At 43.4% G+C, this 72089-nt stretch overlaps 3 protein-coding genes across 3 annotated transcripts in view; 2 read left to right on the top strand and 1 right to left on the bottom strand.

Moving 5' to 3' along the window:
• Positions 1-20958: 20958 nt before the first annotated feature.
• LOC134490104 (olfactory receptor 13H1-like) lies at positions 20959-21894 on the top strand. Its single transcript, XM_063292984.1, has one exon. The coding sequence runs from the start codon at positions 20959-20961 to the stop codon at positions 21892-21894; it is 936 nt and encodes a 311-aa protein (XP_063149054.1).
• An 8667-nt stretch (positions 21895-30561) lies between these two features.
• On the bottom strand, positions 30562-33353 carry LOC134492444 (lysozyme C, milk isozyme-like). The gene is made up of 4 exons (XM_063296614.1): positions 33190-33353; positions 32129-32290; positions 31629-31707; positions 30562-30872 (listed from the first exon to the last, which is right to left on the bottom strand). Exons 1-4 carry the CDS (start codon positions 33323-33325, stop codon positions 30806-30808), a joined length of 444 nt encoding a protein of 147 aa, XP_063152684.1. The 5' UTR covers positions 33326-33353; the 3' UTR covers positions 30562-30805.
• Positions 33354-71586: 38233 nt separating this feature from the next.
• LOC134490105 (lysozyme C, milk isozyme-like) overlaps positions 71587-72089 on the top strand; it is a 2658-nt gene continuing 2155 nt past the window's right edge. The window contains exon 1 of the mRNA XM_063292985.1: positions 71587-71786. Coding sequence (XP_063149055.1) covers positions 71651-71786 — 136 coding nt within the window. The 5' untranslated portion in view covers positions 71587-71650. The remainder of the gene's footprint in view (positions 71787-72089) is intronic.

The raw sequence follows: 72089 nt of genomic DNA on the forward strand, positions 1-72089 counted from the left end.
CCATGAAATTTGTGCATTGATTTTTTAAATTAAAAATCGCTTGAAAAAATGGTGAGATCAGAGTTGGGATCTTGATCTACTGTCTGAAATGTTGAACGGTCCTGTGTGTGTGTGGGTCTGTGTGGGTGTATCTATGTATACATGTATGCATGGGAAGTCAAAGCACTGTGACATCCCTCCATTGGGGGAGATGGGCGGTGATATAAATTTAAATAATAAAGTCCTGCCCTTAATGCTTGCTTAGGAGGCAGGATGTGATTTCACTTTACCCTGTTAAATACTGTCTGTGGACATCCATCCATCTGTCCACATCTTTCTAGTAGTAGATAGTAAGCAACGTGCAACGAGGGGCAAAGGGGTAGGAAGTGATGTGCTGACATGCTCAGAAGTGCCCAGATCACATGCTTATGTCCCAATCTTCTTGTCCTTCAATAGTGTTTTGTATATACAGAGAGAGACAGGGACAGAGACCGGGAGAGGGACAGGGACAGGGACAGAGAGAGATGGGCAGGAAATAAATTTGATATATAAATAAATAGTATCTATATCTTCAGCAAAGGATCGTTATCTTGTCAAGGTGCTGGAGCTTGAGCACCTCAATGATGCCATGAGCTAAACCGTGAAGGGCCATCCAAGACGGGAAGGTCATGACAGAGAGGTCAGACTAAATGCGATCCCTGGGGAAGGTAATGGCAACCCACACCAGTATTCTTTCCGTGAAAACTAAATGGATCAGTACAACCAGAGATATGTCGGTATACCATCGGAAGATGAGACCCCCAGGTCGGAAGATGGTCAAAATGCTACTGGGGAGGAACAGAGGATGAGCTCAACTAGCCCCAGACGTGATGACGCAGCTAGCTCAAAGCCGAAAGGACGGCTAGCAGCTGACGGTGCTGGTGGTGAACAGCGAATCCGATGTTCTAAGGATCAACACACCATTGGAACCTGGAATGTAAGATCTATGAGCCAGGGCAAATTGGATGTGGTTATTGGGGAGATGTCAAGATTAAAGATAGACATTCTGGGCATCAGTGAACTGAAATGGATTGGAATGGGCCACTTAGCATCAAATGACCACCAGATCTACTACTGTGGACAAGAGGACCACAGAAGAAATGGAGTAGCCTTCATAATTAATAGTAAAGTGGCTAAAGCAGTGCTTGGATACAACCCAAAAAACGACAGAATGATCTCAATTCAAATTCAGGGCAAGCCATCTAACATCACAGTGATCCAAATATACGCCCCAACCACAAATGCTGAAGAAGCTGAAGTAGAGCAGTTCTATGAGGATCTGCAGCACCTACTGGACAACACGCCTAAAAGAGATGTTATTTTCATCACGGGAGACTGGAATGCTAAGGTGGGCAGTCAAATGACACCTGGAATTACAGGTAAGTATGGCCTGGGAGAACAAAATGAAGCAGGACATAGGCTGATAGAATTTTGCCAAGACAATTCACTCTGCATAACAAACACTCTCTTCCAACAACCTAAGAGATGGCTTTATACATGGACTTCACCAGATGGACAACACCGAAATCAGATTGATTACATCCTTTGCAGCCAAAGGTGGCGGACATCTGTACAGTCGGTAAAAACAAGGCCTGGAGCTGACTGTAGTTCAGATCACGAACTTCTTCTTGCACAATTTAGGATCAGACTAAAGAGATTAGGGAAGACCCACAGATCAGCTAGATATGAGCTCACTAATATTCCTAAGGAATATGCAGTGGAGGTGAAGAATAGATTTAAGGGACTGGACTTAGTAGATAGGGTCCCGGAAGAACTCTGGACAGAAGTTGGCAGCATTGTTCAGGAGGCGGCAACAAAATACATCCCAAAGAAAGAGAAAACCAAGAAGGCAAAATGGCTGTCTGCTGAGACACTAGAAGTAGCCCAAGAAAGAAGGAAAGCAAAAGGCAACAGTGATAGGGGGAGATATGCCCAATTAAATGCAAAATTCCAGAGGTTAGCCAGAAGAGATAAGGAATTATTTTTAAACAAGCAATGCGTGGAAGCGGAAGAAGACAATAGAATAGGAAGGACAAGAGACCTCTTCCAGAAAATTAGAAACATTGGAGGTAAATTCCAGGCAAAAATGGGTATGATCAAAAACAAAGATGGCAAGGACCTAACAGAAGAAGAAGAGATCAAGAAAAGGTGGCAAGAATATACAGAAGACCTGTATAGGAAGGATAACAATATCGGGGATAGCTTTGACGGTGTGGTCAGTGAGCTAGAGCCAGACATCCTGAAGAGTGAGGTTGAATGAGTCTTAAGAAGCATTTCTAATAACAAGGCAGCAGGAGATGACGGCACCCCAGCTGAACTGTTCAAAATCTTGCAAGATGATGCTGTCAAGGTAATGCATGCTATATGCCAGCAAATTTGGAAAACACAAGAATGGCCATCAGATTGGAAAAAATCAACTTATATCCCCATACCAAAAAAGGGAAACACTAAAGAATGTTCAAACTATCAAACAGTGGCACTCATTTCGCATGCCAGTAAGGTAATGCTCAAGATCCTGCAAGGTAGACTTCAGCAGTTCATGGAGCGAGAATTGCCAGATGTACAAGCTGGGTTTAGAAAAGGCAGAGGAACTAGAGACCAAATTGCCAATATCCGCTGGATAATGGAAAAAGCCAGGGAGTTTCAGAAAAACATCTATTTCTGTTTTATTGACTATTCTAAAGCCTTTGACTGTGTGGACCATAACAAATTGTGGCAAGTTCTTAGTGGTATGGGGATACCAAGTCATCTTGTCTGCCTCCTGAAGAATCTGTATAACGACCAAGTAGCAACAGTAAGAACAGACCATGGAACAACGGACTGGTTTCAGATTGGGAAAGGAGTACGGCAGGGCTGTATACTCTCACCCTACCTATTCAACTTGTATGCAGAACACATCACGCAACAAGCTGGGCTTGAGGAATCCAAGGCTGGAGTTAAAATCTCTGGAAGAAACATTAACAATCTCAGATATGCAGATGATACCACTTTGATGGCTGAAAGTGAAGAGGAACTGAGGAGCCTTATGATGAAGGTGAAAGAAGAAAGTGCAAAAGCTGGCTTGCAGCTAAACCTCAAAAAAACCAAGATTATGGCAACCAGCTTGATTGATAACTGGCAAATAGAGGGAGAAAATGTAGAAGCAGTGAAAGACTTTGTATTCCTAGGTGCAAAGATGACTGCAGATGCTGACTGCAGTCAGGAAATCAGAAGACGCTTAATCCTTGGGAGAAGAGCAATGACCAATCTCGATAAAATAGTTAAGAGCGGAGACATCACACTGACAACAAAGGCCCGCATAGTTAAAGCAATGGTGTTCCCTGTAGTAACATATGGCTGCGAGAGCTGGACCATAAGGAAGGCTGAGAGAAGGAAGATCGATGCTTTGGAACTGTGGTGTTGGAGGAAAATTCTGAGAGTGCCTTAGACTGCAAGAAGATCAAACCAGTCCATCCTCCAGGAAATAAAGCCAGACTGCTCACTTGAGGGAATGATATTCAAGGCAAAACTGAAATACTTTGGCCACATAATGAGAAGACGGGACACCCTGGAGAAGATGCGATGCTAGGAAGAGTGGAGGGCAAAAGGAAGAGGGGCCGACCAAGGGCAAGCTGACCCTAGAATTTTTAACCAAAATACCGTGAAAAAAATGGAGAATCAATGGATTACCCAGAAGTAAGCCAAATTTCAAGGGTTGGCTTAGCTGCAGGTAGGACATTTTTCTTGGCATTTCATTTAAAAATTCGAAGGTTGCCTTATTCGAGGATGGGCTTATACACAAGTATATATGGTAACAGAATTACTGTATATTGCAAGTGTCTTCTAATGGCTCCCCCACCCCGGACTCCCAGGAATGAGCACCAGAGATGCCATCCATGGCCAATGCATGGAGGTTCTCCATCCTTACACTGGCTGGTCTCAAGATCCAGCATCTTTCCTTGGGATGGCACCTTTTGGCACTGCAGGCGGGGATGGGATGGGCTTCTCTTTGGTGGGGAGCAGGCCCAGATTTGGGGCTTCAATCCAGAGGCGGCCCATTGCCAAGGGAAGCAGGAATCCCGGTTTGCTTGAGGTGTACTTTGTTGGGCAGCAGCAGCTCTTTGGGCAACTCACAGAGTGTGTGGCAGACAAGCCATTGGGGATGTGGATCTTCTGCTTGTCTAGGCAAAGCAGGGAGGAAAGCCTGGCATGTGCTCTGGCTTTGGTGCTCACCCGACCCCCGTGAATGTGCCTTTGGGGGTCCTGACCCAGAGCTGGAACAGCACTGCAAACCGTTCTCCCCACTCCGCCCCTTTTGTTCTAGTAGGGAAGGGGACGCACACCCTCAAGTGGAACTGCTTGTGCTTCTGGGGTAGCTTCGGCCCCTGCTGCTTTCAACAGAACCCATTGAGCAAACTGTCCGGGTTGACCGAATATGCAGAGGACAAAACCAAGTTAAGAAACCACAACAGCTCTGTTCCCATAAGATACTAGGCCAAAGAAATAACCACGGCTTATAGAAATGTCCTGGTCAAAGTACCATTCGAAGACCATGGTTGGGTTTTCCAAAACATGCTGAACCATGAGGTACAGTTCCCTATTTCAGCTTAGTACAAGATATGGGAAGAACCAGCCACTCTGTCATTGCAGAGAATATGCTTCTTTGCCAAACTGTACTTTGACCCTGGGGAAATTATATCCAGATTTGCCAATTTGCCCACTGGAATGTTGGATAGTTTGAAGAAGACAGAGAAGCAGGTTTCCAACTGATTAAGATTATGGATTAATTCATATGATTTATTTAGTTACAAGGTTCATAAGCCACTCCAGTCAAAAGCGATTCTGAGCAGCTTTGGTTTGCCCACTCCTCAAGAAGCCACCGCTGGACCCCACTATACTGGACAATTTCCCTCCAGGATCCAACTTCCCCTTTTTGGGATCGTGGCTGAGAAGGTGGATCCTTTCAACCAGTGTTCAGACCTGAGTCTGGTATGGAAATGGCATTGGCCATGCTTTTGGATGTTCTCCGGCATGGGCAGGATGGTGGCTGTGCATCCATCCTTGCCTTGCTTGACCTCTCTGCAGCTTTCAATACCATCGACCATGGTATTCTTCTGGACTGACTCAAAGAATTAGGGGTGGGTGGCACAGTGTTGTGGTGGTTCACCTCCTTTCTACAGGGTCAGTTCCAGTCAGTGGTGACTGGGGAGGAGGGATCCCGCCCTCAGCCCCTGCTCTGTGGAGTCCTGCAGGATTTGGTGCTCTCCCCTCTTCTGTGCAACATCTACATGAGACCGCTGGATGAGCTCATCCGTCACCATGGGGTGAGGTACCACCAGTACACTGATGATACTCAGTTGTACAACCCCAAAGAACGGGTGAAATAGTGAGGTGGCTCCATCATTTTTAACATCAATCTATTATTCATTAATAGGTTTTTTATACTTTTGAATGTATTTGACTGTTTTTAGCTTTGTTGTATGCCACCAAGAGTTGCTTGTTTGTGAGATGGGCAGCTATATAAATTGGTTTACGGAATAAATAAATACTGTGGGCTTGTTGCATAAGATCTCACAACTTTTGATTTTGGCCCTTGAATGCCGCTGCATCTATTTTCCAAAGGAGAAGGCAAGGGCGCTCAGGTTTTGTTGTTCACCCTGTCCCCCACTGATGTTTGCATACTCCACAGACTGCTGCTGTCCTTGGCTGCTGAGGACATGACTATAGTGTGGGGCATACAAGCATGGCGGGGGGCAGGGGAAGAGTGTTGGGGAAGCCAGAGAAGAATGGCATGCGGTAGGTGACCTTTTTGCCCCAAGAAACTGTCATGATTACAAGTGAGTGCTAGGCAGTGAGTTCTGGGGAGGTCTCGCCAGGTGGTGTGCATGGGACAGCAGCAGAAGGTATATACATGTATGTATGGAAAGTCAAAGCACTAGGACATCAAGTCCTGCACTTAATGCTTCTTTAGGAGGGAGAATGTGTGGTGATTTCACTTGACCCCTCTGAAATATTGTCTGTGGACGCCCATCATCTGTCCATATCTTTCCATTAGTTGGTAGCAAACAATGTGCAATGAGGGGCAGAGGGTTAGAAAGTCATTTGTTCACATGCTCAGAAGAGCCCTGGTCACTTACTTGTGTATCAGTCCCAATCTTCTTCTCCTTCAACAGTGTTTTGTTATTAAAAATTTTAGGAAAGAAAAGAGAAACTAGTAGGAACTGATAGAGAACAAGAAAAAGAAAGAAAAGAAAAGAAAAAAGGCATCAAAGGAAGAGATAAAAGTGGGGGGAAGCAAAAAGAAAATTGTAGAAAAACTATGAATTCTTTTGTCTACTTTAAATCTTTCTAATAACTCTACATGAGAAAACCATTGAGAAGGATTTCCCTCTGCCACCAGATCTTCTCTTGATTTTGTTTTACATCCCCCTGACAAAATTCCAGTATCTCACGATGTTAGGCATTTGTGTTTGCTTATTATTTCTCACCCAGAAAATGCTTCTTGAGCTGAGAGCCACAAAGGTGTTTTTGGGCACAACCTGGGTTTGGTTCTATTCCATATTCTCACTATGCCACGTCTAACATATGATATTTAAAATCTACATTAACCTTGACTTTGCCGTACCACAAATATCCCTGCCACCCAAATCTCAGGCCGTGTCCTTCAAAAGCCTTCTATTTCTCAGCAGCACCCCCTCTTTCCTCCAAACCAAACAGCAAGCTGCAAAATACAATTTCAAACCAGGTAAACCCAATCCTCCTCTTTCCTTTGCATCTTGTGACACCTTATCTTTAATTCACGGTTTTCTTTTTCCTTGCCACACAAATTTAGATATATCCTTCTGCCACTGTATAAATGGTGGATCAGTTCATCAACAGGGATTAACAGCACACAACAATCAAGCAGTAAAGAACAGCCTAATCAAGGAACTACCAAGGAGAAAACAGCACCCCCACCAACACTGACACGGCAAGCTGCCGTATCAGAACAAGCAAACCACACTCCCTTCTCACACTGAAGATGTTACCTGGTTGGGTAATGAAACCGCAAAACAGCCAAGCTCAGAGAACCCCAAGGACTCCACAAAACGGTTCTTGTCTGAAACAAAAACAATGTTCTAGGCAAGACAGTCATCTCAATCAGGGAAATTCTCCCCAGAAATGACAGTTGTAGTTTCTGCCATCTTAACACATCTTTTTAAACTTCATTCCATGTCCTAACATAGTTCTTTTGCAAGAACATACAATTCATATTTGTCATAGTGATACCCGAATATGTTACCTTCTTCTCAATCTTAAAAGCTGTTTTAACCATCAATTCTGTTTGAACTTGTATTTTCACATTTTTGTTAACATCTTTGTCTTCTGTTTATTAATCTTAAACTCCGCTTGTGCACCAAATTCTTTTAATTTGCCCATTAATGTTTCAATTTCCTTTAAAGGATCTTCCAGAACCAACACCAACTCTTCTGTAAAAGCTCGTCTCTTTTTAAATCTTTATTCCCACAATCCTCTCATCTTGCCTTGTGTCTCTATTCAGCATTTCAAGGGACAAAATGACAACAAAAAAAAAGGACAATGGGCAGCCCTGTCTTGTTCCTTTTCGTATCTCACAGGGTTTTGATAGATCTCCATTAACAATTATTTGTGCTTTCTGTGAAGTATAAATCGATCTTATTCATTTTGTAAAATTCTCTCCAAAATTCTTATCTTCCAAACCCTTGAGCAGAAAAGCCCAGTTCAAGTTCTCAAAGGCCTTCTCTGCATCTAAGAAAATCAGTGCGGCTGGGTTTCATTACGTTTGTCCTAACAGTCAGGAATCACGCTGAGACGAGGAATAGGTCTCTAGTTTTTATTGCTGCTACATAAGACAGAAAATCCTAACAAACTGAAGAAGCGTGGGAAAACCCAGACAGATAAACCCCAAAAGTCAAGGCGGGTCTGATCTGTCTCTCTTTGAATGGCTGCTTAACTCCTCAGTACTACGCATGCGTTTTCCCCCCTGGAGAGGGGCCCCTTCCTGCTCACCATCAGTGCTCATGACAATGTAGCCCCAAATATTCCAAACTGCCCAACACGTTTCTACTGTTGTCCTTTAGCTGTCTTTTTGGTAAAAACTCACATTGATCCTCATGAATCAATTCTTGCAAAATTATTTTCAGTCTGTCAGCTAGAATCGTTGTGAACAACTCATGGTCATTATTGTGTAATGATATGGGTCTATAATTTCTTGCTGAAGTCAAATCATTAGGTATTACCTGTCCTCCCTGTAGGATAGAGCTCATCTTGTTTTGTAAAAGTTCATCCTCAAAACATTTATAATAGAAACCTGATAATCCACCTGGTCCAGGCCCCTTTCCTGGTTTAATCTCTGTTATAGCTCCAGAAACTTCCCTAATTGTTATAGGTCCATTCATAATTTGTCTCGGTCCCTTTGTAATTCTTGGTAAACCTTGTTTCTTTAGAAATTCATCTCTTTTCTCTAAAGAGATGACACTTCCTTTATACAGTTAGAATAACATTGATAAAATGCTTTCTGTATGGCCACCTTGTCCTTAGTAGCCAAGTTGTTTGAAATCCAAATCATATCTATTCTTGAAAAGTATCTATGTCTTTCTGAAACATAAGTATACTCTCTGGAATTGCCATTTTTCTGTCTCCATGTATCAGCCAGCCCTAAATTATCCATCAAATAAAAAAAAAAAACTTTTGATAATTTACCTTGAGGAATTGTCCAGTTGTGGGGTGATCACTCCATTCCGTTCCCCCATCAAACACCAATTTTCAGAAGAAAAACCTATTAATCTCTGCATAAATCATTTATAGAACAGTACTTTATCCTCATTTGGGAATAAATTCCCAGTACCAAGGTCTTTTTCCCATGCAGATTAACTTCCACCCCCAACAAATCTACCATGTTCATCAGTCAGTACAAGTTCTGGTTTTAGTTGGGGATTAATATACAAAACAACTCCATTTTCTTTTTTTGGTTTGTTTGTGTTTGTTTTGCTTTGCTTTGTTCCTCCTGAAATAAACTATTCACCTAAATTTTTAATAATGAAATATTATGTGTCCTTTTTTCTAATATGTGTCTCCTGTAGGCAAATTAGATGTTGTATTAATTTGTTCAAATAGTGAAATGTTGTTTTCCCTCTTTGAGGAGCATTTGCTCCATTTATATTCCACGTTAAGCATTTGTAATCCATAATCAAGCCATACATTTAGAAAAATAGATACCTGTAGCACCTAGTTCAGTATCATCCCTTTCAGTTTCCTGTTGCATCTGCTGGAGTTTTTGTGTAATCTCCTCTGACACCTCCATTTGAATCTCCTCCAATTCTTCTTTGAATTTTTCTAGAAAGTCTCTTGCCTTCTGAGCAGAATTCCATCGAAACCTCTGCTGTTTAAAAGTAAAAATCACCCCTTACAGTTTGTCCCATCAAAATGGGATCTTTTTCTGCTTTAATCTTTCAGTCAAAAAAAAGCATCCTCTCTTCTCTTATGTAAACTTCTGATAGGACTTTCTTGAAGGAGAGTTATATCTCTATTATTAATCTTCAGTCTTGTATTAAAATGCTGCTGCAAAAGGTGATCCCTTGTCTTCTTCCTGACAAAGTGTACTGAAGTATCCCTTGGAACATTTCTCATTCCTGCAAATCTTGAATTTATTCTATAAACTTTATCAGTTTCTGCCTCGGTATCCTTCTCTTCCCAAACCAAAACGTTGCCAAGTCTTTAATAATATTTTATATATATCTTCATCAGAAACCTCTAAAATAGTTCTAAGTCTCAAACCAAATCCTTTCTCTCTCAGTTCTAATAGAGCCAGATTATCTAGTTCTCTTTCCAACTCTCAGTCATATGTGGGTGTGTGGGTGTATCTGTCTATTTGTGCCTGTGTGTGTGTGTGTGTGTTTGTGTGTATAAGCGGCTGGATAGTGTAGTGGTTAGAGTGCCACCTTTGGAGCAGGAGACCAAGGTTCAAATCCTGGCTGTACCTACCTTACCAGTATTGGTCCTTGGGCAAAGAACCCCTAAATACAAGAGTGATATGAATTATGAGGTTCCTGCCGGCTCGGAGAATGCCTGGATTAACATGGTCCGCATCAGGTGTTGGGGAACCAGGACAACTGACGATAAGTGGCCTACTGGAACAAACCATAAGTGGACGAGACAAGAGAACCTGGAACTGATGGAATGCTACTGCAACAGTAGACGTAATGAGAGGGGGTATATGAAGCGTATGAGGGAGCTATGGATGGACAGAAGACCTGCATCCACACTGACTGAGAAACAGCTAGTTACCCAACACTTCAACATACTGAAGAGGAAGCTGCTCTCGGAACTTGAGACAGGCCAACTACACATTACATCCCAGACTCAAGAAGACCCAGAAGAACAACTGGAGGTCCAGCCAACACCTGAAGCTGGGACATCACTGCCACCCGCTCCATTATAGAGCACAGCAGCTGATATGAGGCAAAATATCATGGATGAACTAGCTACAGTCAACTCTCGAGACTGATTACCAAAGCTCAGTGGAGAGGTACCATCAGATAGTATGCTAGAAGATGCCAACAGAGCCCTCATGACAATCCCTACTACCACTATAACTCAAACCAATGAACTAGTATATGCTACAGCCACTGTAATCCTGAAGATGCTTGGCTACATGATCAAGAAGAACAGCAGTATGTACCCCCCTTGGAAAATGATGTTCTGCGTGGGCTTCAACCCACTCAGCCAGATTATCACAAGAACTGGATACGGATACAAGTTCAAGAGTGGAACTACCATCAGCCACCTCCTCTACAGGGTTGACATCAAGCTGTATGCTAAGAGTGAATGAGACATCGACTCACGGATCCATCTGACACGGATCGACAGTGAGGACATTGGGATGTCATTCGGACTGGAAAAGTGTGGCTGGATGGTAGTAAAGAGAGGGAAGGTAGTTAAGACTGATGGGGTGGAACTACCAGCAGACCACATAGCAGAAATACAGACCAGCTACAAGTACCTTGGTATCCCACAGACTCATAGGAACCATGATGAGGAGGCAAGGAAGACAACAACATCCAAGTACCACCAAAGGATAAGACAGGTCCTGTCTTCTCAATGAAAAGAACAAGATCCATGCCATCAACAAGTATGCTCTGCCAGTCATCAGATACCTTGCCAGTATAGTGAGCTGGCTGAAGGAGGACATGGAGGCTGCTGAAGTGAAGACCGGGAAGCTCCTCAGAATGTACAGAGGCTTCCACCCCAAGTCCAACACCCAGAGACCGTACACCAGGCAGAAAGGGGGCAGGCAGGGACTGGTGAGTGTCCAAGCCACTGTCCTGGATGAGACCCAGAGCATCCAGGAGTACATCAGTAAGATGGCATTTAAAGGTGAGCTGCTGAGAGAATGCCTGAGGCAGCAGCAGACATGGAAGGAAGATCAAGCAGAGGAAGTGCCATGGCAAGACAAGACCCTGCATGGGATGTACCATCAACAGATAGCTGAGGTGGCTGACCTTGGGAAATGTCCTACCGGTGGCTGGAAAGGGCTGGGCTAAAAGACAGCATTGATGCACTGGTCATAGCAGCACAAGAACGGGCACTAAGCAACAGACCCATAGAAGCAGGGGTCTACCACACTAGGCAGGACCCAAGGTGCAGACTGTGCAGAGAGGCCTCAGAGGCAGTCCAACACATAGTGGCAGGTTGTAAGATGCAGGCAGGAACAGCGCACACTGAACGGCATAACCAAGTAGCTGGCATTGTGTACAGGAACATCTGCACAATGTATGGACTAGACCCTCCCAAGTCCAGATGGGAGATTCCACAGAAGGTTGTGGAGAATAACAGGGCTAAGATCCTATGGGACTTCCAGATCCAGACAGACAAACAGGTACTGGCTAATCAAACAGACATCGTAGTAGAAAAGGACCAGAAGACAGCAGTAGTGATAGATGTAGCAGTGCCAAGTGACAGCAACATCAGGAAGAAGGAGTATGAGTAACTGGAGAAGTACCAGGGCCTTAAGGAAGACTTAGAGAGGATGTGGAAAGTGAAGGCCAAAGTGGTCCCAGTGGTGGTAGGACACTTGGGGCTGTGACTCCCAAGCTGGGAGAGCGGCTCCAAGAGATCCCAGGAGCAACATCAGAGCTCTCTGTCCAGAAGAGTGCAGTGCTAGGAACAGCTAAGATTCTGCGCAGAACCCTCAAACTCCCTGGCCTCTGGTAGAGGACCCAAGGTTGAGGAAGACACATACCACCCATAGGCGTGAGAAGGGAGGGGTGTTTTTTTAGTATATATACACACATATACATACACTACATACATACATGCACACATATTAAAGCATAGCATGTTTAAAAGAACTGGGGCCCTTTGCAGAGTGAACAGTTCTCTACAACTTGTGGAAATGGTCATATGAATATGCAATATAACATGGTTACAAGGCCAATCCAGGATGCTTTGAATCACTCCTCAGACCACTTCATACATTTTACAAAGTGAGGGTACCCTTCTCTCTGAGTCCAATGTAGATATTTTTTCATGGAAGAATGAGCAATATATTGAATTGATTCCATGTAGTATTTGTCCCTCCATAGGTCTACTGGTCAGGAACCACCCACATTCGCACCCACTGAAGTCCATGACAGAATGATTTTTAGCCTCAGTTCAACTCATAGATTTTGTGACTTATCACTTCAAAACCTTTCAGTTGATTAAACAAGTGTTCCATTGAAATGTATGATAGATGTGGATCATAGGTCCCATGTGTTAAGGCATCCACCTGATATCGAATTTTATGGCTCTATGAAGCTAAAGCCAAGGAATACAAATTTATTTATTTATTATTCAAATTTAATTACCGCCCATATCCCCAAAAAGAGGGACTCTGGGCAGACAAATGGGTGAAGTCCCACTCATGGTGGCTTCATGGATGTGCCCATGAACATTTGTTACCAGTTTCTTCTGGATTTTATTTTATTTTATTTATTTATTAAATTTATCACTGCCCATCTCCCAAAAGGGACTGTGGGCGGTTTACAATAAAACATAAATAAAGACCTGGTTCTGTAATTATGCCTGGGGTGGGAGAGAGAGTAGCCATTCTTGGGGATGCTTAGTTTCTTAGAAGGACCCTGCTCTGCTTGCAAATCACAGAGAACTTCCAGGGGTTTTTATCATATTTGTTTTATTGTGTATTATAGTGTTTTTCAGTTTTATATTTTTATTCATGTTTTATTGTAAACCACCCAGAGTCTGTTTTGGGAGATGGGTGGTGATAAATTTGATCAATAAATAAATAAATAAGAAAAATATAAAACTGTAAAATACTATAATACATAATAAAATAAATATGATAAAACCCCCAATGGCTGGAAGTTCTCTGTAATTTGCAAGCAGAGCAGGGTCCTTCTAAGAAACTAACCATCCCCAGGAATGACTACTCTCCCTCCCGCCCCAGGCATGATAACAGAACCAGATCTTTAGTTGTTTCCAAAAGTCCAGAAGGGAGGGAGAGAATTTCACTTCCGGGGGAAGGATATTCCAAAGGGCAGGGGCTGTTGCAGAGAAGGCCCGCCTCCTGGACCCTGCCAGATGGAGTTCTCTTACAGACGGGGTCCATAGCATGCCCTCTCTGCATGACCGGGAGGGACGGATTGATATGATGGGGGGGATACCATGGTCGATGGTATCAAAAGCCACTGAGAGGTCAAGAAAAGCAAGGATGGATGCACTGCCTCCATCCCGCTTCCACCAGAGGTCATCCTTAAGTGCGACCAATGCCATTTCCATCCCATAACCAGGCCTGAAACCTGACTGAAAGGGGTCTAGATAATCCGTTTCATCCAGAATCCTCTGGAGCTGCAAAGCCACCACTTCCTCAACCACCCCAAAAAGGGGAGTTGGGAGACTGGGCGAAATTTGTCCAATATAGTAGGGGCCAGCGATGGGTGTACAAATGGGTGTAGCCCAATCATTGTAGCTTCATGGATGTTGTTTGTTGTTTATTCGTTTAGTCGCTTCCGACTCTTCGTGACTTCATGGACCAGCCCACGCCAGAGCTTCCTGTTGGTCGTCAACACCCCCAGCTCCCCCAGGGACGAGTCATGGATGTGCCTATGAACATTTATCACCAGTTTCTTCTGGATTTTGTTCATGGCATCAGCCTGAAGCTCAGGGATTCTGCAGATGTCTCCCATCTAAGGACTGTCAGGCTCTGCTGTCTTATGTTCTTACTCCAACACAGACAAGGCCTAGTAGGTGCTCTCTGATTTGTGAGTCTGAGCTATTCCTTCAGAATATATTACTCTCTTACTACTCTTCAGAATTGTTCTAATTAGGAAACATATTTATGTTTGTTTATTATTCATTTGAAGATAAGACTAAAGAGTTAGTCAGACTGGAATACTGATCTGGACTGGCATTTTACTGCTTTGTATTGATCACGACATCTACAGCTTCTACTGAACAACTTAGGATTTCTTACCCATGTCCTAAGTAAGTCCCATATCCAATATTTTATTATAAGCATCCATTACACTCACTTATTTCTTTTACTCACAGACACACACCTCACACAGATATGAGCAGAATTATCTAATATGTACTCTAAATACACATACTGGATATCTTCATCATGGTTTTACATTTTTTTAGTTGGTGTTCTAGATCACTGAACTAACAAGAGCTTTATATATACTGTACATACTTTATTTTCACTATGAATAATGGGGAGTTTGATGACAGCCTATGGCCATATTTGTTTGCAATCACAGAATAAGGAGAAAAAGAAAACACACATCACTTTTAGAGATTATCAATTATCTCCATTTCTTCCTGGGTCACCTCTTAAAAAAGGCCAAGTGGTATTGATCTTTCCTAGATGGACAAGGAATGTCATATCATTTACAGTCTCTTACATCCCGTTCCCTGAGACCTGCTTTCACAAACTTAATTTCCAACAGTGCCAACAGCCTATTTGGATGCAAGATATAAAAGATTACAAACTGCACACTGATTATGCATTTGTAATAACTCAGAGGTGGAAGATTTGAGCTATAACTTACTATTTTGCAAATTATATCAGGAACCTACAGCTAGACTCATCATGCCTTTCTTAATCCAAGTGAATCATTCTAGTTGAGAAGAAAAAAGAAATTCCTGTTGATTGATGTTGATGAACATGTAACTAAACAAGTTGCATTGTTTGCAATGGTTTCAAGGAAGATACAAAAGCAGATGTTGACAAATAGCAACAGGAGAGGGGATGTGTTGAACTGATATGGATTGTTGTAATTTTATATGAATTTTGCTAAAACCTATGGTTGCAAATAAATGTATATACACATATCTTTAAAAAAGTATTCCTTTTTCCCCACAGGAGAGAGAAAATGTCTAGTGCTGCTACGGCATCTACAAATGAAACAGTGGCAGAAGGATTCATCTTAATTGAGTTGTCTGACCAGCCCAAAGCCCAGGTTATCTTCTTTCGGCTCCTGTTGATGGTGTACCTCATTAGTCTTCCTGGATAGGCCTCATCGTCATACCGATTATTGTGGACCCCCAACTTCATACTCCTATGTATTTTTTTATTTGTGTCCTCTCCTTAATAGATTTCATCCTCATCAACAATGTAGTTCCAGAGGTTCTTGCCAATTGCTTCATTTACAGGCCCACTATTACGTTCTCCAGATGTTTGTCTCAAAAGTATCTGGGTCTACTGCTTGTCTCAACAGAGTGCGTTCTCCTTGCAGTCATGGCATATGATCGCTTTGCAGCTATAGGCCAGCCCTTAAACTGTTTGCAGATGATGAGCTGGAGATTACGCATTTGGCTGGTAGCCACATCGGTGGCCCTGGCCTTCTTGTCATCCCTGATCAATGGGCTTTTGCAGCCCACTGACTTCTGTGGCCATTGCATTATCAACCATTTTGTCTGTGAACTACAATCTTTTGTCAAACTGGGTTGTTCCAACTCAGATACCAGTGAGGTCTTGATGCATGTTTCCAGCCTCTTTCGCTTAATCCCTCCCTTTGGCTTCATAGTTGTGACATATGGTTGCATAGGCCTGGCTGTAATGCGCATTCGCTCAGGTCATGGTTGCAGAAAGGCCTTCTCCGCTTGCAGCTCACACCGTGCTGTTGTCCACGTCTTTTATGGGACAATCATGATCATGTACTTGGTTCCAGAAAGAGAATCAGTTTCTGACAAGGAAAAAGTCTTATCTGTAATCTATGGAGCTCTGACTCCTATGCTGAATCCTGTAATTTACAGCCTGAGAAACAGGGATGTGAAAGGAGCTTTTTTGAAACTGGTTGGAAAAAAGCTATCAGAGTAAATCAGTGTCCACCTCTGTGTACTATCCAGAGGCACCTGCAGCTGGCAATTTTTCATCACAATTGGTTGTACGTAGTAAAAATTAGCTTTTCCCCATTATCATTGCATGGTGTTTCAACCATGGTACAGAATTCATGTCTGGCTGAAAATGGTGAAATCTCCCCTGTGTGACAGTCAGGCATTTACCTTGTTTTTGTAGCTGAGGGTGGGGTTTGCTGCCGGTTTATATACAGTAGCTTTCCCTGTCAGTTTGGTGGGGGTGTGGTTTCCTCCTTGGTGGTTCCTTGATTACAGCATTGCAAATCTAACAGAGTGTTTCAATTTCAGGGAAAACTACACACAACACTTGACCTATAACACAAGGTACTAGATTACCTCTGTGGTGATACAAGGGACCCTTACACACATGTTAGCTGAACTCCCTACCGGACCTATGGCATGCCCCACCACAAGTGCTTCGTTCCCTTGTAAGAAAACATTCACAGCAAAGTTGAATTGGCCCTGGGTGGTGACAGGGGAGGAATCAGAGAGGAACCAGGGGCCCAGGAAACCTCATTGTTTATATTCACTGACCATGTCTCAAAGACAGTACAGCTAGCATGCTGACCCAGTAGGAAGGGATAAATAAGAGGGACATCCAGATGGGTTTATCACAAACATTCCAAGGTCATGCTATAATTTACACTGCGTTTTTGTCTTGTCTTTGTGATAACCTACATAGTAGTAGGTTAATGGTCTATAAACGGTGGTTTTGGTTTTGTTCAGGGCTGCTCAGCAACTGCCAGTGCTTTGCTGGGAGCTGAGAGTAGGGGCGTGGTGGCTCCAAGGTTAAGACGCCAGGCTTGTCGACCAGAAGGTTGCAAGTTTGGCAGTTCGAGACCCGAGCACCACGTGATGGAGTGAGCTCCCGCACTTGCCCCAGCTCTTGCCAACCTAGCAATTTGAAGGCATGCAAATGCAAGTAGATAAATAGGTACCACTTTGGTGGGAAGGTAACAGTGTTCCTTGACTGTCATGCTGGCCACATGACTGCAGAAGCATCTTCGGACAACGCTGGCTCTTCAGCCATGAAAGGGAGATGAGCACTTGCTGTTTACAACTGCCCTGCATCTGGGAGAGATTCTAGAACTTGAAAAGCAGGAGAACATGCCTCATGTCCTCTTTCAATGGTTCAAAAAGTAAGACATAAAATACTTCCACCTCTGATTTGCTTAACTCAGGGCTTCCCAAACCTGGGCACATTAAACAAAATTGGGTAAAAGTAGTTTTTTTGGGGGGGTAACGGCACATGAACGTGTTACACAATCACTACAGGGACATTTCAATTGACTTGAAGAGTTTTACCTATATTGAGTAAAAAGGACTCTCTGGTAATTGGTTTTGGTAATGAAGGAAATCTTTTGGAAGTGCTGGCTTAACTACTTAAACAAAGCAGGTGCTCCACTACAGAGCCAGCCTTTAAAATTGATCAGAATATTGCTCACAAAAGATCAAGTTCCTAAGGTGTTAAGCAGCCGTTCAGGTTCAGTACATAAAATATTATCAATACAAGTTGTTCAGGGCTTCAAGGCCACAGCGGAAATTGGAACAAAAAGTGAAATGAGTCGTGTTTGAGATGGGTGGTGGGAAAAAGTGCTAAATAAATAAATAAGTAAATAAAATGAATCTGTAGAAAAAGCCTTCTCAGATGCCAGTGGGGCAGCCATTCTAACACCAAAGGACTCTCAGTCAGCAAAGCAATTACTGTGTAGCCGTACAAAGGTGGAATGGGCCTCTGAATTTGTGCAGCTGCTGGGTAAAGAATGGGGAAGAACTGGAGTTTGAGAAAGGGGATGAGATCACCTTGAAATCTGTAAACTACCATAAGAAGATTCCATGAGGGGAGGAGCAACTTAGAGGTTGATAGCTAGAAGAGTTGATTGGCTGACCCATCGCTTTAAGGAATCAAAACAAATTAAATTGGTTGATGGTACAATGAGAAAAAAAAAGGAAAAAAATGCAGTGCATGGTGTAACTAGAGTGTTGTGCATGCCAACTGGAGGAGGCTTTTCACATGATGGGTTATCTTGGGTGAGACTGAGATTTCAGCCAGAGAACCACCAATCACAACCTCAGAGTGTTGCACATTAAAGCTGTGCGGCCAGCAGCACACCACACACTTGTTCTTGGTGAGTAGTCAGGACACCGAAAGGCAGCAAGATTCAGGGCAACGTGACTTTCTGTTGGCTCTGGAATGGGAGGGGATTGGGGCAAAGAGGCTGGACTGGGATGGTTTGCTCTAAGGAGATCTGAGTAAAAAAAGGACCAACTAGCCATCCAATATGGTGTCCCAAGCTGTTTCACTTCTCGATCCTGTTGGGAATCCAGATTAGAATGGCCCTATATAATCATCATCATTCAGGAGAGCCTGGAAGTAGGAGGAAAGGGAAGACAAATGAGAGGGAGAGGAAAAGGTAATGTTTAAAGTTATCAAGTAGCTTTCTTTTGAGATTATAAGAATTCTTTTTTTATACCTCCAGGGGCAAATCCAGCGTCCTCCTTCCCCTTGATCCACAATGGCCCACTAGCTATTTCCAGAGGACCTATCCACAGGTCACTACTGGTACCTCACCATCCGTCCACAGCTGAGGCAGCCTGAGGGGACCTTTAAGTGCTCCGTTCTGGAAGCGACATTTTCCCTCTTAGCCCACCTCCAGACTCTATATGGGCAATGTAGGGTACATTGATGTGCATAGGGGAGAGGTCTGAAATGAAGGGTTCTAGGTCAGCAAATCTGGGCCTCCCATTGCTTCTGCCTGTTTCCTGTGGGACAGCCCCCTTCTGTCTATTCTCCTGCCCCTGGATACTCTTGTAGTTGTGAAGGACACCAGGATGCTGGCTTCCAGAGCCATTTCTTGCTACCAATGTTGTTAGCCTCTGAGAAGCTAAGAAAACTTAGCTGGTTTTGCTGTAATGGTTGCCTTTCTGGAAAAGGATGGCACTCTTCAATGTAAATATTGACATAATTTATCTGTTTAAACTGTTTAAATCTGTTTAAAATTTAAACAGATAAATTTAACTGTCACCCATTAACAGTTGAACAGTTAAATTCAACTGTTAATGGGCAGGAAATTCCCTTGACATTCCATTGAAGACCTGTCCTTGGAAATTTATCTTGGACTTCCAGTGAAATTGTTGATGCCATTTATCAAGCACAGGGGAAAAGAAGAGAATGAAAAAACCTCTTTTGCCTCAAGGGACTCGCAGAGCTGTTTTCAGTGCCGGGGCAAAGAACAGATCCAGCATACTGTCCTCCTGCTAGTTTTTTTCCCTTCAAGTGAGTGTTTTCCTTCTCAAGCTCTTACGCAGAGGGGAAAATAACCACACTGAGGAACACCAACCTTAGCAAAATGACATGATATGAAGACTCTGAAATGAGCGGATGAGTTTTTTATGATGCCAGAACTGAATTTCATCAAACTCCAGTTTCTTTGGGAGCAAATATGTCCAAATATCTTTCCCTATATTGCTCTTCACAATTACTTGGGAATAGAAAAAAAAGCTGTTGACAGTTCATCACTGGAAGAACACCGGGTAAGCAAACCTTTAGAGGTAAAAAGACAAATATAGAGGGTAATTGATGTGGGTAGGCATTTTTCTGTTTGTATCTATAAAAAACTGCAGTTCACTGAGACCTTGATCCAGAGAGGAGAGTTTGAAGTCGTGTCTTTAGATGCAGCTCTGCCTGGTGGCAATCCTATGCAGTTGCTACGAAGTGAGCCCGACTTGCAGGTGCCAGACTGCTGTGTGTGTGTGTTTGTGTGTGTGTGTGAATTAACTGGTACCATTAAGTGAAGTAATGATCATCATTTAACTAAGAATAATCCCAAAGTATTATTATAAGGAAAAAAAATCATTGCACTGATTGTAACATAACAAAGCCAAGCAAGTGAAAGCTAAGCCTGATTCCTTATTAGAGGTGCCTCAGGTTTAGAAACAACACTGTGCCCTACAACAATTGGACTCGCTTACAATTTACCCTGCGTGGCACCCACTCCTTTGCTCTTTCAGATCCGAACAGGAAAGCGAGGCATCCTTGAGGCCAGCATTGGTCCTCCTTTGCACTGTGCATTGTCTGAGTGTTACTGCATTGCCTCTAATCAGTTGACTCAGGATGTTTTTGTTCCGTTTCAGTAGCTGGCAGATGAGGGTTTCTACTGACCCAGTAGGGGTGGGAATGGAGCTACTGCCTCCAGCTTGCTGCTTTCATTGGTTTAGGAAAGAGATTTCCCCATCTTCAATCTGGGATTGACTTTGGACACGTAGCTGAGGCAGAATGTAGTTCATTTAGTTTTGGCTTAGCATTTTATTCAATCACTGCAGTTTGCAAAGAAATGTATTCCTTAATGCAGTGTGTGAACCTACCCATGTGGGAATCCAGCTAATGTATTCAGTAAGTCATGATTAAAACAAATTCTGTCTTGGCATGATCTGCAAAGCAGTCTTCGTATCAATGTGATTTTACTTTTTCAGTGTAACTTTGGCAATATAAAGATGGATGGTGAAAGTATTGCAACTCTCCCTAATGTAGTCAGTAATTTTATCATTCCTTCTTTCCTGCAGAAGAGAATGAGAGAGAATATGGTACGAACTTCAAATGAATCACTGGTGACTGAATTCATCCTAATTGGATTATCAGAATATCCCCGAGCTCAGATTATCCTGTTTTGCTTCCTCTTGGTGGTGTATCTCATAAGTTCTCTTGGCAATGGGCTCATCATCATGTTGAGCATTGCCGACCCACAGCTTCACACCCCCATGTATTTCTTCATTTCTGTCCTTTCCACAATAGACTTTATTGTTACCAACAATGCACTTCCTGAAACCTTGGTGAACTGCTTCATCTACAGGCCCACAATTGCTTTCTCCAGATGTTTGGCCCAAATGTACCTTGGTGAATTTCTGGTTGCAACAGAGTGCATTGTCTTGGCTATCATGGCATATGATCGCTGGGCAGCTATATGCCAGCCCTTACACTACACGCAGATCATGAGTTGGAGATTATGCATTTATCTGGTAGCCACATCAGTGGTCCTTGCCTTCCTGATAGCCCTGATCAGTGGTCTCTTGCAACCCACTGACTTCTGTGGCCATCACACCATCAACCATTTTGCATGTGAACTGCAATCTTTACTCAAATTGGCTTGCTCCAACAGATTCATCAGTGAGCTCTTTATGCAGGTTTCCTGCCTCTTTCTGCTAATCCCTCCCTTTGGCTTCATAGTTGTGACATATGGTCGCATCGGCCTGGCTATTCTGCGTATAAGCTCTGCCCAGGGACGCAGAAAAGCCTTCTCCACCTGCAGTTCTCACCTTGCTGTGGTCAGTGTCTTTTATGGGACACTCATGATCATGTACTTGAGACCGGAAGGCAAATCCGTTTCTGAAAAGGACAAGGTCATCTCCATAACATATGGGGCTCTGACTCCCATGCTCAATCCTCTGATCTACAGCGTGAGGAACAAGGATGTCAAGGCAGCATTCTGGAAGCTGGTTGCAAGAAAAATGTTAAAGTGATATACAGATCTGCTCCCCATGTACCATGTAAGTTCTTATTGCTGACAATCACTGGTTACCTTTGAAAAAAGCATTTAATAGCAACCATTACTCTTCCTATTAAACACAAGAGGAAATAAGCAATACTGAATTTTAAGGAAGAATGTGTTACAACCTCAACAACTAGAACTCCCAACAATTTTGGAGGGCATCAGGTTGGGGAATGCCATTATAAAATACTATATACTTGCAAACAACAGGAGAATTTTAGGTGCCGAAGTATACCACAAATTTGGGTTCAGCTTATCCACGGATTGGCATATCCGCAAGTATATATGTTAATATTTTTTTAAAGTACTGGTATATGCCATACTCGCAGATAAGTACATTCAATTTTTTAACCTAAATACAATGCAAAAATGGATAATCCATGGAATATCCACAGATAAGCGGATTGTGAAAACTGAAACATATGAAAATTTCAAGGGTTGGCTTCTCTGTAGGTGGTGCATTTTTCTTGGCATTTTGGTTAAAAATTCAAAGGTTGCCTTATCCAAGGATGGGCGTATAGATGAATATATACCCTAACAGAATTTACATTGGAATGGTCTTCTAATGCCTGCCGCACCGCAGCCTCCCAGGAATGAGCAGCAGAGATGCCAGCCATGGCCAATGCATGGAGGTTTTTCAGCTATGCCTGGCTGGTCTCAGGAGGCAGCATCTTTCTCTGAGATGGCACCTTTTGGCAGCGCAGGTGGGGATGGGACAGGCTTCTCCTTGGGGGGAGGGCCCCGATGTGGGGCTTCAATCTAGAGGCAGCCCATTGCCAAGGGAAGCAGGAATCCCGGTTTGCTTGAGGTGTGCATTGTTGGGCAGCAGCAGCTCTTTGGGCAACTCACAGAGTGTGTGGCAGCAAGCCATTGGGGACCTGGATCTTTGGCTTGTCTAGGCAAAGCAGGGAGGAAGGCCTGGCGTGTGGTCTGGCTCGGTGCTCGCCCCGCCCCCTTGAACCTGCCTTTGGGGGTCCTGACCCAGACCTGGAACCGCACTGCAAACCATTCCCCCCACTCCCCCCCTTTTGTTCTAGTAGGGAAGGAGGAAGGGGACGCACACCCTCAAGCGGAACTGCTTGTGCTTCTGGGGTAGCTTCGGCCCCTGCTGCTTTCAACAAAACCCATTGAGCAAACTGTCCAGGTTGACCGAATATGCAGAGGACACCATTCTCCACCATTCTCCACTCCTTATTTAATTTGGCCAGGCTCATTTCATTTTATTTATGCAGATGGTATTCTGTACCCAGCTTATGCACTTGCTTGGATGTACTGTAGGTATATCTATAACAATAAACGGTATGTCTTCTTACCACTATGAATACAATTTAAACTTGTATTTTATCATTTTAAGGTGTGTAGCAGTCTATTTTACAAGGGTTTATAACAAACTATATTTTAATTATACTACTCAACATTGGTGGGGACGTGGTGGCGCTGCGGGTTAAACCGCTGAGCTGTCGATCGGAAGGTCGGCGGTTCGAAACCGCGCGGCGGGGTGAGCTCCCGTTGTTAATCCCAGCTCCTGCTCACCTAGCAGTTCGAAAACATGCAAATGTGAGTAGATCAATAGGTACCGCTTCGGCGGGAAGGTAACGGCGTTCCGAGTCGTCATGCTGGCCACATGACCCGGAAGTGTCTATGACAACGCCGGCTCCAAGGCTTAGAAATGGAGATGAGCACCGCCCCCTAGAGTCGGATTCGACTGGACTTTATGTCAAGGGAAACCTTTACCTTTACCTACTCAACATTATTATAATCCTATATTTGTGACTACTGATGAAGGCTTCTAAGCTGAAACACATTTAGTCAGGCTTTTGGATGTTAGCTAGTAGGGTTGGTTGTTTATCCTTGTCTTTGTATTTATTTGTATATATTGTCTGTTTCGGGCCTTTTTCATTGTTTTTCATTGTTTTTTATTGTTACTATTGTATTTTATGTATGTGTTTATAATTCTACAGTACATCCAACACTAGTAAACAATATTTTATAGTATAATTTGTGGCCCATTACATTGTTACTTGACCTTGTTGCTACCTTCCCATAATATACTCTACATTAAACCTACAATAATGATATCCAGATGTGCCAATTTGCCCACTGGAATGTTGGATAGTTCAGACAAGACAGAGAAGCAGATTTCCAACTGATTAAGATTATGGATTAATTCATATTATTTATTTAGTTACAAGGTTCATAAGCCCCTCCAATCAAAACCAATTCTGAGCAGCACACAGTTTCCCATATTTGTAAATTCACATTAAAAACAACATTGAACATAGCAATATAAATAATAATATACTCTGGTCCATAGATGTTTTAAATGACATGACATATCATTTGCAACTGTGGAAAGGCAAACACCAATTTACCTCCATTTAAGAGGAGAAACGGGAAGGGTCTAGGTGAGTAGGCATTTGGAAATAATACCACATTGCATCTATATTCACTGAAAGACAAGATGTTTCGATTCCACCAGAGTAGGAGGATTTACTCAGAGGCAAAGTTTGTGAGTTTGTGCAGGCTATCAAAGGCATATGGGATCACGAATCTTGCTAGAAGTGTGGAAGACACACATAGCATCTTCTCCCCAAAACCCTAGGATCAGTGCCCAATCATCCTGGTTAAGGCTGGAATGGAAGAGTGAGTGAATGAAGCAATGAATGGGAAGTGAGTATTGAAACTGTTGAAATAAGCCTTACTTAGCTTGTGCCTATGGCCTCCTATTAACTGTTGCATAAGATTTCACATCTTTTGATTTTGGTCCTTGAAGGCTGCTGCAACTACTTTCCAAAGGAGATTGTGAGGTTGCTCAGGTTTTGTTGTTCACCCTGTCCACCACTGACGTTTGCATACTCCACAGACCGCTGCTGTCCTCAAAACAAGCAAACCACACTCCCTTCTAGCACTGACGATGTTACCTAGTCAGGTAGTGAGACAACAAAACAACCAAGATCAGAGAACCCCAAGGACTCCATGAAACGGGTCTTGTCTGAAACAAAAACAACATTCTAGGCAAGACAGTCATCTTAATCAGAGAAATTCTCCCCAGAAATGACAGTTGTAGTTTCTGCCATCTTAACACACCTTTTTCACCTTCATTCCATGCCCTCACATAGTTATTTTGCAAGAACATACAATTCATATTTGTCATAGTGATACCTGAATAACCTTCTTCTCTATCTTAAAAGCTGTTTTAACCATCAATTCCGTTTGAACTTGGCAGTCCAAGGCACTCTCAGAATTTTCCTCCAACACCACAGTTCAAAAGCATCGATCTTCCTTCTCTCAGCCTTCCTTATGGTCCAGCTCTCGCAGCCATATGTTACTACGGGGAACACCATTGCTTTAACTATGCGGGCCTTTGTTGTCAGTGTGATGTCTCTGCTCTTAACTATTTTATCAAGATTTGTCATTGCTCTTCTTCCAAGGATTAAGCGTCTTCTGATTTCCTGACTGCAGACAGCATCTGCAGTAATCTTTGTACCTAGAAATACAAAGTCTTTCACTGCTTCTACATTTTCTCGCTCTATTTGCCAGTTATCAATCAAGCTGGTTGCCATAATCTTGGTTTTTTTGAGGTTTAGCTGCAAGCCAGCGTTTGCACTTTCTTCTTTCATCTTCATCATAAGGCTCCTCAGTTCCTCTTCACTTTCAGCCATCAAAGTGGTATCATCTGCGTATCTGAGATTGTTAATGTTTCTTCCAGAGATTTTAACTCCAGCCTTGGATTCCTCAAGCCCAGCTTGTTGCGTGATGTGTTCTGCATACAAGTTGAATAGGTAGGGTGAGAGTATACAGCCCTGCCGTACTCCTTTCCCAATCTTAAACCAGTCCGTTGTTCCGTGGTCTGTTCTTACTGTTGCTACTTGGTCGTTATAGAGATTCTTCAGGAAGCAGACAAGATGACTTGGTATTCCCATACCACTAAGAACTTGCCACAATTGGTTATGGTCCACACAGTCAAAGGCTTTAGAATAGTCAATAAAACAGAAATAGATGTTTTTCTGAAACTCCCTGGCTTTTTCCATTATCCAGTGGATATTGGCAATTTGGTCCCTAGTTCCTCTGCCTTTTCTAAACCCAGCTTGTACATCTGGCAATTCTCGCTCCCTGAATTGCTGAAGTCTACCTTGCAGGACCTTGAGCATTACCTTACTGGCATGTGAAATGAGTGCCACTGTTCGATAGTTTGAACATTCTTTAGTGTTTCCCTTTTTTGGTATGGGGATGTAAGTTGATTTTTTCCAATCTGATGGCCATTCCTGTGTTTTCCAAATTTGCTGGCATATAGCATGCATTACCTTGACAGCATCATCTCGCAAGATTTTGAACAGTTCAGCTGGGATGCCGTCGTCTCCTGCTGCCTTGTTATTAGCAATGCTTCTTAAGGCCCATTCAACCTCACTCTTCAGGATGTCTGGCTCTAGCTCACTGACCACACCGTCAAAGCTATCCCCGATATTGTTATCCTTCCTATACAGGTCTTCCGTATATTCTTGCCACCTTTTCTTGATCTCTTCTTCTTCTGTTAGGTCCTTGCCATCTTTGTTTTTGATCATACCCATTTTTGCCTGGAATTTACCTCCAATGTTTCTAATTTTCTGGAAGAGGTCTCTCGTCCTTCCTATTCTATTGTCTTCTTCCACTTCTGCGCATTGCTTGTTTAAAAATAATTCCTTATCTCTTCTGGCTAACCTCTGGAATTTTGCATTTAATTGGGCATAGCTCCCCCTATCACTGTTGCCTTTTGCTTTCCTTCTTTCTTGGGCTACCTCTAGCGTCTCAGCAGACAGCCATTTTGCCTTCTTGGTTTTCTCTTTCTTTGGGATGTATTTTGTTGCCGCCTCCTGAACAATGTTGCGAACTTCTGTCCAGAGTTCTTCCGGGACCCTATCTACTAAGTCCAGTCCCTTAAATCGATTCTTTACCTCCACTGCATATTCCTGAGGGATATTAGTGAGCTCATATCTAGCTGATCTGTGGGTCTTCCCTAATCTCTTTAGTCTGATCCTAAATTGTGCAAGGAGAAGTTCGTGATCTGAACTACAGTCAGCTCCAGGCCTTGTTTTTACCGACTGTACAGATGTCCGCCACCTTTGGCTGCAAAGGATGTAATCAATCTGATTTCGGTGTTGTCCATCTGGTGAAGTCCATGTATAAAGCCGTCTCTTAGGTTGTTGGAAGAGAGTGTTTGTTATGCAGAGTGAATTGTCTTGGCAAAATTCTATCAGCCTATGTCCTGCTTCGTTTTGTTCACCCAGGCCATGCTTACCTGTAATTCCAGGTGTCATTTGACTGCCCACCTTAGCATTCCAGTCTCCCGTGATGAAAATAACATCTCTTTTAGGCATGTTGTCCAGTAGGTGCTGCAGATCCTCATAGAACTGCTCTACTTCAGCTTCTTCAGCATCTGTGATTGGGGCGTATATTTGGATCACTGTGATGTTAGATGGCTTGCCCTGAATTCGAATTGAGATCATTCTATCGTTTTTGGGATTGTATCCAAGCACTGCTTTAGCCACTTTACTATTAATTATGAAGGCTACTCCATTTCTTCTGTGGTCCTCTTGTCCACAGTAGTAGATCTGGTGGTCATTTAATGTGAAGTGGCCCATTCCAGTCCATTTCAGTTCACTGATGCCCAGAATGTCTATCTTTAATCTTGACATCGAGTATAGCCATAGTTATTTGATTAAGTGGCTGAATGGATTTATGGCCTACTCTCAGAACAGTAGAAATAAGAATTCCCAGTCCACCTTTCATCTGCCCTGGCCCTCTGCCAGCGGTTGCCTCCAACTTGTACGAATAATAGCCATTGAATACAAGATCATCAGCTGTCCAAGTTTCCTGAAGCAAAAGGATATCTGTATCTAACAAATGATCTAAATGGTTAAGGCCTTTGTTACGATACCATCCAGCTATATTCCACGAAATAATTTTCAGGGGGTTTATCTTACACTGGTCTGCGTACCGTCAGGCCATATGCGTTAATATCCTTGATCTAGACAAACCCTCTTTGTGATCCAAATGGGTCCCATCCATATCCCCATCTTCTAAAGAGCCAAGGTCAGAAATTTCTAAGGGTTGCTCATGAACTGGGCCACTGTAATAATTTTTGCTTTAGTTGTTTCCACTTGCTTCTGTGTGATATTAATACTTGTAGTGAGAGCAAAAGGCTCCTCTATCTCAGATATTACATCTGGATTTTGTAGTTCATGGTTCTCATTGACAGCTTTCTGCCTACAGCTAGTTTGCTCTCTCTTTTCAATGCATTCATATTGTTGTCCCAAGTGAGGATTTTCTTCTTGCATTGTTTGAGGTGTTAAATTTAATAGAGGGTTCACTGTGTGGCAAGTTGCCATTAAAGCTCCTTTTAAGTCATTTAATTTCTTGAGTGTATCAACTTGTCTATTATCTGGTGGAGCACTGGGTAAGTTAATTAAGTTCCGTCCTAAAGGAACAGGAGGCAACTGAGTTGTTATCGGGTGGAGAGAATGTTTACTATTATTGTTCCTTGGCATAGTCTCCTTTAATGAGGTGTCCTTGGATTTATCTGCAGGAGTATTTCTACTATGAGTTAAATTTCTAACACTCTCTTGACTATGCTGAATTATAAGGGGACTAACTTCCTCTGAATGAAGAACTTGAATTGGGAATATTGAGAAAGTATTCAAAAAAGGTTTCATTTTTAGAAGCATACTTGGTATCACAGAAAGACCGAAAGTCAAGAGAATCTGTCTAAAGCTGCCTCTGGCTGGTAGCCAGTCTATCTTTTGTAAATCCATAAATCGTTTCTCACATCGTAGTAACTGACTTAATGATTGCAGTATAGCTCTTTTCGACTCCCATTTGCCTCCATTAATTCTATTAGTTTGTATTTGAAGGGCTATCTTATTGGGTTGTAAGTAACATTTACCTAATACAGGTTTTTTACCCTTTTCATCCCTTTCTATACAGATGTTTGTCATGTTCTTATCTTCCCTTTTAGCTCCTAACATAGGATTAACTTCAGAGGCTGAAACTTCCTTTCCTCTGCAGCCTGACCGAGAGGAGTGGTGCAGGTGCAAGCCCTTAGCTTCATCAGAGGCCTCAGTTTGATTTGCAAGACTCATGCCAAATTCAACCAGGGAGTCTCTTAAAGAATCAACTTGAGTTTTGATGATAGTCAGTAAATCAAAGTTTGAGAGACCTGTCTGTGCCATCAGTAGACTGTGTCTGGATATAAATTCCAATGAGTTCTGGACTTCCAAGCTTTTATGATCAAGGAGTCCTTCCTTATTTAATTGTTCAGCAGCTGTGCAGACAGCAACAGCCTCTGGGGAAGAAGCATTTTCTATCAGTGATGAAGAAAACTCCAACAATTGCTGACTCTCTATCTCAGCCTGTAAGTCCCACTCCAAAGAATCCTTTCTATTCAATAAATAAGTTGGGGAATCATAGTTTACTGACGAGGTTCGCTTACTTGTAACAAATCTGTCCACCATCTGTTGTTTCAGTGGTTTAGAAGAGGGTTGGGTTGCCGAGGGAGTCCTTTGTCTCTTCCTCCTTTTCCCCATATCAAGAGATAGGGGGTATAAGTCAAATATAAATAAGCAAGGGAGGCTCCGTAGTAGGATAAAAAACTATCTGAAGTTGAATGGTGAATTTAAAATGTGATAAAATAGAAATAAAAGGAACTTGTTAGAGGAGCTCATTACAAGACGTTGCAAGTGGGCGGCCACCTCATGGAGTTAATTACGCTTCCAGGAGCCACCATCAGAAGCAATTTTATTAATAGATATGTATACAGAATGTCATCTGACCTTGACAAAATATTTAGAAAAGCCATGAGGAAAGTGTTTTGTTTTTACCAAGTATTGCCTTCTATTGTTAGGAAATTAAGACTGGAGACGTATGGAGTTCCTGCTCAAATTAAGAACTGAATCATCCTTATGCTGGGGCCTTGAAATATGGAGCAGCTTCAGTCCTCAGTTCTCACTAGGGCTCCGGTGTGGCAAATCGCATTGAGTGAGACCACAAAAAGGCGTGTGCATTCTTTCTGGCTGGAAGTATTACAGACGGGGAGATTTAGCAGGTTGAGCCTTGCTGAGTGTTCCCCAAGTTAGCCAAGAGCTGCCACGACCTTCTGCTGCCATCTGCTGCCTGCTGTTTTCTGCATATTCTTACTAGAAGAGAACACACTGCAGTCTTCTCAAATTCCTGCATGTCCAGGGGTCACAGGATGGACCATGACTGTTCACTACATCCTGGAACTGAGGATGTACAGAATAGACTGGCTTAAACAGCATAGCACATCTAGAGTTGTCTGCCAGGTGAATGGATGGGAGGAAGATGGCCACCAAATTCTAAATTCAGACATGAGTTTTTCTTGTATTGTAAAGCCAAGTCTTCATAGAATTGGATATCGTCTGGCCTTGGATGCCAACCTAGAGTTTTCACGTAACAATTTCAAGGTCGTTTGCTAAAACTGCATTAAGAAATGCATCAGGATCTCTGTCAGGTAAAGGGAAGCTGTGAACCAAGTACATACTTGGCTGCACGGGTCTCGTCTGCCATGGGAATGATTGGAAGCCAGTTCAGTTGTGTGGGAATAATGAAGGAAGAAACGAAATAAATAAAGCATGAAACAGAGAAGGGCAAAATGCACAATACTTGTTTTATTGAACATTTTCAAGCTATTTTTGAAGATTTTTAAAACCAAACTCTTTCCCTCTTTTCCACCCAAACGTCTTTCTAAAATCATCGTTTGTATGCAAAGAAACCCTTTCTTCCCAACACATGGGGTACAAGCGTAGAATCAAGTTGTTAAATCTTGTTGATATCAGGAATATCATCGCTTTCATCACAGGAGGGTGAAGAGAAGTGCAGGATGGTGAATCTCAGAGCCTGCAGCCACGAGTCCATTCTGACAGATCTCTTCCTTTGCAGTTGTTTCTCCAGGCAACCCTAAAAGTAAGAATAAGAATATTGCATGTCTTTCTACATCACACGCATGGCTGTTTCTTCGATAGATGATGTGGGTCTACTTCAAGGATTCAGGAAGTTTCCAGGTAAGCTAGTGACAATTATCTTCACTGCCTGATAAAGTTTCTTTGCTAGTTTTCAATGAACCTCCTTTCCTCCAGTTTAAAATCAAAGGAAAAAATAATGGTTTTAGCCAAAATAGTCCGAGATTAATCTAGACATAGAATGCATCAGAACCGCACACAGCAGAGTAACTTTCAAATAATTCTGATTGTTGAGCACGCAACATCTGTATTGCTTGTTTTTGGGTGCTCATACTCACTTTAAGGGTTTCCCATCTATGACCTGCGGCTGCAGCCCCTTTCCTCTTCGTCCTATGACTGGAGGCTTGACAAGCTCTCCCTCCCTGCTTCTCTCACGACCACCTTCTTTACCCACCAGATCTCTGGTCCCATGGAGCTCATCCATGGGGTCAGAGTCCTGGTGTTCAAAAAGCCATCTGCCAAATTCTTCTGCTACCTGCCCCAACTCCGTGCTAAACCCCAGTGCTGAAACTATGTTTAAGAAGATCTAAAAACAGCTGGCAAGCTCACATTATGGATGTGAAATGAATGGGAGGGAATTACCCAGCTACAATAAGCATCAACCCCCGCCCCACCGCCATAAACTCTGTGTCAGTTTACTTTTAAACCTGGGTTTAAAAGACTGTGGAAAGATGTTAATGAGAGATTGACTCACCAGGCATCCATCTTGTTCGGATCACGCACAATTCTCTTAGCACAAACAATATCATCTGTGATGTCATCATCTGTGAAAGCTGCCGAAAGAGGCAAATTAGAAGATGTACAATCGCACATGTTTCATCTTCCCTTCAAAAGTATCATCTGACTTATTTGGGACATTTCACTTTTTTCTTCATTTCTAGTGAAATACTGTAGGTGTCACCCCTTGGAAGTAGGTCAGGTCAGGGGATATACACTGCAAGGATTACAGGAACATGACTTCATTGTCATAGGACATAATAACAACAAAATTTTGCAAGCTTGTCAAAGCTGCTCTCTCCTGCCTCTTATACCAAACACAATCAAGGTGGGGTTACTGTCAGTCTCTTTCCGATGCCTCCTCTTTCCCAGGACTGAGTTGTCTTGACTTTCTCATCAACTCTACCTTAATAGTGCTCCTAACAACTCTGGCATTCCTTTATCAAGGTGATCTCTCCTCTACGGTACATGGCTTACCACTGCAAGGCTTATTGCAGCCATTAGCTGTAGGACCCTGGTAATTGTTGCACCACCAGCGGCTGTTTATCTGGAAAATCCCATAGTCACGACTGCCATCCGAGTTTGGTGGCCCCACAGCTCTGCTGTTGTACCTGCTTTCATGATAAGCCATACAGATCCCTGGAAGAAAGCAAACAGGGGAAGGACTGTAAAAGGCCCGTGCTGTAAATGAAAATGCTATCCTGATTGTTTTAGTAGCAACATTTAGAACATTTAGAAATGTTTTATGATAATTTTTATAGAATAAAGTGTTTTATATAATTTACCAAATTTCAATTCCAGGGAGTCATGGGTCCCGGATTTTGGATGCATTCTGTAAGTTAACCTATTTGAGGTACCTTAGTTGAAAAAGTTTTGCCCTATGATGCAGTGATTTGCCCAGTTAAGGGTTACAGACACGAGTGTTTTAGTAGCATATAGACACCCCTGGGGTTCTTAATGGCACATGAAGCCACCTTTGCTTTCTTCTCCCGCTCTAATCTAGGCATTCCAGGGAGAAGGTCCTTTTCCATTGTGGATCTTCTGCTCTGCTGCACATGTGGAAAGTCTTCTGGGAAGGCCCCTTCAACCCTATTCTGATCTGAAAAGGATTTGGGGGAGTTTGAAGGGTCTTACCTTTGAGTGGATGCTGATCCTGGAGGGGATAAAACCCTGTTCTTAAAACACCAGATAAAAAATCGGCTTAGCCAGTGAGAGTAAAAAGACAGTACAGAGACACAATACAGAGACAAAAGCGTTCTAAGCAGACTCCGGTTCTGCTCCTGCCCCAAACAGGCAACCAACTGGATATTGATCATCCTGAATGAAATTAGAGTGTTATCGTAGAGTGAATCGTGAGGTCTCCCCCGTCCTTTGGGATGGGAAGAAAGCCTGTCTTCTCATTCTAAGAAAATTGAAAAGAGCTTTTCATTCATTGGGTGGGCTGGTTGAACTCTTTCTTGAAAAGCACTGCCCCATTTTGGATCCCCCTTGCCAACCTGGACATTGCTAAGGTGGAGAGAAAGAGGGAGTAAACTCACAGTTGCCCAAGCTGTAGCCATAATAGCCATCCATGCCATTTTGTTTCAGAGCTGAAGCCAGTTCACATTTGGTATACACTGTGGCTTCACTGGCTGCAATGAGGAGGAAGAGGACGGTGAGGACTAAAGCCTTCATTGCTGCAGCTCCTTGGAGGATGAGGTCTGATTTCTCTGCGATGGCTAGTGGATTTTATAGCCACAGCTTGTGAAACTGGCTCCTCTGGAGAGATTGCAAACAAAGTATGGAGCAATAATTCCCCAACCTGAGGTAATTATGGACTTACCAAGCAGAGAGTGCTTGGGGCAAAACAAAAACAAAACAAAACAAAAACAAAAGAAAAAAGCAGGGAGGGGGGGCTGAACCAGAGGAACACAACAGAAAAAACAACAACAAATTTTAACTTCAATTTCATAAGAAGGAAAACAAAATGGGTGAGAAGGGTATTTTTAGGTCCCTGAGAGATCCTGGGGGCAAGGGAATTTGCATGAGAGGTGCCAAAAGCCAAAAATGTAAAAGTGGTAGCTTTTGTTGTGTGTTTGCTGCCACCATCTTAACTTTTTGGACCCCTGCCCCATAGGCATTCCTGTCTGGGAGACTGAAAGTTTATCTGAGTTTTCTGTTTGCTTGTTTCAATGCAAGTCTGCTTTCAGTGTATATTTCTTTTGTCTGTTGACATTTGTGGACAAATGCAACCTACTCAAATAACTCAGAGAACTGCATTTTACTTCTTGGTTTTATTCCGATACTAGACAACCTGTGACCCGCTGGGTCATCGCTTCGGAGAGATTTCCTTACCAGATTCCTCAGTGCCTTCAACAATGGCAGAGCTTCTAATGCACTGCTGTAATGATTGGCTATTCAAAATCACTATCAGACTCACACAAGACTTTCATGGATATCTGATTTAATAATGAATAGTATGCAGGATCACAAGCAAAGCTGAGAATAGTAAAAGTGCAGGATTTCTCCCAGTAAAAACCCAAGCAGTGCCCAGTCCCTCCCCCCAGAGTCAGTACAATTCCATGCCCTGCAGGTGCCTCTAACGGTTCCTGCCGGTCTGCGGGAAACGTCCTTGACCAGGCAAGATAACCCAAACATGCATTCCTCATTCTTCACTCCTCACATCGCAAGGAACAGGAGCAGCCCCCTCCTGGACAGCAACCCATGTCAGCACCAGCACAGCATGGGAACACGTTACAAGGTTTTTCAGGAACATTGGAACAGGGACCATGACAGCTGCCTTTGCTGGAAATTTTTTTAAAAAATTCAGGGAGATATTCAGAGATTTATCTGCCTTCAAAATAGCCCATGTCATTCACATTGAACTGTATAGCACAGTCAAACATCAGGAGTTGACCACAGGAAATGTTTTATGACATTTGGTATTGTCATGAAATTTGCCAAATTTCAATTCCACAGGAATCATGGGTCCCAGATTTTGAATGCATTCTGTAAGTTAGCCCATTTGAGGTACCTTGGTTTGAAAATCATTGCCATATGATGTACCATTTCACCGAGTTAAAGGTTACACAGAGACAAACAGGAGAGTTCTAGTAGTATATAGATAGATTACCCTCCTTAAAGGCACACAGAGAGGGAGAGAGACAGAGAGAGAAAGAAAGATGGGAATGATATTCTAATTTTGTACTTTCTGATCATATAGGAGAACCTGGCATGCATGCAAAATGAATTCATACCTTCTAGGATTTTGCAGCTGTTAATGGGTTACTTTATTAAAAACTTTCTGAAATACGAACTTAAAATTCCATTAATTTGGTTTACTTTAACTGAATGTGATTTAATTTAATTTAATTTAATCAAGTTAGCTTTGTGGTCCTGATAACAGATGTAGATATGATTTGGGAGAGGAAAAATACCATATTAGAATAGCCACAGTTTGCTATGAATAATATTGATTGATTTGTTATGTGCCATCAAGTCTTTGTCAACTATTAGCAACCACATAGATAGATTTTCTTCATGACAATCTGTCCCTAACCTGGTCTTTCAAGTTTTCCAACAGTGCACTTATTGCTGTTGAAACTGAGTCTACCCACCTTGCTCCTGGTTGTCCTTCTCTTCTCTTTCCTTCCATCTTCCCCAGCATTAGGGCCTTCTCAAGAGAGCTTCACTTACTTACTTACTTACTTACTTACTTACTTAATTTATTTTATTGAACTTCTTGACTGCCCAACTCATATACAATGACTTTGGGTGGTTTACAAATAATAATATTGTGTCTGAAGTAGGGTTATTTGAGCCTGGTCATTTGTGCCTCGAGTGAGACCACTAGGTTGATTTGATTGATGATCCATTTGTTGGTTTTCTGGGCTTTCCACTGTATTCCCAGGAGTCTTCTCCAACATCAAAGTTCAAAAGCGCCACTCCTCCTCCTATCTTCCTTCTTCAAAATCCAACCCTTGCTTCTGTAGAGTGTCAGAGGGAACACCATTGCCTGCACAACTCTGATCTTTGTAGGTATAGACACATCATGCGTAATATTAGAGTTGCATTTTCCAGAGGGAAAGCACCATTTTAAAACTGGAAGAGCTAAGCATGACCTGAAGCTGCCTCAGAAATGGGTTGAAGATGGGGTAAGTGAGGAAGAGCCTTCTAATGGCAAAGGAAGAGCAAGAATTCATCCAGGGACTCTGGAGAGCTATTGCCAAAGTAGACAATACTGGGCTAGATGAATGAAGAGCCTAACACTGTTTTAAGCAGTCTTGTGAGAACGCCTCCTTTAGACATCCCTGGGAATAAAACAGAAGGCCAGGGAAATTTGACTATCCTTGAAGGCCTCAGGTTTCTCACTGTAAGATGTTGGCAGACCACAAAACATGGATAAATGTTCACATACATTTTCAGGCACACTTCCTCTAATGTAAACATCTGGCAAGTCCTTCCACACATCTTCCCCTGCATACTTCCCCCCTTATTCTGACCCCATCAGCCTCAGGGCTTGCCAGATCACCTGGGCTTTGTCACTGATGTCCTTGGAGGGAAATCAGGGGACTAGCACTGACTGGAAATGGAGGCAGAAAAGGGGGTGGGGTGGGTTGTTAAATGATAAAGTGATGAAACACAGGTATCCTGCGGGGGGTGGGGGGGACGGTAATGAGTACACAATGAAATGAACTTTGCAGTGTCGTTTTAAATTGTTACTATTTTGTTCTAACCTTTATAAGTAGTGTTTAGAGAAATAGAATTTATAAAGAAATAAACAACTCAAAGACTGAGACTTCAACTGAGTTTCCAATATACAGTAGTAGAATTAATTCCTCCTACTCCTCCCACTTTTTACATTTCGGAAACATGGGCAGGGGATACATTTGCACTTATTTACACCCCCTTCACATCCCATCTTTCATTGTCCAATCATCTCTCCAGCAGCCTGCAGCCCCGTGGACTTGCCGTGCCTCAACTAATTTTCAAAAGAAGTTACCATGAGGAAATTCCTCCAGTTGGGCTCTTTCATTAGTAGCCTACTTTCTTTGGTCAGGGGTTTTTCCATCCTTCAGAAACTATTTGAGAGGTTCTCCTTCCCTTGAAGAAAGGCCCTTCATTGTGACACATTAAGGGTATAGAATAAATATTAACCCAGGTTGTGCCTGAAATACCTTTCCTGGTCTTAGTGCAGGAAGCATTTTATAGGAAAGAAACAGCAGGCCAAGAGAAACGGTTAACATATCAAGATCTATTAATTCAGAAAGATAGAGAACTTCAGATGAGGCCAAGAGAACAACTGACTGCAGAGGGATTTAGTTTTCAATGGTCTTCATACACACAATTAAGAGAAAGAGATAGTGGGAATTGAATGACATAAGACAGAATTTGGAAATGAACTAGTTACAAATGATAAATATGAGATTGCAAAAATGTATAAACTTTTGTTGAGATTTGAAATGGAAGAGGAACAAGTTAAGTATCACATGACAAAATGGGCTAAGGAAGTTGGTTATAACATACAGATGGATCAATGGGAGAGAATGTGGCTAAATGGGAAGAAATTCACAATGTGTTATAATTTAAAAGAGAATTTTTATAAAATGATGTATTGTTAGTATATGACAGCAGAGAAATTATCTAAGATGTATAAAGTGTTAATGTTTTCTACTACAGATTAAGGTTACTATGGTAACTAATCATTTTGGCCGGGTGAAGAGGTTGAATTCAACTGTCCCCTTTTTGAATGTTAATTTTTGCACCTGGGGGAAAGAACTTACCTGGACTTGTTTTAGTTTCTGTTTCCCTTCTGTGTAGGCATGTAGAGAGTTTTTAGCAGCTCTCACTGAGAGCCTGAAAGAATGCAGAAGCTTTTAAATATGTTTTGCTTTCTGTAAATAAAATTATTTTTATAGAAATGCCTGGCGTGTGACTTTTCTGATCTCTCCTGGGCTAAAGGCTTTCCTAGCAATCTGCCAACATAAAGGTGCTTCAGGTTAATGCTGGAAATATGAAAAACATGAAGGGACATTTTGGCAGTGGATTTGTGAAAAAGGAAAAAGAAAGAAAGAAAGAAAGAAAAAGAAAGAAAGTTTTCAGTGGTTTTCATATGCCCAATTAAGAAAAAGATTTAATATAGATAAAAAGATAGAGGAAACTGAACAACGTAAGACAGAATTTGAAAATGAAACATGTACAAACAATGAACCTGTGATTGCAAGAATGTATAAACTTTTGTTGAGATTTGAAATGGAAGAGGAACAAGCTAAGGATCACATGATAAAATGAGCTAAGAGTTTTGCTTGTAATATACAGATCGATCAATGGGAGAGGATGTGGTTAAATGGGATGAAATTCACGTTGTGTTATCATTTAAAAGAGATTTTTTATAAAATGATGTATTGCTGGTATATGACAGCAGAGAAGTTATCTAAGATGTATAAAGTTACTTCTAGTCAATGTTCAAAATGTGAAGAAAATGAAGGGACGTTTTATCATGCATGGTGGACGTGTGGAAAAGAAAAGAAAACGGATACAAATACAGATGATGATACGAAGTTTTTGACCATTAATATTGAGAGGAAACCAGATTTTATTGGGACTTACGGATAGACTAGTCAGACTCACGGAAGATTGATCTTAGATATGGTACTGCAGCAAAGTTATCACATGCACAACGATGGAGAAATACCGAAACACCCACAATCGAGGAATGGATTGTGAGAATGGCAGAACTGGCAAAACGAACCTGTTTGGTCAGGGACAAAACAGTAAATACATTTATAAAAGAGTGGGAAAAGTACTTTTTTGGACTTTTTGCTGAAAATGGAAAAATGTGAAATGGCGATTTCTGGGTTTGATGATTGAAAAAGGATTGAATAAGGAGCTGAAAGGATTTTTGTCAGAGGGAGGAGGGACAATGAGTTTGTTAATAACGGTTGAAAAGAAGGTCAGAAGTCGCTTACTGTATTTTTCTGGTTCTTGTTTCTTTAATTATCTTTCTTTTCTTTATATATTTTTATATTTGTCTTTTGTCTATGTAAAACCCCTTGATAAAAATTTCATTAAAAAAAAGAAAGAAAGAAAGTCCCTACATCCACTCAGATTTTCTTTTCAGAAACGTGGGGAAGAATTTCAATTTCTCAATACCAATATCATAACCCAATGAGTTCATTGCCTCATCCGCCTTGATTGTCGGAAGCCACTGCACAAGCAAGGTGGGAGAACAATCTTGGAACTGAACTCTGGGATTTCTTCCAGTTTGCATGATGACCTGGCTGAATTTACACAATCTGAATCAATACAAACACTGGACACACTTCCCTAAAATAATTCTACTTACTGTCCAGTGAGTCTCCTTAGTATATTTAGTAAAATCAATGCCAGGCATATTTACTGGAAATGTTGGCTAAAAGTTGAGGTCCTTCTAGCCAATGAACAGGCAGGATTTAGACTCTGCTTTGTGCTAGGCCAGGGCCTGATACTCTCCCACCTGACTGAAAAATAGACTCCGTCTTCTAAGATCCCTTCAGTCACTTTGTCCTCAGACCTTAAGCAAGCTTGTGATTCAGTTTCCAGGGACATCCTTTAGCAGTGCTGGCTCATGGGCATTTGGCACCCCTACCTAGGCCACACTGAGTGATGGCACCACTCCCTGCCGATGCAGAGAGTGGCATTTCTAGGATAGCCTTGGTTTTTGGGAGGCGGCGGCATTGGCATCCCCTAAGGGTTGGCGTCCTAGTCCAGTGCCTACTTGGCCTTAGCCTAACACTGGCCCTGCCCTTTCGCACAAACGTAGATCTATGTGATTGACCGATGTCTTCTCACCCTCTTTTATGCTCTTTCTATCCAACCTAGACAGAGGGTGAGCGAGATGCAATATAGCAGGGCATTTCTCAGATGTAGCACAAACTAGCAATAGACTTAAAGAACAGTATATCCTGACTACTTCATTACTCACTTACTTGTCAGTGCAGTATTTCATAAAAAGAACATCATCCCTTCAGAATTGGCAAGCAGGCCCCTATTTATTCTATTTGATGCAGATGAGGTGATAATACTATCACAGATTCCTGTAGGACTAAGAAGGACCATGAGAGCACTATCCTGTCCTGTAAGGATCATTTACTGTGAATTAATTATAGGAAAACTAAGATCATGCACCTTGGGAGGAAGTAAAAAGCATTCCTGCAGCTGGGATGGGAAGTTGATTGATCAGACCCATAGAGGGAAGTGAAATGTCCTCCCTGCCTTGATTTCACTGAAGGCCCAGGGAAATTCAGCAGCAGTTCTTGATTCTTTTTTCTCCTGAAGCACACAATATATCCCACTTGCATGGTGAATATCTGAGGCCAAATGGTCGGCCCAGCTCTGTGGAGGGCTGTCAAATCCTGGTATTGGTTATACTAACCAGGAAGAGTGCAAATTAATTCCTTAGAAAACTGTTCAAGTAGGAAGATGCATTCCTAATGCAGCCCTGGGGCAGGAGGCAGGGCTGCGGACAGCTGAAACAAGAGCGTGGCCTTGTGGTTTTAAAGACTAACTAATGATTAATTTTCAGCCCCAAGTCTTGACTCCTCTTATCCTGATAAACAAACATTGTTCCCCTTGGAAACAAACCGGAAAGTCCAAGTAGTTAAATTAAGCAGTTAATTAAGGATCAATATAACAAAGTGCAAAAGATGAATGCACTTCAACCCGATCCAAACAATTTAAATAGGTAAACTTTATTTCTTGGCTGCCAGCAATGGCAAACTGGAAGGGCTCTTAACCAGACAAACAGTCCTTAAAACACACCCAGGTCCACAAAATCCACCCATCTTTGAGAATGGAGAAATTTCCAGCTTTTGATTGTCGATTTCATGTGAACCCAACTCAGCCAGAGTGTCATAATGGCCACCTTTATGACATCAAACAGCTGATAGTTGGATAAGAGCAAAATGAGCAGCAGGAGGAGGGCAGCTCGTCAACATGATGGGTCTGCCATGACCGATCCTGGACGCTGCAGAGGAGGTGGGAAAGTGAGGAGAGGTTGCCAGGAGGCACTTAGAATTAGGTGAGACAAGGTGACAGTAACTGTTTGTTTTTCATAGGATAAATGAGAAAGCTGTATTTCAAAGAAAACTGAATTCCTTCTGCCCAGTAGAAAGGGATCATTTTGATCCTGAAATTGACCACAGCAGCCTCCTGTCAGCCCTCCTGATGGGAGTTCCTTCAGAGAAAAAGGGCATTTTGAAGGTTTCTCCCATCAGCCCCAACAAGTCAAGATCCCCATTTCAATTGCATCAGGTCATTGTCCTAGCCCACAATGAATGCTTAGGGAGGGGAAGGTTTCCATTCTTGTTAGGAGGCATTACAAATGAGGCAGGAGAATGAGAACTGCTTCTGGTTCAAGGGAGAGCAGAAAGGGCTAGGGCATGAAAAAAGTGAAGCAGATGGATAGCAAAATTAATCTCTCCTGTGACGGCACTGGTGAAATGGGAGTGTCGACCCCAGTAAGTAGACCAGAGCAGGAAATCAACTCCACAGGAAGGCTAAAACTACATTTATTGAGATTAACTCTAATAACTGAATCTTGCAAGTCTGACTGTGCTATACCAATTCCCCCTCCTTATGCTCCTGTTAATTAGGAAGGTGTTGTCGGAGCCTCTTCCAAATATTATCTATCTGTTGCGGACTTAAGATATGTTACCTTACCTCATTATTTTGGTAACCAACCTTGCATATCTCCATCAAGGTCACCTTAGTCTCTACAGGGAGAGAGAATGGAGGAATCATAGCATAGAAGATTATGGTTTTTAGGTACTCCCTTCAGTAAATCTTCTGTGAAAAGAAGTGTTAGAAGTAGACAATATTTTGCTGAAGCTGAAGCAAGAAAAAGGAAAATGAAAACCACCATATTCGTATTTTTGGAAGATTCAGGATTAAGTGCCAGCATGGGTTTCCTATGGACCTATCTACAGGAGCTCCCAAACTTTCTCTATACGTGTACACCCACAGGCGTGCATGGCCTCTACAGCCCTTTCTGATCCATTGTAGAAAAGCACTGTATATAAAAGCACCCCCACCCACTACAGCTGCCCCACAACACACAGTACATAGTAAACAGTAATTGCTGATTTGTGAATGCTTCTACCCAGCCTCCCTACGTTAGTTTTATATGTAACTCTATCATTCAATTATGGAGACACCTGTCAAAGCAAGATTGTTAGTTTTTAAAATACAGTAAAGGAAATCTTTCAAGGATTTCTCAAGCAAATTCAAAGGTTTTAGCCACAATTTTAATACCGTAGACAATCTTGGATGCAACTGATTCTATGAATTCTGGAAAGGTGCCTGTGCCAGGTGGGTTTCCAAAAGAATGGAATAAAAATTTAAACGAAACTCAGCCTCTATGTCAGAGAGTAAAATCTTTTGATAAAGGGGCCCTGCGCTATTCTGCGCTATAGAATGAAAGCTCAGTAAAGCCAAGGCTATAGACGTCCCCTGGCAAAACCAGGCTGTGGGACGAGCTGAGGAACCTAGGAATCTCAAGGCTAGAGCTCCATTTACAGTTTGACCTGTGTTCTGCTGAAGCACTGCTGTTTGTCATCACCTACATTGGCTTCCATGTTTCCAGGGAAAGGGCTCAAGGCAAGGTTTAAAGCAACAGAAGATGAATGCAAATGGAACATGGTTCTGGTGCTAACCCAAGGATTTCACGTACTGAATCAAGGGTGCTAATGCAACTTTCAAAATGGGCCAGAGAGGGCTATCTGTGGAGTCCTTGGTGGTCTCTGAGCTTGGTTGTTTGCTTGAGACATTTCGTTGCCCGACTAGGCAACACTGACAGTGCTAGACAGGAGTGGGGTTTGCTCTCTGTTTATATACACTAGCTTGCCCTGACAGTGTTGGGGGGGGGGGTGCTATTCTCCGCGGTTCAAGCCTGAGCTACAGATATTCTCTTCTAAAGAGCTATTTGTTTATTTAGAACACCTTCCTTCTCTAAGTTGCTAACAATCTCTGTGATCCCTGCTTCAGCAGCCTTTGGAAATGGATATTGTTTCTGAGAACTTACAGGGGGCCTGGTGACCTCCTCCTCCGCACTAACATGTGTCCCACACTGGCGGCCATGGGCTTGGTTAACCCTGGGACCAAAGCCGCCCAGGGAGAGGTCTGTGAGGCAGATACGGATGCAGTGGATATTTGCTTAGAGTCAGGAGCATGCCCCACCATCCCTGGGACTGACTGGTGTAGACATTCAGAATAGGGGTCAAATCCAAAATCTGTTTCCTAGTAGCCAATCTTGCCCTAGGATTAGGTCGTCAATACAGAGGAGCCCCAGATGGCTTTCAGTGGGACCTCAACCCCAGCTACTTGGATCCACAGTGTATAGCATGCTAAAGTCCTCTGCTCCCCATTGGAGGAGGTCACTAGCAGAGATGAAATCTGCTCACTCCCTAAAGGAAAGTCTTTAATAAGAGAAACGTCAGCTGCAGTATCTAACAGAATTTGCTTGGGATCATTGTGGTTTAAAGCAGAAAGGTATTTCCTCATGCCTTTAGGGTCTTTCAAAATCTTTCCCTCATACTGCCAGTCAAGACCCATGTGTTTACCTAACACAGCAGCAGGTCAGCCCTGGAACTGGCTAACCACAGGTCTGAGATTGCAGTTTCCTCTTCCTCCTTTACAGCTAGGACCGAAACGTCCTTTTAATTGTTTCAGTTCCTGCTCCGGCAGCGAGAAAGGCTGCTCTTTCTCCTTCGCTTTCCCTTCGCTTTCCTCTTCTGATTCATCCCTTCCTTGCTGATTTCTTGTAACTGCTCACCCACTCGCTCAGGCTCCTAGTAGAAGCCCCATCCCACCTCTTCGTGTCTTCTCCTGAATCTCTCAGTTCTGGCCACATTTGCACAAGCTCATCTCCATTCCCCACTCTCTGTCCCTGGTTGCTCCACAAATTCCTGTTCCTGTTGTCTCCCCTCTTCTTTCCCACCTATCTTTTATTGCACACACTTCCCCCACATTCTTTACTTTCCTCCCCAATACTTCCAACAACTTTTCTCGCTTCTCGCAGATTTGTTTCCAAAGTGGCTACGGCCAATGGGTCAGCAGCATCCACTCGCCCAACCCCAGATCGCTTGGGGTGCTGCAGCCCACTCAGCACCCCTTGATTGCTCCAAGGGTGCTGCATGGTGTCACCCATCATCCACCCCTCATTCCTGTTAGTAGGTGGCTCTGTTCTGGCTAAGAATTAACATCATAAGTAGCAATGGCAACATTCTAAAGGGTCCTCTTTCCCCTCCCAATCCCCAATGGCTTTAAGCCATAACTGGGTACCAGTCATCAAGTCCTGCAACATGGTTTGGAGCCCCTGTAAGACCCTAAGTTGGTCACCAGGATTGGGGGGATTCGGATGCTGCTGGTAGGTGTGCCATCTGGTGCAGACCTCAGGGTATGTCAGTATGACCCGCTCCCTTTCTTGGTCAGACAAACTGTACTGGAAGCTGAGTTGATGTCGCCTCCAGGTCCGTTTGAGGGAGTCGGGGCTCAAGGCCCCCGGATCTGTGACCATCTGTTTCAGCTTTCCTTCCAATAGAGAGGAATGAGTGACTACTTGTTCCCACTCTTCCCATTGCTGGTTTTGGGCATTTTTGTGCCGTGTTTGTGCTTGGGTTTCCACTATTGCCACTGAAGCCCCAGGGAGGTTGTTGCTTAATTTCTCAAAAGGCCCCTTCCCGTCAGAGGGAAAGTCTGGGGTTCCATCAAGGCCTGAGCCTGTTTAACAGGCAATTTGGTAAGACTGTTGCCTTACTTGTCTGTGCAGCTCCCTCAGCTGACTACATTCTCCGCAGGGTGTGTGCCTATCCCTAGCAGAGGGCTGCACAAGGGCCTTTGCAGCTCTAATTTTTAGTTCTTGCACAGCCTGCTCTTGTTGCCACTCCCCCTCCCTACACTGTCCTTCAGTTGAGCCAAGGTCTCTCTTAGTTCCACCATTTAGCTCTTCTGCAGTTGGCAATTGGCCTGCAAAACATGACGGTTACTTCGGAGGTGTTCCAAGTCTCTTTTTAAAGAGGAGTTCTCTGACTGCAACTATATGAAATGCTGATCCATATGGATCAAGCCAACTTCCAATACTATTGCCAACCCTCCAGGTCAATCTTCCTGTTTCTTTCCTCCTCTTGATCTGTATAGCTTCTCAAATACTAACTTAACACCCCTCCCCAAATACACTGACTTCATTTTCTCCTGCAAGTCACCAATAGACAACCCCAACTTCTTAGCAAGTTTTCCCATCACTTCACAATATACCAAACCCATTTCCCCCTCCTCAGGATTCTCTGGTGGAGCTGTCAAAGTACCCTTTTGCTGGGCATCCCCAGATGTCCACAAAGGCAGAACTGATCACTCAAATAATAAATTCAAAGGGTCCGACCCATGCATCCCACTTCTGACAGCAATAAAAATGTTACACACGCTCCCAGGTTTGGCTCATGGTCACTCACGCACTCACAGCCTGTTGAGGCACATGGATCTTGTAACCCCCACCCTGCTTTCTACTGGGGTTTTCCAGATAGGTGCGGCTAGAGCAGACAAGACACACAGCCCTGGTCAACAACCGGCAAGTAATTAGGGACACGCACAAATCACTTTCAACCGAACACTGAGGCACAACGGGTGCTCTGGAATACCGGAGACCCAGTGAATTTAAAGTAACAGCAAAACTTTACTGGTTACAATGTACATTTGCTCTTTTGCACACGCACATGCACACACTCCTCCACACTCACCCACGTCCTTCTCAGCTAGGCTGCCGGGCACTAGCTAGAGGGAGGGAAGCTGCCAAGTCTGGATCCAAAGATGACTCAAAAAGAGTGGGCAGGATTCAGGACCCCTTTTTATCCCCCAAAGTTCTTACTTTGTTGATTCGCTGGGATTGGGCTTTTTCCATATGCTCAGGCCCAGCTTTCTTTGTCTGGTTCAGGTGACATTTTTTCCCTTTGTTCTTCAACAATTTGTTTCCTTCTTATCTACCTCCCTGATGGGATCTTTTAGACAAGATACCTGCCTTTTTGCCCTCTCTGCTTACATGCCTGCTTCATCTTTAGTTATGGCAGCTTCAGCCTACTCTCACAGGGGACAGGTCCAAAACCGTCTAAAACTGCTTGGTACAGTGATGGCTTCCTGAGAAGGGGACATAGCACCCCCTCCTTTAAGGAAGGTGGGACAAAGCCTGCACTCAAAGATGAATGTACCACTACTTGGACCCAGCTCACCTCCCAGGAGGCCTGGACCAAACCTCGCACGGGGCTTCATCGAACCGGGAAACCCGCCGGTTGGAGCACCCGTTCTGTTCCGCGAAAAGAAGGACGGTATCCTAAGACTGTGTACGGACTATCGCAGGTTAAATTCAGCTTCCTTGTCAAACAAGTACCCCCTCCCCCTTGTGAAAGACATGCTGGCACACTTGTCGACTAGAAAGGTCTTTTCCAAACTTGACCTCCGCGAGGCGTATTATCACATTCGCATCAGGGAGTGGGACGAATGGAAAACAGCTTTTAACTGTCCCTTGGGCTCCTTCCAGTATAAGGTACTGCCATTTGGTCTTGCGGGGGCCCCGGGGGTTTTCATGCAACTAATTAATGAGGTTCTGCATGACCATTTGTTTAAAGGGGTACTGGTCTATCTGGACGATGTCCTGATATATTCCAAAACTGAGAAAGAACACAAAAGATTGGTAAGACAGGTTCTCACCAAGCTCCGGCACACTAAACTTTATGCTAAGCTCTCCAAGTGCAAATTCCACAAGTCGCGCCTGGATTACTTAGGCTACAGGATTTCAGATAAGGGCATCGAAATGGATCCCGCTAAGGTCCAGGCTGTTTTGAGCTGGGAGCGCCCACGCACCCGGCGCCAACTCCAAAGTTTCCTGGGATTCGCAAATTTCTATAGATCCTTCGCAAAAGGGTTCGCAGAAATTGCCCTGCCCTTGACTGACTTGTTGCGGACCAAAGGTGTCGGGGAGACATGCAAGGTAAAAAACCCAGGGGCCGTGCTCAATTGGACTCCCGCCTGTCAGGCTGCTTTCAACCGGTTGAAAGCTCTCTTCACAGCGGAGCCAATTCTATCCCATCCCGACCCAGAACGGCCTTTTGTCGTGCAGGCTGATGCCTCTGATTTTTCCATTGGGGCTATCCTATTGCAAAAGGATCCTGCCGGACTCTTGAAGCCCTCTGCCTATCTCTCCTGGAAATTTTCCGAGACGGAAAGGCGCTGGCATGTCTGGGAGAAAGAGGCATTTGCAGTAAAAGTGGCACTGGAGGCTTGGCGTCACCTGTTAGAAGGGGCAACTTGCCCTTTTGAGGTCTGGACAGACCACTGCAACCTCAAGGCGCTTCGTGCACCCAGGCGCCTCAGCCCTAAGCAGATTCGCTGGGCTCAATTTTTCAGCCGTTTTAACTTTCAGCTGAAGTTTATCCCAGGGAAGAAGAACTTTTAGGCAGATGCACTTTCCCGACTGCCCCAGGACGCGGAACCTGCCTCCGACATTGTAGGGACTGTGCTCTCTGAATCTCAATTGGGTTTGGCTGCTGTCACCTGGAGCCGCACTCGGGAACAGCCCTCCTCCCCCTTGTGAATGACTCTGGCACAGCCTGCCCCAGGCCGTCGGCAACCGCAGATGCCGGGTGGGTTGCGTGCAGATTTTGCACTCACCTTAAAAACTGATCCCTGGCTCCTTGCTAACCCTGACAAGGTCTCCATGGAACAAGACATCACCTGGGTGGAGGGTCGTTTATACGTCCCTGACTCGCAACGGCCAACTATCCTCAGCCGGTCCCATGACAGTAAACAGGCTGGTCATTTTGGGTTCCTCAAATCCCTCCACTTGACCCGACGCCAATTTTGGTGGCCCTCGCTGAGGAAGGATGTCAAAACGTATGTGGCATCCTGCCCTGTTTGCGCAATGACTAAGCAACTGTCCGGTAAACCCCAGGGGCTGCTGCAGCCCGTGGCTAACCCTTCACGCCCTTGGGACGAAATCTCTATGGATTTCATCGTGGATTTACCGCCCAGTCAGAAGAAAACAGTCATTTGGGTAGTCAAAGACTACTTTTCCAAACAAGCTCATTTTGTCCCCTGTGCCTCTATCCCATTGGCACAACAGTTGGCGAAGCTCTTTTTGGTGCACGTGTACCACCTTCACAGCTGCCCCTCTTGCTTGGTGACCAATAGGGGCACACAATTTACCTCACGGTTTTGGCGGGCTTTTTTAAAATTAATCGGCACCGAGCAAGCATTGTCAACCTCCTGGCATCCCCAGATGGACGGATCTACTGAGATCCTCAATGCCACCCTGGAACAATTCCTCCGCTCATACATCAACTACCACCAGGATGACTGGGTGGATTTGCTCCCTTTCGCGGAGGTTGCATACAACAACGCTGTGCATCAAAACACGGGACAAACCCCCTTCGGGGTGGTGTTGGGTCGGGACTTCATCCCCATTCCCGAGCTTCCACAGCCCCCATCTCCAGCAGTGGTGGCCTGTGATTGGGGTCCTAAACTCACAGACTCCTGGCCAGTCATTAAGGACGCTCTCAAGGAGGCACAGACCGCATACAAACTTCAGGCTGACAGGCACAGGCGCCAACAGCCGCCTTTTTGAGTAGGGGACATGGTTTACCTCTCCACTAAATTTATCAAATCACCTCAGCTGTCCAAGAAACTGGCCCCCAAATTTATTGGCCCCTTTCAGGTTACACAAATTGTGAACCCGGTCACGGTGCGTTTGGATCTACCTCATAATTTGAAGCGGCTGCACCCTGTGTTCCACTGCAGCTTACTCAAGCCAGCCAGTGACCCCTCCCGGTGGCATCCACGCACCCCCCCTCCACCTGTCATGATCAACGGATAGCAGCACTTTGAAGTCAAGGAGGTTCTCGACTCCCACAAGCTTCGTAGCTCCCTCCAATACTTAGTGCGCTGGAAACACTTCCCCCACCCTGAGTGGGTCGCTGCCCGCGACATTCAGGCCCCCGAGCTAATCCGCAACTTCCATATGGCATATTCCTCCAAGCCCTCAGCTTGATTTTCTTTAGAGGGGCGGTATGTCATGATCGCTGTTGCGATGTTTGCGACATCGCAATGGCTCGCATGACAAAGCGCAGAGGCTTGTCAATGACTGAAGAGGGATGGGCGATAAAGAAGACAAAGAAGATAATGGGTTTAGGAGATCTACAAGCTCTCATCGCCCGGTAATCGATCATTAACACCAGTATCAAGGAAATGATCAGGGCGAGGTTCGGAAGGGCGCGTCCGGGCACTTTTGAGGAATTCCAAAGCCTAATCGCCTGGTAATGGCCCATTACTCCGCAAAAGGATAAATGGGGCAATGCCCGAGGCGAATGGGGCTGGACGACCTCTCACCTAATGATGGCCTGTCACTCCGTGGAACTCGTGGGGCACACCTGGGGAGTGTGGGGGTGGAGTGCTGTTTGGCATGAGACTATTTAATTCAACTTTTGGCGTGCTTCCCTCACTCTCAGCTTTTTACTGGTGTGCATTCTATTCTGAATAAAAGCCAGAACTTAAACTTGCTTTAGAGTCTGAGTCTTTTATTTAGTCTAAGGCATTCCTCACAGGAGGCCTGGACCAAGCAGGAAGGAGAAGGACCTAATGTGAGAGTCACAGCTCCAACACTGCCGAAGAACCTCTCCATTTCCTCAGGACTCAGGCTCAGACTCCTCCCAAGAGGACAAAACCCTCCCTCAGTCAGCTCCGCAAGACCTGCCCAGCCAGAGTCCAACTCTGAACAGATTCTGAGTGACTTCAGCCCCAGGGCTGCACCAGATGTTGCCCAGTACAATCCACTCCTGCTGCCTGTCTTGCTGTAGACAGGTCCACTGCAAACCTCCCCTGCTGGGACTCTCAGCACATCAGTCCAGCTGCTGCCACTGCCAACCAGCTGCTATGCTAGCCATCTCTCCCAGGAGACTACCAAGGCTTGCTCTACTGGGCCTCATCAGCCCTTGATGTCCCGACTCGCTACCAGCAAGGGACTGCCTGGCCGATGCCAGCTGTTCATTATCTGCTGCTTTCTCTCTATCTCTGCTGCATTTACTGCTCCTAACATAGCTCCAAATCTCTCATCACCCCTGCCCAAATTTTGCAGCTACAACAACCCACCTACAACTGCTGCTCATTATATACAGCCCTCTTTCTTTCGATTGCCTTAGATTTTTCCAAGCATCAGTGTCTCCAAAGTCATCAACAAGCATGACCAACACTGTCTCCGTACGGTCTCTTCCTTGCCAAATATTGCCTCTGCCTAAAATTCTTTTAAGCAGAACTCTGTTAACATGAGAGATAGATAGATGATAGATAGATAGATAGATAGATAGATAGATAGATAGATAGATAGATAGATAGATAGATAGATAGATAGATGATGTAAAATGTAAAGACAATAAAAACTGCAAGCCTTCCATCTTAAAAGCAAAGGCTGTGTGATTTCCCACAGAGTCCAATTAGAGGCCAGTCCTTGGATCAGTTGTGGGCCAGCCAGTCTTGTCCTTTGCCATATTTTGGGTGAAAGGGTGATTTCTGATCCACATCCTTTGTATTCACTTTTTAGTTCAACATCCTTGGAGAAATGGTAAGGTAAGCCTGATGATGCTATGTGGACTTACTTTCTGAAATGTTCCAAGTGGCTGAAGTCCCTCTCTCTCTCTCTACCCCCCTCTCTTAAGCCAGGCACATTTAAGCATGGGGGCTCTCTGTATGGTAGACCGCTTTGAGTCTCCCCACAGACCACGTCGTACATTGCAGGAAGTGGAGGTAACCCCCTTCTGTTTCTATGATAGATGTTTTCCATCCACAAGGGGTGGATGGGGGCACCTGACATGGGATTTGTCTGACCACTATATAACACAGCAGGTTGCACTTGACAAGCCCATTTCCTGCGCTCTATTATATTCTGGGATCATTCCCCCCCCCCTCTGTCCTCAGAATGGGGGAACCAGTCTCCCCTGTCTCCTGGGATATTTTTCCCAGTACCATAGGTTTGAGCTTAAGTATTTCTATAGATTTTTTTTTTTAAATCAGGAGGTGAGTGTCTAAGTATATGCAGTCATTTGCAGTAAAGAAATTCAACAAAGCATTAGAAACACAAATCCAAATGCATATAAATTGTAAGCATTGTGTTTATTGAGTAATTTGTCTGAAAACGTGGATTTAAAAAGGAAAATTTACAATCCATGCATCTGAATAAGACTGGAGATGTTTCAAACGAAGTTGAAATGCTGAACAAAAGTTGCAATTACTCATTCATTTCCATTCCATTAGCTTTTTCTTTTTTGTGTGAGTAATGTCTCTGATTTATATCACTACTAATAAAATTGTTACAAGAAAGGAAGGAATAAATTTGGCTTAAACATTGCTAGTTCTGTGCTGGATAGAGATAATTGAAATCACTGGACAGAAACTCCAGACACAGGAAGAGTTCTATCAGATATATATCTAACTGAACGTCCTAAGACCTTATTGAAATTGTGTGTTGATCCCTTCACTTTTATCCCTTTATAAAATCCTTATCATTTTGTTTCTTTAAAAATCTGTAACTTTCAAAATGCATGAACACTTTTGAAGTAAGATGTAAAGTGTCTTTATATGACTTAAAGGCAAGGAAATCAAACCAGTTAACAATATTTGAAGTAGCATTCTCCCGTCAAAAACTAATGTCTGTCATTCCACCTCAAAAATAGGCAGGCCAGACGGAGGCTTGCTATTATCTGGGATGGAGTGAGTCTGGCACGTTGCAAGATGCCATGTTACCTCGGTGTAACACTGGACTGAACATTAACCTTTAAAAGACATTGTTGCAACTTAAAGCAAAAGATTTCCACCCATAATAAACTTCTCAGAAAGTTGGCTTGTACTACTTGGAGTGCTCATCCTACTACTCTACGCGTGGCCGCCCTTGCATTGTGCTACTCGGCAGGAGAGTATGCCTGCCCTGTTTGGGGCTGCTCTGTGTACTCTGCGCAAGTGGATAGGGCGCTTAGTGACACATACTGTATTGTTACCAGATGTTTACGCCCCACTCTACTTGACTCCACTCCAGTATAGGAAGGATAACAATATCGGGGGATAGCTTTGACGGTGTGGTCAGTGAGCTAGAGCCAGACATCCTGAAGAGTGAGGTTGAGTGGGCCTTAGGAAGCATTGCTAATAACAAGGCAGCAGGAGACGACGGCATCCCAGCTGAATTGTTCAAAACCTTGCAAGATGATGCTGTCAAGGTAATGCATGCTATATGCCAGCAAATTTGGAAAACACAAGAATGGCCATCAGATTGGACAAAATCAACTTATATCCCCATACTAAAAAAGGGAAACACTAAAGAATGTTCAAACTATCGAACAGTGGCACTCATTTCACATGCCAGTAAGGTAATGCTCAAGATCCTGCAAGGTAGACTTCAGCAATTCATGGAGCAAGAATTGCCAGATGTACAAGCTGGGTTTAGAAAAGGCAGAGGAACTAGGGACCAAATTGCCAATATCCGCTGGATAATGGAAAAAGCCAGGAAGTTTCAGAAAAACATCTATTTCTGTTTTATTGACTATTCTAAAGCCTTTGAGTGTGTGGACCATAACAAATTGTGGCAAGTTCTTAGTGGTATGGGGATACCAAGTCATCTTGTCTGCCTCATGAAGAATCTGTGTAACGACCAAGTAGCAACAGTAAGAACAGACCACGGAACAACGGACTGGTTTAAGATTGGGAAAGGAGTACGGCAGGGCTGTATACTCTCACCCTACCTATTCAACTTGTACGCAGAACACATCATGCGACAAGCTGGGCTTGAGGAATCCAAGGCTGGAGTTAAAATCGCTGGAAGAAACATCAACAATCTCAGATATGCAGATGATACCACTTTGATGGCTGAAAGCGAAGAGGAACTGAGGAGCCTTATGATGAAGGTGAAAGAAGAAAGTGCAAAAGCTGGCTTGCAGCTAAACCTCAAAAAAACCAAGATTATGGGAACCAGCTTGATTGATAACTGGCAAATAGAGGGAGAAAATGTAGAAACAGTGAAAGACTTTGTATTCCTAGGTGCAAAGATGACTGCAGATGCTGACTGCAGTCAGGAAATCAGAAGACGCTTAATCTTTGGGAGAAGAGCAATGACAAATCTCGATAAAATAGTTAAGAGCAGAGACATCACGCTGACAACAAAGGTCCGCATCGTTAAAGCAATGGTGTTCCCCATAGTAACATATGGCTGCGAGAGCTGGACCATAAGGAAGGCTGAGCGAAGGAAGATCGATGCTTTTGAACTGTGGTGTTGGAGGAAAATTCTGAGAGTGCCTTGGACTGCAAGAAGATCAAACCAGTCCATCCTCCAGGAAAGAAAGCCAGACTGCTCACTTGAGGGAATGATATTAAAGGCAAAACTGAAATACTTTGGCCACCTAATGAGAAGACAGGACACCCTGGAGAAGATGCTGATGCTAGGGAGAGTGGAGGGCAAAAGGAAGAGGGGCTGACCAAGGGCAAGGTGGATGGATGATATTCTAGAGGTGACGGACTCGTCCCTGGGGGATCTGGGGGTGTTGACAACCGACAGGAAGCTCTGGCGTGGGCTGGTCCATGAAGTCACGAAGAGTCAGAAGTGACTAAATGAATAAACAACAACTACTTGACTCCACTCCAGTTTGATCCTGTTGAGCCCGAGGAATTCGACAGGTTCCTCCGGACTGTAAACGCCACCACTTGCCAATTAGATCCATGCCCCTCCTGGCTGGTGAAGGCAGCTCAGGAGGGGACGTGTGGTTGGGTCCAGGCGATGATAAATGCATCCTAGAGAGAGGGGGTATTTCCAGCAGCCTGTAAAGGTGCTGGTGCACCCCCTTCTCAAGAAACCATCACTGGATCCCAGCGTACTGGACAACCTCCGCCCAGTCTCCCGCCCCCCCTTTTTGGGGAAAGTGGTTGAGAAAGTGGTGGCGTTGCAGCTCCAGAGGATCTTGGATGAAATGGATTATCTAGACCCCTTCCCGTCAGGTTTCAGGCCCGGTTATGGGACAGAGACTGCATTGGTCGCACTTATGGATGATCTCTGGTGGGAGCGGGATGGAGGGAGTGTATCCATCCTGGCTCTTCTTGACCTCTCAGTGGCTTTTGATACCATCGACCGTGGTATCCTTTTGGGTCGGCTCAGGGAGGTGGGAGTGGATGGCATAGTCTTGCACTGGTTCACCTCCTTCCTCCAGGGCCAGTCCCAACTGGTGTTGATAGGGGAGGAGAGATTGGCCCCACGGCCCCTTCTTTGTGGGGTGCCGCAGGGATCAGTACTCTCCCCCCTCCTTTTTAACATCTATATGAAACCGTTGGGAAAGGTCATCTGTCACCATGGGATGAGGTATCATCAGTATGCTGATGATACTCAATTGTATATCTCCATCCAGTGTGAAGTAAGTGATGCCGTGACCACTCTTTCCGAGTGTCTGGGGGCTGTGGGGGCCTGGATGGGGAACAACAGGCTTCGACTGAACCCCAGTAAGGCAGAGTGGCTGTGGATTAACGGCACCTCGTGTGCCAGGAACTTGTCATCTTTAGTGCTGGATGCGGCTGCACTGCCCCAGACAGACCCAGTGTGTAACTTGGGGGTCCTTCTGGACTCACAACTCCTGCTCAAAGAGCAGGTGGCAGTCGTGGCGAGGAGGGCCTTTGCACAACTTCTTGTTGCATGCCAGTTACACCCTTCCCTGGACTGAGAGGTCCTCTGAACGGTCACTCATGCCTTGGTCGTCTCCCATATAGATTACTGTAATGCGCTCTACATGGGGCTACCCTTGAAGAATATCCGGAAGCCACAGCTGGTCCAGAATGCGACCGCGTGGACAATCTTGGGTGTCCCAAGATTTGCACACGTAACACCTTTGTTGCGTGAGCTGCACTGGGTCCCAGTTTGCTTCCGGGTCCAATTCAAGGTGTTGGTCATCCCCTTTAAAGCCCTACATGGGATGGGACCAGGATATCTGAGGGACCGTCTCATCCCTATTACGTCGACCTGCCCCATCTGGTCATGAATGGAAGGCATGTTAGAGACCCCATCTACAAAAGAATTCCATCTAGCGGGGTCTCGGAAGTGTGCCTTCTCTGCTGTAGCTCCTGCCCTTTGGAACATCCTTCCCCCAGAGGTCAGACAAGCCCCCTCGCTCCTAGACTTTTGCAAAAGATTAAAGACTTGGTTTTGTCTGCAGGCTTGGAATGGGAGGGGGAATAATTACACCTGGGGATGGCTAGCACCATGAAGTGATTCTGAGGGGCCTATTACACTCAAGGATTGATTCAGATCTTTTCGCCAGGTAGATTTTATTATATCTGTATTTTTACTGTATTTTGTATTGTAATGGTTTTGAATTTTAATCCTGTTTTATTGTAAGCCACCCAGAGTCCACCCGTTGGGGAGAGATGGGCAGTGAATAAATTTATTAAACCAACCAACCAACAAATAAATAATACATCTTGGCGGGAATAGCCCTGCCAGGCATTAGAAGGAGTGTGGCACAAGGCGTGGAATATGGCAATGTGTTACATGATCTGGCACACCCATTATTTGGCCAAGTACCCCCTACAAAAAGATTGAAGTCAAGAAGGAGCTCCTTAGACTGCGCTGAAGAGATTGCTACTACGCCTCAAACAGAACAATTAAAAAGATGGAAATCTCAAGTAAAACATCTTCATAATTGGATAGAACCACTTGAGGGGTTGCCTGGAGGTTCGGAGGAGGAGTGGATGGTTTGGAGATGTTTAAACAGACTGCACACTGGTTTGGCCAGAACTAAAGATGGGGGTTTCTCCCTGAGGGCAAGGATATTTGCTGCGAATGGGGCAATATTCAAACAACTCCCCACCTTTTACAGTGCCCCTTGGGACCGACATGCACACAGAGTGACTTATTGGTTGGAAACACCTCTGCGATCAATGTGGCCCGGTATTGGGCTAAAGCTATATAAATTTTATATTTTTATTAAATCTTTTTAACTTTTTAACTTTTAATTAATATTTCCCCCCTTCTATTTCCTGCATTTCTGACATGAAACGAGACGAGATGAGATAGGGAATCACCCATTTAAGGCTTAAAGTTAATTTTTTTCCCTCTGGCATTGCTAAATATTGAATTAATATTTTGAAAATTGATATGCAGAATTATCGTGATAATTGTAATTAATAGCTCAAATATGAGGGGGGGGACAAGCCATCTAACTAAAGCAAAAACTGCCCCCTCATTTGTGATGTTGGCTTTTCCCACTAAATATTTTGCCTTATTAGTCTTCAGAGTTGTCCTGGTAGGCAAAGTTGTCTATTTTCATTTACCATTTAAATATAGGACCAAATGAGGCTGAAATGCTGAATTTTACTGATTTTTATTAATCAACTCATCACTAGTTTCTGTTGAATAAACTAGCATTCTTTCCACAGGTCTAAATTAAGTCTTAGCCAGACTGCTCACTTGAGGGAATGATATTAAAGCAAAACTGAAATACTTTGGCCACGTAATGAGAAGACAGGACACCCTGGAGAAGATGCTGATGCTAGGGAGAGTGGAAGGCAAAAGGAAGAGGGGCCGACCAAGGGCAAGGTGGAGGGATGATATTCTAGAGGTGATGGACTCGTCCCTGGGGGAGCTGGGGGTGTTGACGACCGACAGGAAGCTCTGGCGTGGGCTGGTCCATGAGGTCACGAAGAGTCGGAAGCGACTAAATGAATAAACAACAACAACAACAATTCAGGATCTTATTAGACATATCCACCATAGGCGTCAACTTGTTTTACTCCCTCTCATGTATCAACAGAAGTATCTACAGAAGTATCTAACTTCTTGTTTAACCTGCCACTTCTAAAAAAAGTATTCCTTCTTCCATGCAGGAACGAAAAAGTATATAATATTGTTATGGCATCTACAAATGAAACGGTCGCAATAGAATTCATCTTAATTGGGTTGTCTGACCAGTCCAGAGCCCAGGTTATCTTCTTTTGGCTCCTGTTGATGTACCTCATTAGTCTTCTTGGCAATGGCCTCATCGTCATCGAGTGACAACCAAGAAATTGTTACCAGTTGCAAACGTGCTTTCGATCTTTCAAGCGCGTGTCAAAAGGCAGAAATTTCCCCAGCAAAATTCCTCATTTGTGGCAAAGTGGCAATAATAGTAGTAGTGGATACCATCATCATCAACAACAGGAAGAACTAGGGAATCCAAATGCTCTTTTAGAAGCTTTACTTGTGATAAAGCACATTTGAAACAATAGTACAGCAAGTAGGAGAAACCAAGTAAGATTTACATCTTACCAGGGGTGAGCACTAGTACTTTGGAAGCATCCTGTGAGCGGGTTGCCCTTCCAGTCCTAATACTGTAGCTACAAGCATCACACCAGAAACAGACTCAAACAAGCGTGCCAGGCTGACCTGCCTGACAGCGACTGAGTGAGCAATAAGCTGGACATTGGGAAAATAATCCTGAACTTAACAAATGAAATTGTTACTTATAAAGAACAGCAGTCCAGTCAACCGCGCTATACAGGCAGAGGACAAACCTTCTTTCATCTCCGGCACTGAAGCGTTTTGGATCTGTCCTGCTTGCTACTTATTTTAAACAGATGATTCTGGCCTGTCTCAAAACTCGCATCTTGCCCTTTGCTTGGATTGTGCTCACAGGAGGATTATTACACATTCCCAGCTCCAAGAGTGAGCCAGGAGAAAAACCTGATTTAATTTACTCCTGGCATAAAACAAATTAAATGAATCAACTCCTTGGCAACTTTATGGAAATAGTTTGCCATTCCCTTCTTGCACTATGCTTTGCGACTTCCCCATTTAGCTTGGTGGTAGTGGTTGTTATGGTCCTTCAAGTCAGTCGTGTCTCCTGGTGACGACCCAGTCAGGTCCATGCGGCTTTTGTGGCCTAAAGCCCTGCAATTTCCTGGTATGAAGCAGGTTTTTTGAGATCAGAAGGGGCAACAGGTACTGCTATCTGCTGTGGAATTTCCTTTATGGAACATAGTTCAAATCAGATTTAAAGTACAATTGAATTACTTCCCAGGTGTTTAAGACTTATCATACTTAATGCAATTTGGCTACAATTCTGGGAAGGGCCTGAAGACACTGTGTGTGGGAGGGGGCAGATGGAATAATGGCCAACTTTGACTTAAAGTTCTGAGCAAAGAAATAGATAATCCAGTATGGTGACCCATTACCATGGACCTGTACTGCATCTAGAAGCTGGCAGACTAACTGATGCCTCTTAGTAAGGGGTCTGCCAGCTACTGGCAACTCTAAGTACAGTGTAACTCTAGAGTCCCTGTCCTCTTCCAGTGATAGAAAAGGAGTAGGATTCAGAAGAATATCACTCCATTATGTCTTCCACATCTTTGAAGTAGGTCTAGGAATACATGCTGGACACCACATCCCTAGTCTTGCTACCACTCACCACCCTTTCAGATTGAACTGGCTGGTTTTCCATTTCCAGCAAACCCATATACTGTATATATATATACTGGCTGGATAGTGTAGTGGTTAGAGCGCCACCTTTGGAGGAGGAGACTGGGGTTCAAATCCTGTGTGAGGTCCTTGGTCCTTGTGATCTTAAAATCAGTAACCCTCAATACAAGCCATGTAGGATATATGAAAATTCTTTATTAAGATTGGTACCAGACTCTTGCAAAGCCATGCATGAAATTTCCTGCTCAAAAATTCCTTTTTGTTTTCAGACTCTCACACTCCATCAGTTCTGGGGCCTCTGCATTGTGCAGTTCCACCAACCATTCCGCCACTTTGGCTTCAAGGTGGACCGACACATACCTTATCTTAGCACCCTCCGTGGGGAATGGCGAATTCCTCCATGAATTCCTCCTTCTTACGTGGGCCAGGAAACAAGCGAGTTGTTTGGGATCACCACCAAACTTGATGCTCAAACTTCTATCTCCAAATAACTCCTCTCTCCTCTGACTCCCAAAAAGCAGTTCAGCTTCCCTCCTGTTTCACCCCCTCTCCTTTGCTGTGATTTACTACCTAGTAAAATTCCCTTTTGTTTGCAGACTCTCACACTCCTTTCACCTCGCTCCAGAAAGTGCCAGCCACCCGACCTTGAGGTGAATTTTTGTGTAAACATTCCTCTAACAGCTCTGCTGGAATGCAAGCCTCCTTCCCCCTCCTTTGTTCTACAGTGCTCTAAACTACAAGCTTCTAATCTATACACTTGTCCAAACTCTACTTCCTCCTTACTACCTCCTTACCACTGTAACTCAAACCAATGAACTAGAATAAGCTATGGGAGTACATCAGTAAGATGGCACCTAAAGATGAGCTGCTGAGAGAATGCCTGAGGCAGCAGCAGACATGGAAGGAAGATCAAGCAGAGGAAGTGCCATGGCAAGACAAGACCCTGCATGGGATGTACCATCGACAGATAGCTGAGGTGGCTGACCTTGGGAAATCCTAGCAGTGGCTGGAAAGGGCTGGCAGGTGCACAATTTTTATGTGGAAGAAAATGGGAAAGAAGGCTCAACTCAGTTGCACTCTGTGTTTTATTAAAAAAAATTCCCTTCTCACGCCTATGGGTGGTATGTGTCTTCCTCAACCTTGGGTCCTCTACCAGAGTTTGGGGGTTCTGCGCAGTATCTTAGCTGTTCCTAGCACTGCACTCTTCTGGACAGAGAGCTCTGATGTTGTTCCTGGGATCTGTTGGAGCCGCTCTCCCAGCTTGGGAGTCACAGCCCCAAGTGTCCTACCACCACTGGGACCACTTTGGCCTTCACTTTCCACATCCTCTCTAAGTCTTCCTTCAGGCCCTGGTACTTCTCCAGCTACTCATACTCCTTCTTCCTGATGTTGCTGTCACTTGGCACTGCTACATCTATCACTACTGCTGTCTTCTGGTCCTTTTCTACTACGATGTCTGTTTGATCAGCCAGTACCTGTTTGTCTGTCTGGATCTGGAAGTCCCATAGGATCTTAGCCCTGTCATTCTCTACAACCTTCTGTGGAATCTCCCATCTGGACTTGGGAGGGTCTAGCCCATACATTGTGCAGATGTTCCTGTACACAATGCCAGCTACTTGGTTGTGCTGTTCAGTGTGTGCTGTTCCTGCCTGCATCTTACACCCCACCACTATGTGTTGGACTGCCTCTGAGGCCTCTCTGCACAGTCTGCACCTTGGGTCCTGCCTAGTGTGGTAGACCCCTGCTTCTATGGTCTGTTGCTTAGTGCCCGTTCTTGTGCTGCTATGATCAGTGCGTCAGTGCTGTCTTTTAGCCCAGCCCTTTCCAGCCACTGCTAGGATTTCCCAAGGTCAGCCACCTCAGCTATCTGTCGATGGTACATCCTATGCAGGGTCTTGTCTTGCCATGGCACCTCCTCTGCTTGATCTTCCTTCCATGTCTGCTGCTGCCTCAGGCATTCTCTCAGCAGCTCACCTTTAAATGCCACCTTACTGATGTACTCCTGGATGCTCTGGGTCTCATCCAGGACAGTGGCTTGGACACTCACCAGACCACGCCTGCCCTCCTTCCAGCTGGTGTACAGTCTCTGGGTGTTGGACTTGGGGTAAGTTCAGGGATTCTGCAGATGTCTCCCATCCAAGGACTATCAGGCTCTGCTGTCTTATGTTCTCACTACAACACAGACAAGGCCTAGTAGGTGCTCTCTGATTTGTGAGTCTGAGCTATTCCTTCAGAATATATTACTCACTTACTACTCTTCAGAATTGTTCTAATTAGGAAAGATATTTATGTTTATTTATAGTTTATTTGCAGACAAGACCAGCATTATCTAATATGTATTATAAATACATATACTGGATATCTTCATCATGGTTTTAGATTTTTTTAAGTTGGTGTTTCATATATACTATAGATAATTCTCTTCACTATGGGTATTGTTTATATTGTTTATATTCACTGACCATACCTCAAAGATAGCATAGCTAGCATGCTGACCAAGTAGGAAGGGATGTCCAGATGGCTTTATCAAAAACATTTGAAGGTCATGCTGTAAGTTACACTGCTTTTTTGTTTTGTCTTTGTGATGTAGCAGGTGAAAGGTATAAAAGCTGTGGGTTTGCTTTAGTTCAGGGCTGCTCAGCAGTTGCCAGTGCTTTGCTGGAAGCTCAGGGTACTGTACGTTGTAGCTGTTTACATGGTTAATAAATTTATGTTGTATCTTCAAAGTGATTTGGTTGTTTTAGAGGAGCCAGATTTTGGCCACAACACCTCAGATACCCCAGTTGCTGCTTATACCTGCCCTGCATCTGGGAGAGATTCTAGAACTTGAAGAGCAGGAGAACATGCCTCATATCCTCTTTCAATGGTTCAAAAAGTAACAAATAAAATATGTCCACCTCTGCATCGCTTAACTACTTAAATAAAGCAAGTACTCCACTACAGAGCCAGCCTTTAAAATTGATCAGAACATCACTCACAAAAAATCAAGTTGCAAAACTGTTAAAAAAGCTGTTCAGATCCAGAACCTAAAAGATTATCAATACAAGTTGTTCAGGGCTTCAAGGCTGCAGCTGAAAAGGGAATGAGAAGTGAAATGAATCTGCAGAAAAAGCCTTGTCAAATGCCAGTGGGGCAGCCATTCTAACACCAAAGGACTCTCAGTCAGCAAAGCAATTACTATGTAGGCGTACAAAGGTGGAATGGGCATCTGAATTTGTGCAGCTGCTGGGTAAAGAATGGGGAAGAACTGGAGTTTGAGAAAGGGGATTAGATCACCTTGAAATCTATAAACTACCATAAGAAGATTCCATGAGGGGAGGAGCAACCTAGTGATTGATAGCTGGAACAGTTGGTTGGTTGGTCCTGACAAACAGATCATCGAATATGGTGTTGCAAGCTGTTTGGGTTCTCAGTCCTGTTGGGAATCCAGATTAGAATGGGCCTATATAATCATCCTCATTCAGGAAAACCTGGAAGTAGGAGGAAAGGAAGGAAAAATGAGACAGAGAGAAAAAGGTAATTTTTAAAGTTATCAAGTAGCTTTGTTTGAGGTCATTAAGGTTCTTTTTTTATACCTCCTGGGGCAAATCCAGAGTTCTCTTTGCCCTTGATCCACAATGACCCATTTAGCTGGTTTTCCTATAATGGCTGCCTTTCTGGAAAGGGATGGCACTCTTCAACTTAAATACTGAAATATTTTATCTGTTTCATCAACTGTTGATGAGCAGGAAATTCCCTTGACATTCAATTAAAGACCTGTCCTTGGAATTTTATCTGGGCCTTCTTCCAGTAGTGATGCCATTTATCAACCACGGGGGAAAAGAAGAGAATGAAAAAACCTCTTTTGCCTCAAGGCACTCGCAGAGCTGTTTTCAGTGCCAGGGCAAAGAACAGATCCAGCATACTATCCTTCTGCTAGTTTTTTTCCCTTCAAGTGAGTGTTTTCCTTCTCAAGCTCTTACGCAGAGGGGAAAATAACCACAGTGAGAAACACCAACCTTAGCAAAAAGACATGATACGAAGATTCCCTAATGAGTGGACGAGGTTTTCATGATGCTAGAACTGAATTTCATCCAATTCAGTGTATTCAGACTGTGAGATCTAGTCCCCCTTAGGCAGGAAAGCTGGCTGGGTGACCTTGGGCCAGTCACCCTCTCTCAGCCCAACTCACCTCACAGGGTTGTTGCTGTGGGGAAAACAGGAGGAGGAAGGAGTATTTGGTATGTTCACCCCCTTGAATTATTTATAAAAACTATATATATATATATATATATATATATATATATATATATATATATACATACACACATACTCTCTCTGTATGTGTATGTATGTATGTGTGTGTGTGTGTGTGTATAATTAAAATTATAATAATAATAAAGGCAGGATAATAAACAAACAAACAAATTCCCAGTTTCTTTGGGAGCAAATATGTCCTGGCACCATCTTTCCCTATATTGCTCTTCACAATTACTTGGGAATAGAAAAAAAAGCTGTTGACAGTTCATCACTGCAAGAACACCGGGTAAGCAAACCTTTAGAGGTAAAAAGACAAATGTAGAGGGTAATTGACGTGGGTAGGCATTTTTCTGTTTGTATCTATAAAAAACTGCAGTTCACTGAGACCTTGATCCAGAGAGGAGAGTTTGAAGCCGTGTCTTTACATGCAGCTCTGCCTGGTGGCAATCCTATGCAGTTGCTACGAAGTGAGCCCGACTTGCAGGTGCCAGACTCTATCATAAGTGCTGTGTGTGTGTGTTTGTGTGTGTTTGTGTATCTAGGGGCACAGGAGAACTTGTTATATGAAATTATGAGAATTTGCTTCTTTTCTGCCACTAAATGAGAATAAAGAACCCGAGAGAGAAATAGGGGGAATGACTTTTCAATTATCCACCGGAAGAACGGAGACTACATGAGGCTAATTCAAAAAGAAAAGAAGGGGACAGAAAAGGGAAGTCTAAATGTAAGTTTCAGTTCAGCTGAAGGCTGATGAAGCCTTGGCAAAAAATGGAATGAGAATGGAACTGCTGCTGCAATGAACTGCATTGTCTTCTGGTTCCTCCAATGCCTGCCTTTCCACTTAGGCTGCGCTCCTTGCTGGAATCCCTTCTCTCTCTGTCTTTCACCCAAGGATGTTTTTCTTCTTCTGAGATTGAGTCTCTAAGAAACCTCCATTCTCAATCTCCATTCTTGGTGGGAAATGACAGCCTAGGGAGGAAGCCAAGAATTTTCCTTATAATCCCCCCTTTTGGCTTCTAGCACTGCACAAACAAGTGCTCCGGACAGTTCTGGAATGGACTGGCTAGTAAGTGAGGTTTGGCTTTTCCTAGTAAAAGCATCGTCCTATTTTCTATTCTGAACAGAAACATCGTTTTCTGCAATGTGTTCCACCCTCCCAAAGAATTAACTGGTACCATTAAGTGAAATGATGATCATCATTTAACTAACAGTAATAAGAAAAAAATATCATTGCACTGATTGTAACATAGCAAAGCCAAGCAAGTGAAAGCTAAGCCTGATTCCTTAATAGAGGTGCCTCGGGGTTAGTAACAACACTGTGCCCTACAACAATTGGACTTGCTTACAATTTACCCTGCGTGGCACCCACTCCTTTGCTCTTTCGGATCCAAAGAGGAAAGGGAGGCATCCTTGAGACCAGAATTGGTCCTCCTTTGCACTGTGCATTCTCTGAGTGTTACTGCATTGCCTCTAACCAGTTGACTCAGGATGTTTTTGTTCCATTTCAGTAGCTGGCAGATGAGGGTTTCTACTGACCCAGTAGGGGTGGGAATGGAGCTACTGCCTCCAGCTTGCTGCTTTCATCAGTTTTGGAAAGAGATTTCCCCATCTTCAATCTGGGATTGACTTTGGACACGTAGCTGAGACAGAATGTAGTTCATTTAATTTTGGGTTAGCGTTTTACTCAATCACTGCAGTTGCATAGAAATTTATTTCTTAATGCAGTGTGTGAACCTACCCATGTGGGAATCCAGCTAATGCATTCAGTAAGTCATGATTAAAACAAATTCTGTCTTGGCATGATCTGCAAAGCAGTCTTCGTATCAATGTGATTTTACTTTTTTTGTGTAACTTTGGCAATATAAAGATGGATGGTGAAAGTATTGCAACTCTCCCTAATGTAGTCAGTAATTTTATCATTCCTTCTTTCCTGCAGGAGAGAATGGGAGAGAATATGGTACGAACTTCAAATGAATCACTGGTGACTGAGTTCATCTTAATTGGATTATCAGAATACCCCCGAGCTCAGATTATCCTGTTTTGCTTCCTCTTGGTGGTGTATCTCATTAGTTCTCTTGGCAATGGGCTCATCATCATGTTGAGCATTGCCGACCCACAGCTTCACACCCCCATGTATTTCTTCATTTCTGTCCTTTCCACAATAGACTTTACTCTTTCCAACAATGTACTTCCTGAGATCTTGGTGAACTGCTTCATCTACAGGCCCACAATTGCTTTCTCCAGATGTTTGTCCCAAATGTACCTTGGTGTATTTCTGGTAGTAACGGAGTGCATTGTCTTGGCTATCATGGCATATGATCGCTGGGCAGCTATATGCCAGCCCTTACACTACACGCAGATCATGAGTTGGAGATTATGCATTTATCTGGTTGCCACATCAGTGGCTCTTGCCTTCATGACTACCCTGATATATGTGCTCTTGCAACCCACTGACTTCTGTGGCCATCACATCCTCAACCATTTTGCATGTGAGCTGCAATCTTTACTCAAATTAGCTTGCTCCAACACAGTCAGTGAGCTCTTTATGCATGTTGTCAGCCTCTTTGTGCTAATCCCTCCCTTTGGCTTCATAGTTGTGACATATGGCTATTCTGCGTATAAGCTCTGCCCAGGGACGCAGAAAAGCCTTCTCCACCTGCAGTACTCACCTTGCTGTGGTCAGTGTCTTTTATGGGACACTCATGATCATGTACTTGAGACCGGAAGGCAAATCCGTTTCTGAAAAGGACAAGGTCATCTCCATAACATATGGGGCTCTGACTCCCATGCTCAATCCTCTGATCTACAGCCTGAGGAACAAGGATGTCAAGGCAGCATTCTGGAAGCTGGTTGCAAGAAAAATGTCAAAGTGATATACAGATGTCCTCCCCATGTACCATGTAGATGCCTGTTGCTCACCATCACTGGTAACCTTTTAAGAAAGCATTTAATAGCAAGCATTACTTTTCTTATTAAACACAAGAGGGAATTTTAAGGAAGAATGCAAGAAAGTAGCCCTGCCTTCCTAAATAAGCTCCACCCAGGTCTGCCTCTATAAAAAGGGAGCCACAAGCCCAGATTGATCGTTGGCGACAATTGTCTGCTTACCAGACTCCATGTGCCTTGACTCCTGATCAGAAACCTCGTGACCTGACTTTTGACTCTTAGACTCACTTGACTAATCTCTTTTTGAACATTAAACTCCCTTAAGGCAAGCTCGCAGGACTTTTGGGGCTTGTTTGTGTTTGTGTTTTCGCTCTCACTTCTTTGCCACCTGTTCATTACCTCACAGGTTTACCTCACAAGTTTCTCAGTAAAGTTTTACAACAGTCTCGCTGGTGTATTGCTCACCCTCAGTCTAGGGCTGATAGAAAGAGCATAAAAGAGGGTGAGAAGACATCGGTCAATCACATAGATCTACGTTTGTGCGAAAGGGCAGGGCCAGTGTTAGGCTAAGGCCAAGTAGGCACTGGACTAGGACGCCAACCCTTAGGGGATGCCAATGCCGCCGCCTCCCAAAAACCAAGGCTATCCTAGAAATGCCACTCTCTGCATCGGCAGGGAGTGGTGCCATCACTCAGCGTGGCCTAGGTAGGGGTGCCAAATGCCCATGAGCCAGCACTGCTAAAGGATGTCCCTGGAAACTGTAGAATAAAATAAGTAGAATTATTTTAGGGAAGTGTGTCCAGTGTTTGTATTGATTCAGATTGTGTAAATTCAGCCAGGTCATCATGCAAACTGGAAGAAATCCCAGAGTTCAGTTCCAAGATTGTTCTCCCACCTTGCTTGTGCAGTGGCTTCCGACAATCAAGGCGGATGAGGCAATGAACTCATTGGGTTATGATATTGGTATTGAGAAATTGAAATTCTTCCCCACGTTTCTGAAAAGAAAATCTGAGTGGATGTAGGGACTTTCTTTTTTTTTATGAAATTTTTATCAAGGGGTTTTACATAGACAAAAGACAAATATAAAAATATGTAAAGAAAAGAAAGATAATTAAAGAAACAAGAACCAGAAAAATACAGTAAGCGACTTCTGACCTTCTTTTCAACCGTTATTAACAAACTCATTGTCCCTCCTCCCTCTGACAAAAATCCTTTCAGCTCCTTATTCAATCCTTTTTCAATCATCAAACCCAGAAATCGCCATTTCACATTTTTCCATTTTCAGCAAAAAGTCCAAAAAAGTACTTTTCCCACTCTTTTATAAATGTATTTACTGTTTTGTCCCTGACCAAACAGGTTCGTTTTGCCAGTTCTGCCATTCTCACAATCCATTTCTCGATTGTGGGTGTTTCAGTATTTCTCCATCGTTGTGCATATGATAACTTTGCTGCAGTACCATATCTAAGATCAATCTTCCGTGAGTCTGACTAGTCTATCCGTAAGTCCCAATAAAATCTGGTTTCCTCTCAATATTAATGGTCAAAAACTTCGTATCATCATCTGTATTTGTATCCGTTTTCTTTTCTTTTCCACACGTCCACCATGCATGATAAAACGTCCCTTCATTTTCTTCACATTTCAAACATTGGCTAGAAGTAACTTTATACATCTTAGATAACTTCTCTGCTGTCATATACCAGCAATACATCATTTTATAAAAAATCTCTTTTAAATGATAACACAACGTGAATTTCATCCCATTTAACCACATCCTCTCCCATTGATCGATCTGTATATTATAAGCAAAACTCTTAGCTCATTTTATCATGTGATCCTTAGCTTGTTCCTCTTCCATTTCAAATCTCAACAAAAGTTTATACATTCTTGCAATCACAGGTTCATTGTTTGTACATGTTTCATTTTCAAATTCTGTCTTACGTTGTTCAGTTTCCTCTATCTTTTTATCTATATTAAATCTTTTTCTTAATTGGGCATACGAAAACCACTGAAAACTTTTCTTTCTTTCTTTCTTTCTTTTTCCTTTTTCACAAATCCACTGTGCATGCCAAAATGTCCCTTCATGTTTTTCATATTTCCAGCATTAACCTGAAGCACCTTTATGTTGGCAGATTGCTAGGAAAGCCTTTAGCCCAGGAGAGATCAGAAAAGTCACACACCAGGCATTTCTATAAAAATAATTTTATTTACAGAAAGCAAAACATATTTAAAAGCTTCTGCATTCTTTCAGGCTCTCAGTGAGAGCTGCTAAAAACTCTCTACATGCCTACACAGAAGGGAAACAGAAACTAAAACAAGTCCAGGTAAGTTCTTTCCCCCAGGTGCAAAAACTAACATTCAAAAAGGGGACAGTTGAATTCAACCTCTTCACCCGGCCAAAATGATTAGTTACCATAGTAACCTTAATTTGTAGTAGAAAACATTAACACTTTATACATCTTAGATAATTTCTCTGCTGTCATATACCAACAATACATCATTTTATAAAAATTCTCTTTTAAATTATAACACATTGTGAATTTCTTCCCATTTAACCACATTCTCTCCCATTGATCCATCTGTATGTTATAACCAACTTCCTTAGCCCATTTTGTCATGTGATACTTAACTTGTTCCTCTTCCATTTCAAATCTCAACAAAAGTTTATACATTTTTGCAATCTCATATTTATCATTTGTAACTAGTTCATTTCCAAATTCTGTCTTATGTCATTCAATTCCCACTATCTCTTTCTCTTAATTGTGTGTATGAAGACCATTGAAAACTAAATCCCTCTGCAGTCAGTTGTTCTCTTGGCCTCATCTGAAGTTCTCTATCTTTCTGAATTAATAGATCTTGATATGTTAACCGTTTCTCTTGGCCTGCTGTTTCTTTCCTATAAAATGCTTCCTGCACTAAGACCAGGAAAGGTATTTCAGGCACAACCTGGGTTAATATTTATTCTATACCCTTAATGTGTCACAATGAAGGGCCTTTCTTCAAGGGAAGGAGAACCTCTCAAATAGTTTCTGAAGGATGGAAAAACCCCTGACCAAAGAAAGTAGGCTACTAATGAAAGAGCCCAACTGGAGGAATTTCCTCATGGTAACTTCTTTTGAAAATTAGTTGAGGCACGGCAAGTCCACGGGGCTGCAGGCTGCTGGAGAGATGATTGGACAATGAAAGATGGGATGTGAAGGGGGTGTAAATAAGTGCAAATGTATCCCCTGCCCATGTTTCCGAAATGTAAAAAGTGGGAGGAGTAGGAGGAATTAATTCTACTACTGTATATTGGAAACTCAGTTGAAGTCTCAGTCTTTGAGTTGTTTATTTCTTTATAAATTCTATTTCTCTAAACACTACTTATAAAGGTTAGAACAAAATAGTAACAATTTAAAACGACACTGCAAAGTTCATTTCATTGTGTACTCATTACCGTCCCCCCCACCCCCCGCAGGATACCTGTGTTTCATCACTTTATCATTTAACAACCCACCCCACCCCCTTTTCTGCCTCCATTTCCAGTCAGTGCTAGTCCCCTGATTTCCCTCCAAGGACATGAGTGACAAAGCCCAGGTGATCTGGCAAGCCCTGAGGCTGATGGGGTCAGAATAAGGGGGGAAGTATGCAGGGGAAGATGTGTGGAAGGACTTGCCAGATGTTTACATTAGAGGAAGTGTGCCTGAAAATGTATGTGAACATTCATCCATGTTTTGTGGTCTGCCAACATCTTACAGTGAGAAACCTGAGGCCTTCACGGATAGTCAAATTTCCCTGGCCTTCTGTTTTATTCCCAGGGATGTCTAAAGAAGGCGTTCTCACAAGACTGCTTAAAACAGTGTTAGGCTCTTCATTCATCTAGCCCAGTATTGTCTACTTTGGCAATAGCTCTCCAGAGTCCCTGGATGAATTCTTGCTCTTCCTTTGCCATTAGAAGGCTCTTCCTCACTTACCCCATCTTCAACCCATTTCTGAGGCAGCTTCAGGTCATGCTTAGCTCTTCCAGTTTTAAAATGGTGCTTTCCCTCTGGAAAATGCAACTCTAATATTACGCATGATGTGTCTATACCTACAAAGATCAGAGTTGTGCAGGCAATGGTGTTCCCTCTGACACTCTACAGAAGCAAGGGTTGGATTTTGAAGAAGGAAGATAGGAGGAGGAGTGGCGCTTTTGAACTTTGATGTTGGAGAAGACTCCTGGGAATACAGTGGAAAGCCCAGAAAACCAACAAATGGATCATCAATCAAATCAACCTAGTGGTCTCACTCGAGGCACAAATGACCAGGCTCAAATAACCCTACTTCAGACACAATATTATTATTTGTAAACCACCCAAAGTCATTGTATATGAGTTGGGCAGTCAAGAAGTTCAATAAAATAAATTAAGTAAGTAAGTAAGTAAGTGAAGCTCTCTTGAGAAGGCCCTAATGCTGGGGAAGATGGAAGGAAAGAGAAGAGAAGGACAACCAGGAGCAAGGTGGGTAGACTCAGTTTCAACAGCAATAAGTGCACTGTTGGAAAACTTGAAAGACCAGGTTAGGGACAGATTGTCATGAAGAAAATCTATCTATGTGGTTGCTAATAGTTGACAAAGACTTGATGGCACATAACAAATCAATCAATATTATTCATAGCAAACTGTGGCTATTCTAATATGGTATTTTTCCTCTCCCAAATCATATCTACATCTGTTATCAGGACCACAAAGCTAACTTGATTAAATTAAATTAAATTAAATCACATTCAGTTAAAGTAAACCAAATTAATGGAATTTTAAGTTCGTATTTCAGAAAGTTTTTAATAAAGTAACCCATTAACAGCTGCAAAATCCTAGAAGGTATGAATTCATTTTGCATGCATGCCAGGTTCTCCTATATGATCAGAAAGTACAAAATTAGAATAGCATTCCCATCTTTCTTTCTCTCTCTGTCTCTCTCCCTCTCTGTGTGCCTTTAAGGAGGGTAATCTATCTATATACTACTAGAACTCTCTTGTTTGTCTCTGTGTAACCTTTAACTCGGTGAAATGGTACATCATATGGCAATGATTTTCAAACCAAGGTACCTCAAATGGGCTAACTTACAGAATGTATTCAAAACCTGGGACCCATGATTCCTGTGGAATTGAAATTTGGCAAATTTCATGACAATACCAAATGTCATAAAACATTTCCTGTGGTCAACTCCTGATGTTTGACTGTGCTATACAGTTCAATGTGAATGACATGGGCTATTTTGAAGGCAGATAAATCTCTGAATATCTCCCTGAATTTTTAAAAAAAATTTCCAGCAAAGGCAGCTGTCATGGTCCCTGTTCCAATGTTCCTGAAAAACCTTGTAACGTGTTCCCATGCTGTGCTGGTGCTGACATGGGTTGCTGTCCAGGAGGGGGCTGCTCCTGTTCCTTGTACCAGGCTGCGATGTGAGGAGTGAAGAATGAGGAATGCATGTTTGGGTTATCTTGCCTGGTCAAGGACGTTTCCCGCAGACCGGCAGGAACCGTTAGGGGCACCTGCAGGGCATGGAATTGTACTGACTCTGGGGGGAGGGACTGGGCACTGCTTGGGTTTTTACTGGGAGAAATCCTGCACTTTTACTATTCTCAGCTTTGCTTGTGATCCTGCATACTATTCATTATTAAATCAGATATCCATGAAAGTCTTGTGTGAGTCTGATAGTGATTTTGAATAGCCAATCATTACAGCAGTGCATTAGAAGCTCTGCCATTGTTGAAGGCACTGAGGAATCTGGTAAGGAAATCTCTCCGAAGCGATGACCCAGCGGGTCACAGGTTGTCTAGTATCGGAATAAAACCAAGAAGTAAAATGCAGTTCTCTGAGTTATTTGAGTAGGTTGCATTTGTCCACAAATGGCAACAGACAAAAGAAATATACACTGAAAGCAGACTTGCATTGAAACAAGCAAACAGAAAACTCAGATAAACTTTCAGTCTCCCAGACAGGAATGCCTATGGGGCAGGGGTCCAAAAAGTTAAGATGGTGGCAGCAAACACACAACAAAAGCTACCACTTTTACATTTTTGGCTTTTGGCACCTCTCATGCAAATTCCCTTACCCCCAGGATCTCTCAGGGACCTAAAAATACCCTTCTCACCCATTTTGTTTTCCTTCTTATGAAATTGAAGTTAAAATTTGTTGTTGTTTTTTCTGTTGTGTTCCTCTGGTTCAGCCCCCCCTCCCTGCTTTTTTCTTTTGTTTTTCTTTTGTTTTGTTTTTGTTTTGCCCCAAGCACTCTCTGCTTGGTAAGTCCATAATTACCTCAGGTTGGGGAATTATTGCTCCATACTTTGTTTGCAATCTCTCCAGAGGAGCCAGTTTCACAAGCTGTGGCTATAAAATCCACTAGCCATCGCAGAGAAGTCAGACCTCATCCTCCAAGGAGCTGCAGCAATGAAGGCTTTAGTCCTCACCGTCCTCTTCCTCCTCATTGCAGCCAGTGAAGCCACAGTGTATACCAAATGTGAACTGGCTTCAGCTCTGAAACAAAATGGCATGGATGGCTATTATGGCTACAGCTTGGGCAACTGTGAGTTTACTCCCTCTTTCTCTCCACCTTAGCAATGTCCAGGTTGGCAAGGGGGATCCAAAACGGGGCAGTGCTTTTCAAGAAAGAGTTCAACCTGCCCACCCAATGAATGAAAAGCTCTTTTCAATTTTCTTAGAATGAGAAGACAGGCTTTCTTCCCATCCCAAAGGACAGGGGAGACCTCACGATTCACTCTACGATAACACTCTAATTTCATTCAGGATGATCAATATCCAGTTGGTTGCCTGTTTGGGGCAGGAGCAGAACCGGAGTCTGCTTAGAACGCTTTTGTCTCTGTATTGT

This window comes from Candoia aspera, chromosome 2 (genome assembly GCF_035149785.1).
Source record: "Candoia aspera isolate rCanAsp1 chromosome 2, rCanAsp1.hap2, whole genome shotgun sequence".
Lineage (NCBI taxonomy): Eukaryota > Metazoa > Chordata > Lepidosauria > Squamata > Boidae > Candoia > Candoia aspera.

What these genes read in the sequence shown, in the direction of transcription:
- LOC134492444 (XM_063296614.1), bottom strand. Translation starts at nt 33,325, where the DNA reads ATGAAGGCTTTAGTCCTCACCGTCCTCTTCCTCCTCATTGCAGCCAGT. An exon ending in TGGCTACAGCTTGGGCAACT is followed by an intron (nt 32,291 to 33,189) that starts GTGAGTTTACTC and finishes GCTTTCTTCCAG; the next exon opens with GGATCTGTATGGCTTATCAT. An exon ending in CTGCAATAAGCCTTGCAGTG is followed by an intron (nt 31,708 to 32,128) that starts GTAAGCCATGTA and finishes CTCTTTCGGCAG; the next exon opens with CTTTCACAGATGATGACATC.
- LOC134490104 (XM_063292984.1), top strand. Translation starts at nt 20,959, where the DNA reads ATGGTACGAACTTCAAATGAATCACTGGTGACTGAATTCATCCTAATT.